The 72,089-nt window shown below is 28.8% G+C and overlaps 4 protein-coding genes across 7 annotated transcripts; 2 read left to right on the top strand and 2 right to left on the bottom strand.

Moving 5' to 3' along the window:
- The first annotated feature begins 7,837 nt into the window (after positions 1 to 7,837).
- LOC132919303 (RNA-binding protein 5-like) lies at positions 7,838 to 45,208 on the top strand. 4 transcript variants are annotated; one of them, XM_060980756.1, is made up of 5 exons: positions 7,838 to 8,145; positions 12,527 to 12,615; positions 12,779 to 12,865; positions 13,304 to 22,299; positions 44,935 to 45,208. In XM_060980756.1, exon 4 carries the CDS (start codon positions 13,304 to 13,306, stop codon positions 16,019 to 16,021), a length of 2,718 nt encoding a protein of 905 aa, XP_060836739.1. In that variant the 5' UTR covers positions 7,838 to 8,145; positions 12,527 to 12,615; positions 12,779 to 12,865; the 3' UTR covers positions 16,022 to 22,299; positions 44,935 to 45,208. The 4 variants fall into 4 exon arrangements, with proteins under 4 accessions (XP_060836739.1, XP_060836742.1, XP_060836741.1 ...); XM_060980759.1 differs by lacking the exon at positions 12,527 to 12,615; XM_060980758.1 differs by lacking the exon at positions 7,838 to 8,145 and having other exon boundaries at positions 12,244 to 12,865.
- LOC132919029 (troponin C, isoallergen Bla g 6.0101-like) lies at positions 20,296 to 20,904 on the bottom strand. Its single transcript, XM_060980381.1, has one exon. The coding sequence runs from the start codon at positions 20,902 to 20,904 to the stop codon at positions 20,296 to 20,298; it is 609 nt and encodes a 202-aa protein (XP_060836364.1).
- Positions 28,158 to 28,905, bottom strand: LOC132921017 (uncharacterized). The gene has a single exon (XM_060983815.1). The coding sequence runs from the start codon at positions 28,591 to 28,593 to the stop codon at positions 28,306 to 28,308; it is 288 nt and encodes a 95-aa protein (XP_060839798.1). The 5' UTR covers positions 28,594 to 28,905; the 3' UTR covers positions 28,158 to 28,305.
- Positions 45,209 to 61,574: 16,366 nt separating the features above from the next.
- Positions 61,575 to 64,262, top strand: LOC132919030 (uncharacterized). The gene is made up of 3 exons (XM_060980382.1): positions 61,575 to 62,837; positions 62,899 to 63,392; positions 64,248 to 64,262. The coding sequence occupies exons 1-3, from the start codon at positions 62,720 to 62,722 to the stop codon at positions 64,260 to 64,262; spliced, it is 627 nt and encodes a 208-aa protein (XP_060836365.1). The 5' UTR covers positions 61,575 to 62,719.
- Positions 64,263 to 72,089: the final 7,827 nt, after the last annotated feature.

Raw genomic sequence — 72,089 nt, forward strand, 5'->3', positions numbered from 1 at the left:
ATTTTTTTAGATTTTAACTAAGTTTTTTTGAATATGCATTTTACCAAATATTAACTATAATTGTAAATATACTAAATATTAAAAATAAAAACTAAAATCTACTGCTCAGATAAATGATATTGTTTAAGTTGTACTATTTATAAAATAAGTAAATCCAGGAAACTCTAAAATAACTTTTTTGACATATTTGTATGATATACTCAAATAATATTTGAATTATGAAAATAATAATTTAATTCCTCTATAAATTTATGTTAAAGTTAACGATTATACAACGAATATATATAAAAATAAATTTATATTAGAAAACTGTACATGAAACTATATATTATATATATTTAAACATATTAAATACAATAAAAGTTTTTTATAGAATTAATTTACAAAGATAACATTACCCAGACATAATAACTTATAAATTTAAAATAAGCTTATAAAAGTGTCTCTAACGTTATAGTTTTTTCTATGTACTAATACAGAATATAGGTACCTAATTAATTAACTATACACTTATATATATTATAGAATAATATATTCAGTATACAGTGTATCATGTTATTTGTACTTAATAACTATTCTATACTTTTAAGTTTCAAATATACTGTTATTACTTTTTTTACTTTTGATAAACACACGTGTATAAAACACAGACTATCCATTGAACGAAATTAAAAAATAAACAACAAGCAGATCTAAGAAGTTATTCCGTTTGTTTTAGAGTATACAAACATATCATGGCGTAACCACCGCCCTTTTGCTATTTTAACCCCATAAAACGTCATCCAGATACTTGGAAAAGTTCGGTTGTGTTTGTCATACAGACAGTTTATCATGCGGAAAGAAACGTGAAGTAGAAGCTTTCACCGCACTCTGTTTATGTGTATGTATGTGTGTATATAGGTTCTTTTTTTGAAATATGGTCCGTAGAGCTCATTGAGCGAAGTCATCAGTATCCATAAGTTAGCAGTTCCCCTACACCGGATGCCTTTTCGTTTGAAACTAATGTTTTATGGATGGACTTTTGGCAGTGAAAGAAAGAGAGAGAGAACGACAAAGACAGGGAAAAGAGAAAAAATAACCGTAAGCACAGCCACATTCTCATATACACACACCCATACGTGTATATACTATATATACAGGTGCTTTCGGTCAGAAGGTTTTCTCTGTTCATTAAACGACATTTTTATACCGTCCGTGTGTATGTTTTGGAAATGATAGACGAAGAAAGTGTATAAAAGGGAGGGAAAAAATGGCGAACAAAAAATAAGGGAGTGTATCTTATCGTATATATTTTTCTATCTTATCGACGAACTATAAAGAAACACGAGTGGGCGATAATAAAAATGATTGAAGACTCAATTTTCAGATTTAACACTTCCCATTATTTTGGCCAAAGTTTTTATTTATTATTTTTTCTGTAGTCTTTTGAAGGACGACAGTGCCACAACCATTGAAATAGTAAAAACACATAGACACATAAGTCTATTTCTTCTTGGCACTTTATAAGTTTATAACTGTAAACTATAGGCTGTAACATGCCAATACCATTGAGAACACATAATATCGATAAGGCGTTACTTGATGAGCCATTATTTTTAGTCAGCTAGCAAACATATCTATCAAGAAATTTAAATTTAAAATAAACTATGTACCTGGTATTTCGTCTACCTATAATATAATACAGTAAGATCCCGTTACAACAAACTCTAGGGGACCGAATTTTTTTTTCGTTATAAGTTATAACGGAAATTTTGTTGTAACGAAATTTCTAATAAGCTCTTTATAAGCCCTGCTTTTCGGCAGGGGGCTTTCGTTATAACAGGATTTTTCGTTGTATTGGTATTCGTTGTAACTGGAATTTACTGTATTATTAAAAATATGGACTAACATTTGGCAACGCGTATATCTAAACTACAAATATAATGCGATACGAATATCGATACACAATTTATTACAATATTACAAGTTACAACATATTATTTATATTAAAAGTACGTCATGGTCATATTCACATATGTTGTCGGCTTTCGGCTATCTTATACTAACATACAATATTTACAATATTTATATTTAGTAAATCTACGTTCGTAAGTACTGAGTTTGAATATTGGAATGCATTGACTTATTTTTAAAATTTACAGTACCTAAGCACATTATTATATACGTTTGCACGTTAGTTTATTACAATATTTTAATGGTTACGTGAATTATGGACTCTTTTAAATTGTATTGTTTAAAATACCTACTCAAAATACCTTAAAATATATTAAAATATCGTAAAAAACCAAAGTGAAAATACATATTGTATACTTATTATATTGTTTTAAAACTTTGATAATATGCCAATCAGCTCTAATAGTACAAGCTATAATAATTAATAACACAGAATAGCCTCATAGTGTTCAGATTAACACGAATAAACTGTTAGGATATAAGTATATTTGTATAAGATGAAGTAAAAACATGAAAGTTACATCTCCTTAAAAAAAATGCCCCCATGGCATCACTATCATTCAAATAAAATAGAAAAAATAAAAACTAATAACTAATCATAAATAAATAAAATACTTTACCCCCCCCCCCCCTTACCAACAATTATATAAAATGATTAGAATGTATATAGAGTATTATAATAGTATACTAATTCTAAAGAATTAAATTGTTTTTCTAAATTAAAGTTCAATAGCTACTACGTTAACTATAGCTTTTCAAACCTTTTTTTAGAGAGCATAATAAAAAAAAAAAAATCATGTGAACACAGTTATAGTTTGGACTACCATGTATTATATGTATTTATTTATATAATTTATTATTTATTATAATATAATATATAGATATTTTAAAATTAGAAAAAAATAGATAGACAATATTAATAATTAGTAGTTATGTTTATAGTATATACAAATTATATGATTATTATTATTATTAATCATAATTTATAATTCATAATATAATACTCCCGGGATAAAAAACCCACCTTATTTTAAATTCCATATAAAATTTCGTTAAATTTATTTTATAGAATCTATATGATTCAATTTTTAATATTATCTTAATACTATACTATTAACTGCCTTACATAGAACCAATAATCTAGGCACCTATGTAGACAGTATTAATAATGTTATAGAAACCATGTATGTACCTATATTTAAAATTAATAAAAAAAAAATTAATACACTTTTTTTGTTTCAAATAAACATTAAGGTATTAATATAATCTTTGTGATTTAAAATAATGTTTATACCATCGATCAACGGTTTATACACGCGATTATTAATACAATTATTTTAAAATTAATCTTACTCGTATAAACGGGAAAATTTTCGATTCTATGAATCAAATGGTTTCTTTCATACTCATCATCATATCACTTTCAATATTTATGAATCGACCCTGAAATAAAAAATATTGAACTAAAATAATAATAATGATTAGGTGAATAAATCAATCAAAAATAAATATTAATAATTATATTATCCCGAAAATTTTTTATAGGTTACCTAATATATTTATACTATTATATTATTATATTAACTATATAGGTACTATTCTCTAATAATATTTGAATATAAAAAAATAGTTAGGTACATGTACATATTTCAAATATACCAATATAATATATAATATAAACAAACAGTTGGTAAAAATAAAATATACTTCAGCAAAATATAATAAACTTTTTGTTAAAACTTGAGACGTATATTTATATTTTACTAATATATCAATCATAGTTTTAGGTTCTGAGCGAATCGAACCATGTATTGGTTAGATAATGTACTGTTTTTTATATGATGTTATCTCATTTTGGAATATAAATTTTTGTTTAATTATAAACATTATTGAGGGTTATTTTTAATTGTAATTAAAAATTGTTTTTTAAGTAATTCTTAATAAACTTCTTAGTAAATTTTATAAATAATATTTAACTTTTTTTGGTTATGATTTATATTGATAAAAAATTTGATTCTCGGTAAAAAACTATGAAAATTGAATAAAAAAATTCTTATAAGTTGTTTTTAAAACAGCTAAAACTATAGAAAATAATATGTATACCTACTGCAAAATACATATTCATGGTTTTATGGTTTATAATCGTTTGAAAGTTAGAAACATAAAAAATAATGATTTTTCTTTTTTAACAATTTTAGTTATTACGTTGTATTAACGTAATTAAAAAAAATATTATTCTTAGACTTAAAACTTTACACCGTTATATCTGTATGTATATATAATAAGCTATTTATTATACCACAAACTTATATTATTCTATAATATTTTAATTATATTATACCACACGTCTATAAAGTACAAACCACTTTGTAATAGACTAAATATTATAATAACATATGCGGATAACGGGGGGGCCTTAACCCCCCAAGTATTTCAATAGACCCCCAAAAATCGAAGGTAATATGTTATACTTGTGTATAAAAAAAGGACGCGGGGTCGCTTTATATTGGATTATTATAGCCTCCCTAAAAATGCAATCAAATGTCGCGGACCTATGTATAATAAGTCAACATCATCATTCATCATGAACAACCTTGTATATCTAATATTATAATATACTTTAATACTTATAAATTATAGATATATTTAATACCACAGGGTATCTAATAGTGAAACAAATTGGCGTATCTAAATCCAATAACATGGAACGCCGCCACGCCAGATACCGGGTTTTAAACTTAAAACATCGAAAAATTTAAATTCAAAACGTTGCATAATAAAACATAAAACTATAAAAAAGTATAAAACCTATATATACCTAATATTATTAATTATTATAAAATATATGTGTATAATATGTACCTATAATAGCTTTACACCACATCTATATATTACAAATATATAATTTATATTATATTTATATTCAATTGCACTTTTTTTAAATTTAAATACGTATAGGTATTATAGAGGTAGATAAATAGACGTCGTCGATTGATTAGGTCGATGTAACTAATATCTGTCATTATTTAAACATTAAAATATTTAATCGTTCAACTTGTAATAATTATGATACAGCCGATACGTGCAGGTGATAATTGACACGACTTTGGTATTATACATACTTTGATATGCCATAGTATAGATGGGTTGAGAAAAAATTCAGTATGAATAAGTAATAAAAATTTCCTGCAATAGACCTGCGATTTAAGAATTTAAACTACCTAATTCAAAAACTTATGTTTAGAACTTTTTTCAATCACTGCAAGAACTGATTTCATATACCTAAGCAGAAATTTCTAAAAAAAAAATACTGTTGGTTAAGAACCTAATTTGCTATTTGTGTCTGTTTGTTTATACAAATAAAAAAAAAAATAATATAATAACATTTAACTAATTTCTATCTGTTTATCTATATAAATTAATAATATATTATTCAGTATGATAGAAATTATATTATATTTTATAAAATTATATAAAATATATATTTAAACTTTAATAAAAAATCAATTTAAAAATAAACAATATTAAATATTTTAAGTATGATAATAATAATAATTAGGTATACCTATGTAGTATTATATTAATTAAATTATAATACATTTCAATCTTCAGTTTAGGTATAAACATAAGGTACAAAGGTACATAAGGTTCAGTTTAGGTACAAATACTATAAAAAATTATTATTATTATTATACATTGATGATAAAATAAACTTGTTGGATATCAGAAAAATAAAATACTGTAGGCGAAACACCAGATCGGGATCCCATGAACCGGCATCCATCGTCCCCGTGCGATGTACAACTGCAGCGTCGATCATACCAGCTGTTGTGCGCAATACGAGTCGGCGTACCAGGGCTTTAGCGACTATATAGCGTTGTGTAACAACGATCATGGCAAAAATCAAACGTCGTCGCCGAACGATGGATCATCGTCGTTAATTCGTTATAACTTATAATAATATAATATTATTATGTTCTTTTTATGCATTAATTTGTAAACTCGCACAATGTGTCACATACAAAACGATAACGACTGCAATTGGCAAGTGGATATTTAATGACGGCGAATAACCGCATGCTTCATGGTTTATTAGAACTATTAGAAGTTAGAATAGTTGGATCCGTTATGTATAATTATTTGTGTTTTTGTTGTAAAAAAAGATTAATACCAGTATATCTTTATCAGATATTGTAGAAAATAACTTTAAATATTAATTTTTAAAAATATTTTAAAATTAGTTAATAACGTTTGTAATAAGATAGTTGGGTAGTATATTATATATTTACCTACTTTAAATCATACAATAATGAAATCCAATATATTGACACGCCATTAACATTCATGATTATAAATATAAATTATAATATAATAAAATAAAATTTCAAATAACATAATAAGAAATATTATTATCGGCGAATAAGAATTAGAAATAATAAAAATAATATTATGTTATAATATTTACCTTTTTTCCAGAAACAGATCATGATCACAACCTATTGGCTATTATTATTTGTAATAAAAATTAATACAGATAAATATAGAATATCGATCATGAGTACCTATCAAGATTTTAGATTTTAGATTAAAAACTGCTGCTTGTAGCGATGAGGTATATATTATAATGATACATTTTATAATCGGGCATCGGCTCAGTAACATCTGTGACGTGACGATACCTAGGTATATAAATGTAATAAACGAAAGTACTTACCGATAGTTATTATTTTTTTATTTATTATAACTTATAATACCTAGGTAGTGGCTACTATGAGTAACAGTGGTAACCGGTAAGTAGGTACACCTGATAAATTCTATTTTGAATATTTAATGATTTCGCAAGTAGTGCAAAGTAGATATAAGCATAATATTATACAATTGCATAAATGCATACCTATTATCTACTAAGTATCAAGCAATGAAGTAAGGCAAACATTATATTCAAATTTTCTGATGGCTTATTTTATATTCCATGGTGTTATAGCCACTATAGGAAATAGGAATGTAAGATTGACAACGATTGCATTAAATAATTATGAAATGTGTAAATATGTATATATGTATTATTTTTTGATTAGGTATTTAGTTTGTACTTGATAACAGTGTATTGTACTTAGTATTTAGCATTTGCGTCATTTGTGGATTCATGATTGAATTTTGAATTCTTAAAATATAAATAATCGTTGTTATAAAAAAACAAACTTTAACCTAGTTTTATTTTTAGAAGCAAAATTATTTATTTTAATTTAATACATATTATTAAATAGTTGATCATTTTTATAGTCAAAGGAAGGTTAATGTTCTGAGGGGGAGGAGGCCTCTGAGGCTTCTGTGAATTCGCTGCACTAATTCGAAATTATTGGTATTGTGTCGAAAGGTAATCAAATTTATATTGGAAATTAATTTTTCAATTTTTCATTCTATCTGTTATTACGAGCGGGGTTGGTCGCAGATCAGTTTTCAATGAAATTCCACCGAACTTCATTTTTTTTAACTAGACACAGCAACGAATTTAATATTTACACATACAAAACAAAATTATTGTAAATAAAATCAAAAAAAAATCATGGTATTAAATAAAATCAAAAAAAAATCATGGTATCATTCGAAAACAACAGTTTTGATCACAAATTCAATCATTGAGGGGGATAAACTATACAATCTATATAGATTTATACAATAAAAATTAAAAAATGTATGTTTATTATACGATAGTAAAGTAGTTAGTATATCTCACGGCTATTGATAAATGAATCTATAACTGTGTGTTTTCATTTATCTGTGGTATTAAAAAAGAGCGGGTAGTCGATTGACAAATATGTAGATACATTCTCTTTGGAATTTTACGGCGTGCTACCGCCCGAGTTCGCGTTATCGCCGTTATTGATAACGAATGGACGATGATCGTAAATGCTCGTAAATCATAATTCACAATACAATTTATTAAATTAACAAAAGTTAAATATTTTATGATTTATATTATTTGAAATTAAAATCGATGTTATTTGTGATTTTTTTTCAAAGCATTTCAAGTTAAATTTTATTGCGATGTCCACGTCACTGAGCCATGATATGATCGGAGTGATTCAAATGAACATTTCTTGGTGACACACGGCCACAAAACATTCTGCTCAATAAATAAGTTCATTTCTCAGATGAACATTGTATTGGGTACTGAAATTTCGGTTATAGGTAAGTAGAAAACAGCCTAATGCGATCGACTATGATTTCATTAATAACTATTAACTCAATTCGTTGTTTGACAATAATTTCTCATCACCGACGTGTTCAATGAAGTTGAGGTGATGCTTACGACAATAATTAAATATATTGTCAAATGTTGATTGTTATGTGCAGTCCTCAAGTACTAGTGATTACCTACTTGGGGTTCGTTTATAATTTATGTATAAATGTCGATTTATTGTTTTTATAGGTATTGGTATTTAATAAAATCTCAAAGCAAGATACCTAAAATAGCTAAAATATTTTTTTCTCAACAATGTGGTCGTATGTTAACAGTATAAACTTTGTACTACAATTTGAGAAATCAAAATTATTAAATATATAGGTATCAAGTCACAATTATTTCTAATAAGTGTAATTTTTTAATATTGGGTGATATGATAACTTTGAATCACCTAATTTAAACTAATCTTTTCTAATCAAAGTTATTAAAAATATATAGCACACTTAAATTGTTGCTTCTCAACCATTAATGTAATTTTAAAAATATCATTTATTGCTTTTTATGCCTGGTATCCAAATTTCTTGATATACTTTAATAGTTTAGTTAGGTGTATCAGAATCTAAATTAATTTCAATAGGTACTTATACCTCACAAACTATTTGGTAAGATGAAGAATGTTATTGCTATTAAGTTAAACATAACTAAGTCGTTTAAGGGATGTATATTATATTTTTTAATATAATATAATATATTCAATTATTAGGTACCTATTTACTGTATAAATTAACTTAAAGAGGATGCTTCATTTGCATGTGTTGTCTCTGTCTTACAATGTACAACATGGTACATCCGTTTCACGTGGGCAAGAACCACTAGGACTATAGTCAACAACTCAATTTTCACATTGTTGTTAAAATTTTGATGGCACTATTTTGAAAAAACTTCTTGTTGTTTCAAAATCCAGTATTTTGTGTTTTTAAAACTTAAACAACTTTTTAGTAGTTCTAATATCAAAAATAAATAAAAATGATGCTGCACAGTCTAAATCTCCCTTTTCAACTGTTAAAATTTGGTTGTTTAACTTGTCTGAGTGGCCCTTGCTCACGTGAAATGGTTTTTACTATGTTGTACATATTTTGTAAGATGAAGACAACGCATGTGGATGAAGCAAACTCTTAATTAAAACAATATTTCGCCTTTCCTAATCTATTAACTAATATTACAGTTTGTGAATCCTATTATAAAAATAAAATATTTTTTACACTTTATCTATTATTGTACATGTATTATAGCTAATTACATTTTGATTAGATATTTATTATTTTGACTTTTTTAAATGAATAATGTTTAGTAAATTAAAATTATATGTTTATATCAGTTAAAGCCGGTTTTTTTTTATAAATACTAAGTACTTTTATCAAACATTTTTTTAAAACCAAAGATGTATAGGTGTATCATAGTGTTATTTTAACTATTAATTAAATCTTAGGTACCATATGAACCGATTGGCCATCAGGAAATTGGGAAATTCCACAAATATGTGGGTATTATTTTGATACTATTATTATACTTGTTATTAATAATAACAACTAGTATTGACTTATTTGAGTTATTGATTATATTTATGTAGTCGTATCATAACACAAACAAGAGTAATACATTATATTAAAAACTGACCCAAATTTAATTTTTTTTTTTTTTAGATCATATAAATGAATTTATTTTTTAAATGAGTTATAGGCACATGTAGGCATTGCAAATATGCTGGTAGAAAAATAAAAGTCATGCTAGAAGCCTAGAACGTTATAAATCATAATATTTATATTAGCAACGGTCCCCTTTTTTCATGTTTACTATATATAAACTTTCATAAAAATATGTATGGAAAAGTTGGCATTTGTGGTGGTACCACTAGTACCTAGATGTTGTAATATATATATATTTTTAATTTTTATTAATTTTTGAAAATTAAGAAACTAAAAATTGATGATTGTAGAGATAATTGTCAATTGTTTTTATACTGTTAAGACAATGTAACATAGCAGTTGAAGAAATAATAAAATCAATTTCTGTAAAAAGCTTAAAAAATTAAATTAACGTTTAAATATTTATTAAAATATTATACAAAATGTTAATATTTTTACTGATTACAAGATATTTTCTGTACATATTTTAAAATATAATTAAAGCAAACTTCAAATTCAAGTCCGAACAGATTAATCTTATCTGACTAACCCAAAACTATTATAGATATAATTATAGTTATTATATACTTAACTTATTAAGAAATGAAACTAAAAAAATTTTGAAACTTAAGCAAAATAATTTTTATTTAACTTTTTGTGGGGTGGGGGGTGCTATGCATGGGCCACCGGTTTGATTCCCTGGCTGGGCTAAAAATCGCCAATCCGCTTTTAGGTACCTATAATATATTATATATTTATGGTAAAAATGAAAATAATATAAGGTTTATAGTGTTTTATTATAAGCAATTGTATTAACTAATAACTTTTAATACTCTAAGTCTATACTGCATGTTGTAACCATTTTAGTGTACTATAATCAAACTACTTTGTACTAAATTGCCTCAAGTCTTAAAACAATGTCAGTATAATATTTTTGTTTCTATTATTCATACACTTATTATAACTTGACCATTATTTGCATTTATCATTGTATAGCCAAACTGTAAACTGTTCAAATTTTGTAAGCATAACATATTTAAAAAAATTACTTAAAAATTGTTCCATGTATAGATTATTTTTAATAAATATAACTAATATTTTTAAATACCAATAGAGGTTAAGAATAATTTAACACTCGTAGTTTTAATAATAATTTGGATATTGAAAAAAACTATTTTGAACACAACATTTTGTGCTGGTGATAGTAAATGCAGGTATTGATTTTGCTATAATACATAAATCTGTGATAGATAAAGACGGCTTATATTATGATGACAAAATTGTATTTAATTCATGTTATTGTCAAAAATAATTTTTATAGTTTCTCAAAACATTTTAATTGTTTATATTTATAAGATATAATATGAAAATATATTACTTATTTATGATTAATATATTCAATTTAGTTTTTTAATTAGGTAGGTACTATAGTAAATTGTGTAGGTATTCCAATATTTTTTTATTTTATAAAAAGTAAATTAGAGATTCCAAGGTTATATTTATTACATTTTTTCAAGTTTAAGTATCCTTTAAGCAAATAATAATTGGTAGGTACCTAATAAAAATAATTTAAATAAATAAGTCAATGTTTTTAACAGATTTATTTTTCAATTTAATGTTTCTAATAATAATTTTTTAAAGTTTAATAAGTATAAAATCCCATTGTTGTAGATTAAATTTAAAAACAATTTTAATTTTGTTTCAATATCATATCAAAATAAAAAATGTATTATCTACTTTAATGTATTAATTAATAGGTAATGGTCTTCCATGTTTTCAATGTAAATAAAATAATTATAATAATTTGAACTGTATCGACATATTAAAATATTTAATATAAATATAATTTTTTTCATGGTTGCTTAAATATATCTAAAATAAATTCCAAAAATAAATATAGAATAATAAGTATGTTACTTATGATTACTGTAGTAATTACTTATCCTAATTATACTTCCTGTAAATAAATATATTTACTAATAATGTACATTTTTTATTTTACCTATGCCTTAAAAAATGTGCATTGACACTTTTTTTTGTTTATGGCTAATAACTAAGTTTCAATAAATATAGTTAATATTTATATAGTATAATAATAGTTCAATAATTAGTATAAATTCTTCAACCCTGTTGTTAGATAATCTTGTTTAATTAAATATATATTTAAAAATTGTTAATTCAGATAAGTTCAAATTTTAAGTAAAAAATAAATATGACGTACAGAATAATAATTAGTTTAATTTTTGTGATGTGACATTTTAATTGATAATAAATGATTGTTATGATAATTTGAATAACCTAAATTATGTACAATGGATTGTTTTAGGATTATTATTATAATTTAGCTAATATAGTTATATAATTAAAAGTAATTTTAAGTTAGTTGTATAATATCATAGGCAAATAGATTTTTTTTTTAGTATTGGCCTGTATAATAACAGTTAATGTAAATAGATTTATTTTATAATTTTATTATAAATTGTTTACATTAATAAAATTAATTATATCATACTAATAACTAAGCTTGTATACAATTATTTGTAATGGTACATATTTTAAAGAACTAGAAGAATACATGAAAAACCAAAATTTTGAACCTATTTTTTATTATTAATTTCACCACTGGAGTCAACTGTATTGATAATGGATTTTTAAAATATAATTGGATGTAATATCATAAGTCATTGTAAATGTATTGCAGATTTGTGTATCAGCCTGTTCAGTCATTACGCTTTGGTTGTTTAGGACTGTTCCAAACTAGTTCTCAGCTAGTACTATTAATATCCAAAGGTTAGTCAAATTTTAAACAATGTTAGTCGATATTGGCTATGCGTCAGAAATTCGTCTTGAGACTCTGACAGATTGATTATCGTTGTTGACGAAGTGTCCACTGTTGATCATTAATTGATCATTCTAATAATTGCACTCAATTTCAATACAAATTGTATTACAGATTATTCAACAATCCAAACAACCATCAAGAATAAGTTAAAGCTACGTTGCCTGTGCTACATTCATAGAACATTCATTTTTGTTTGAGGTAGGACAAAATTAAATTAAATTTAACTGTAGTCTTGTATTTTAATCATTATTTAATAATTAACATAATCTACTTAAATAATATATTATGTCTTATATTAATTGTAATTATTATAAATACAAGTATATAATATGTTATAAAATATAGAAACTATAATAAGAAATTATATGCGTACTTAAATAGTTTCATTTTTTTTGTAGATATGCTTCTTTATAATACAAATTTGTTTATTTATAAATAATGTTAATTTAAATGAATAGTATGTAACTAATTAGAATTATTTAATTAACTTTATTACTCTTGGATAAGTAATAATAAAAGAAAATCATATCTGAAGAAGGTCGTAAAAGGGACCAAGGCGAATGAGGAATACAAATTTAAAGTTAATAAGTTTCTTTAACTAATATATATTGTCTGTTTGTTTGTTTCATTGTAAAGATGGACGCAGAGTTTGTGGTCAAGGATACGTGTGGTTATGATTCAAATGATGAGGTAAACTCATCTACTAGACGAAGTGTTGAAATGGACTTGGTAGCTTATGATTCATCTCCTCGTTCAAATGGATCTAATCATAGCATCAACAATGAACAAAGTGTAGACACTTCAAATAATAAAACTAATTGGTATAAATCTGTAGATTCATTTCTGGATACTGAAAAAAGTAGAGAAAGAGGCAGAAGTCGAGATCATAGTCAAAAAAGTAAACATGATAAAAGTTCGAGTAGACACGGTAGTAGGAGACGTAGCAAACATAAAAAACACCATAGGTCAAGATCAAGGAGTAGGTCTAGATCTAGGTCTAGATCACAAAAACGGAGAAGTAGATATTCTCCTGGTGATCGTGACTCTCAAACAAGTCAATATAGTAGTGATGAAGAACGTCGAAAACGTCGTTCAAGAAGCCTTGAAGGTTCTGATGGGCCAAGAGTTAGAAACATATATTCAGATTCAGCTACTACTAGTACTCGACGTCACTATAATACTGTAGACACAAGAAGAAATCAAGATGGATCACAAGAATATTATCGTGAAGAAGATTTTGATAGATACACGTTTAAAAAACAAATTCCGAATAAAACTATTATTGTTCGTGGTTTAGCTCCTCATATATCAGAAATTGATATAAGAAAAGAAATATTAAAATGTGGTCTTACACCTGTTGATATACGTCTAATTAGAAAAAAAGATACTGGGTCATCTCGTGGGTTTGCATTTGTAGAATTTTTTACAAAAGCTGAAGCTGAAACACTAATGGAAAGTAAACAGGGTGAAATGATGTTGAGAGATAATTTTAGGGCAATTATGCAGTATACTATTTCTACAATTGACCCTGAAAAAATGTTATCTGATTGGTGGTGTAAATGCAATGCTCATAATTTTAAGCGCAGAGAAAGCTGCTTTGTGTGTGGAGCTTCAAGAGAAGTGGGAGAAATATTTGATCACACTAAAGAAGTTAGTTCTTATCCTACGCATACAGTTTTACTTCGAGGACTAGAATTGTTTACAACTGAAGAAAATGTTCTTAAAGCTATACAGCCACTATCAACACTGCCTATTCGAAGTGTTAGAATCGGTCGAAATCCATTGACAAATGTCTCTAAAGGTCTTTGTTACTTAGAAATGAACAATGTGGTTGATGCTATGTATCTCCATAATGCATTAATTGTAGAAGATCCATTGCTTATTGACGGAAAAGAAGTTCTTGTGTCATATTGTAAACTTGGACCAGTCGGACCAATAGCTACTGCTTCAATGGGTAATGCTGCAGTTGAAGCAGCTAAATGGAGCAATCAGAAACCAGAAACTCCAAACTATACTATTGCTGATGTACCTAGGCTTGCAGAATTTAGTGCAAATATTTATGCAAAAACTCCTGTTGAACGAACTTCATATGTACAATATTACACTAATTTTTACACTGAAAAAATACAAAAAGGAGAGACTATTAGTATGCCTTCTATACCATCCGTACAACCTATTTCGGCTGCTTATGCACCTGTTGGGACCGTTGTTATGTCACAAGCTGTTCCAGCTTTTCCATTACCTATTACTAATAAGGTTGATCCTTTAAGTCAACCTCCATCTGGGAAAGGAGATACCACATACTCTCCACCTGATTTATCTACTTATCAATATGACAAAGGATCTGGTTATTATTATGACCCATACACAAAGCTCTATTACGATGCAAACTCACAGTATTATTTTAACAGTTTTACAAATAGTTTTCTTTATTGGGATGCTACAAAACAAACTTATTTATCAGCACCTTCAAATGAAAATTCAAATTCTGATGGAAGTAATATCAATAACGAATCTAAAAAAGAAGAGACTCCAGTAGAAGAAAAAAAAGATGATGACAAAGTAAAAGTAGCAAAACGTATTGCCAAAGATATGGAAAAGTGGGCAAAAACATTAAATCAAAAGAAAATTTCTGCTAAACACAATTTAGTAGCAGCTCAAGTTGCAATGCAAACTGCTAAAACTCAAGCTGCAGCAGATATTGGGTATTCTGTGATGGGTACTAAAACAGAACCTAAAAAACAGCAATTACCAGTTGCTTCCACATCTGATGACACTAGTTACAATGATGAAATTATGGAAGAAGCTAATCGAAGCGAAGATGAACAACATACTGATTGGATAAAACTTGCTTGTCTATTATGTAAACGACAATTTAGTAGCAAAGAAATACTAATAAAACATCAACAAATGTCTGACTTACATAAACAAAATATTAGAAATTGGTACAACGAGAGAGGATTAGATCCAGATGATGAATCAAAACGGGTTATTCAGTATAGGGATAGAGCAAAAGAAAGAAGGATGAAATATAATGAGCCTGATAAACCTTTAAATAACCTAAAAGACAAGTACATGAAAGCTAAAGAAGCTACCGTGGATTATGAACAACCAACTAAATTGGGTATTGGATCAGACAACAAAGGTAATAAATTACTACAGAAAATGGGTTGGCAAGAAGGAATGGGACTAGGTAAAAGTAATCAAGGACGAACAACTATAATAGAAGCTGAAGGTAGATTAGCAAATGCTGGATTAGGTACTAGGGCTGTTGGTGTGGTTCCAGGCCCTCGTGAAACATACAAAGATTGTGTGAAGAAAATGATGCGTTATAGATATAATGAATCAGAGTAATTTAACAGGTAAAGATTGAAATTATTTATTATGTAGCGTTTTTTCCACAGGAAAAAGTTATTTTAATATGTGATGTATTAACCTGATATTTTATTTTTCTTCAAAAATAATAAATAGAAATAATTTAATATATGACATTATCTTAAGGAAATAATCCAACATATATTAAATAAAATACATTAGAAGGCATTACATTTTTAATCTTGTTTAATACATGTTTAAAATTGTATTATTGCATTTGAAAGACATTAATGTTATTTTAGTGACAAAAAATTGTATATATTGTAATATTAATTAAAATCTTTGATACATGAAATAGTTTTTAAATACATCCACGTGTAAATGTAGTGTACCTAATTAGTTTTATCCGAATTTGACAAAATAATAGTAATCATAATAAAACAATTATAGTCCTGTTACATTTTAATATAAATTGTAGAGCTATGGTAGCTCTAAAGTAAATTTTCCTTTTTATTATTTTTTTTCTAACCAAAGGTTTAAATATTTACAAACTTATTTATAAGCAATGTAGTGTAGTTCATATAATATGTAAATTGAGTACTCAAATTTATTTTTTTTTAATTTACTTCAAGAAGTAATTATTATTTAAATTTTTTATAAAATGTCCATTTTACGTTTTTATCAAAATGTGTGTACATTCTATTGTGTCATACACAAATTGGCACGTATTATATATAATGTAAAAAAAAAAAACTGAAATTAACATAATTAGTTCTAATGGTTAAAAATCGTATGTATTATAATATATATATATATATAGTTTTACATATATTTAATTCAAAAATATGTAGAAAATACGTTATATTCCACAGACCTTTTTGATTTATCCTTCTACGTAAACTTATTACTTAATTGTTATTATTTATTTGTTAAATACTTAAATACTTGTATAAACTATAAAACGCATATATTTTATATAATAACTTCTATTATACTAAGTTTTATGTCTGTTTTTTTGAACAAATGTCACTCGTTCGGTTCATATTACTATATATTTTGTACATCTGAGTAGATAAATATTACGCTTAAAACAGCTTTAAATTTATAAATATAGGTTTATTAAAACCCTTTACATTTTAAAATTTGTACATTTCATTATATTGTAGTTCATAAATAAATAGGATTTTTGTTTTTAGAGTATTGACTTCAGACCTGCTAATGATCTTATTATACCATTTATTTCTTGACAATTTAAAAAATAAATGTTATGAATTATTTTTATTTTTAAATTGTTGTTCTTTGTTGAAAAAATTTTTTTATCCCTTTAATTTGCTCATAATATAGACTATCTAGGTACAGCACCATAGTTTAATATGTTTTTAAAGTGTGTTAATGTTATGTGACATGCTAATATTTAAAAAATAAATAGTTTCGTGATTTTATTTAGGCGGTACTTAATTTAGGTGCACTTTTAATATTAAGAAAATATGTCTGTTTATTAGGTACTTTATTCATGTATATCAGAAAACATGTCCACTTCTTCTGTTTTGATTAGGTCAAAATGAAAAGGCACGTAGGTATAGGTTACCTTTTTAATAATTTAAATTTACAGTAGTCGTATTTTGATTTTTGTAGAATATACAAATTTAGCAACCTTATCAACTCACTGTCTAAATATTACCCTCAAACATGTATACCTATATATACATTTAAATAAATAGATTATAAATAATAAACTATTTATTTTAATATCATAAATCCATTAGTATTTAAGTGTTTTAAACGGATTAAACTTTCTAGTAGAGAAACTTAAGCCTTCCAAGTCACCCACCATGATAGTTTAAAAATAAGTACTAGGTCTATCAAAATGCAATTGGCGAAAGGAGCTCGTTTTATTTAATAATTTTTCTAATAAAGTTTTGGGGGGGGGGGATTAACTAAACAATCAAATTTTGGAACATTTTAGGTGTTTCGTTCAAATTATCAAATTCTGATATCAAAATATCAAAAAAGATAGCTAAAAAGAAAGATGCTGGTTTAGGAACTTACTGTAGTCTGTAGTTGTAACCAGTGTTGGTACCTTACAGGTAAATTCTTTGTATATGTTGTAATTATTTTTTTAATAATATAATCAAAAATTACTCGGGAGCAGATATTTAATATTATATTTGTTTGCTAAAGTTGTGGCATTTGTTTACTAATTGCATGTAATAATTATTGCGCAACCGTGTTAACAACTGCATTATAAATTATACTGTCAATTTTTATTACATTAAAAGAATTTTAATAAATATTTTTTACATCTGTGATTATATAGTTTTATTATTTTCGTACAGTTAAAAAAATAATGTTATTAATGTAATATAATATAACACATTAATAAATTAAATAAAAAAACTAAAAATTAATAAATAAAACAAAGATATTTTATCGCCACAACCACAGTGAACTAAAAAAACACTTCATCTCATGATGTATTGACCGATGCGAATAATAACAAATACATATTAAATACTTATTCTCATTAAACCTCGGGTTTTTGCACACTGTACCTAGTGTACCTATATTATAATTTACAAAAAAAAGGTAAGTGCTTGTTTTTCAAAATAGATTCACTAGTAAATATATCGAATTTTAATTCTTGGTTTACCCAATACCCACCAATCTTAAGTATTTATATTTGTTTTGCAACTTTCGTTATTAAGCTAGGACAGTGGTCGGCAACCTTTTCGGACTCCCGGGCCACATTCATAAATTAATAAGAGTTCGCGGGCCAGACAAAAATAAAAATGTTATATTCCAAATTATTTATCAAAAAAAAAAATTTAAAGCGGGTCGTATACAATAGACACGCGGGCCGCCGGTTGCCGACCACTGAGCTAGGACATTAAAAAAAATTCTTTTAATTACAAACTCTTTCGGCCTGGGTAATAATTATTAGTTTTTGGCCTTTGCTATTTATGCTGTCGCTGTTTTTCAACAAAGTTCGTCATTTCTGTCCGACTGAATCAGCTATAAAAATTCAATGACGAAAATACAAAAAACCGAACTAGGTATAGGTAGTACGTTATTTTTTTTTTCGATGTTAACGATCCGTCGACCATGTGTGAACCGCACCAAGCGCGACCGCGCTCGCGAAATATTGAATTTGGCCGAGTCGTTGAGGGGACGAAGAACAACTAGTACCCCGTGTCCGGGTAATCAATCAAAACGAAAAACGGGTAGAGGAAAAAAATATATCCGAAATAATACCCGTTTTGTCCGACGACGATACCACCGCAGCCTTTTTTCGCGCTACGTCCATCCATCATCATAGTATGTGGCGTGGTAATACGTATCATTACGTGTATATACGCATATAAGACCGGCTGCCGCTGATTCGTATTCGGCCAACCGTTGTCACCGGACGCGTCCGAGAAAAACTTCTTCTGCGGTCGTCCTGCGCTTATTTATGCATTCCTCTGCCCTGTCACCGTATTATATATTATTATTATTGTGTACAATTTGGTCGTTTTTATATCAACCAGGGTGGTAGTCGTCACATGCAGTGACGCCCGTCCGTCTCGTATTTTATATTATATATAGGTATACCATGCCGTTTTCGATGAAGGGGTTTGAAACTCTTTTGTCCGAAATACTAGTTTGACGGGGTGGGTTTTTTCTTGTTTTATCGCCTGGACGCAGCTTGCTCTGCCGCGTGTAATGTAGCTGTCTGCTCTCATCTTCTCTCGTCCGTCGTGTGTTCATTATATTATTATATTTATATGTTATATCGATGTACACAATATCTACATACTATATATTATATATGTGCTTAGGTCGGTTAGTCGCAACCCTTGCGTTGGTACCATTGCGGAGACTGTCGTGTTTCTCTAGTTACTTACCTATTAATTGTTACATCGAGTAATACCTACCTATAAATTTCGATTTCGTATGATTTCTGATTGATTGGAACTATATTCTAGTTGTTTACAAAATTTCGCGCAAAATGCGGAATAATTTAACAGTAATACTAATGCAACCATCCGCAATCAATGAGATTCGGGAAAAACTCGATTCTTAAACCGTTGTCATCACGATTTTTTATTACTTATCTTTTAATGGTTTTTAGTTTTTATTTTATAAATGTGTAAATAAATAAATTTTATAAATTTAAGAGTACACATTTCCATCTCACGGGGTTAAATGTATTTTAATAACATGAAATGCAATATATGCATAGATAGTAAATATAATATAGTTACAGACGTACAGTTATATGGGTGCATAATATGTAGATACATGAAAAAATACTAAAATAGTTCGCGAACGGTCTAGTGATATCTGTCCAGCGGGGCCGGTCGGACCATCGTGTCCATGAAATCGTCGTAGTCGATCATTCCTGTACCGGCATAGTCCATGGTGGTCACCATCTCCTGCACATCTACGGCCGTCACCGCTCTCGGGTCGAATTCGTTAATCACGGCGCGCACGTGGTCGACCGTCACCTGGCCGGTGAACGTCGGATCGCCGGCCGCCAGCATGGCGCGGAACCGCCGGCGCCGAGCTCCGTCTTCGGCCCAACGGCGCGCCATGGACGCCGTCCACTGGTTGCGAGTGATGTAGCCGCGGCCTTTCGAATCGTATTCTTCCACCACGGTGATGATGTCATCGTCGGTCGCGTCCACGCCGAGCGCGCGCAGCGCCTTGTACAGTTGCCTGACGTTCATCCGGTCGCCGCCGTCGCTGAACATTGCAAAAGCCGCGTGTGCCTCAGACAACAATTCCACGGGTAGCCTGGGCCCGGGAGGCCCGTAATCGACGTCATCGTTCGATGGTTCTGCCTCGGGCAGTTGTTCCTGCTGGTCGTCGTCATCGTCGTCACCGTCACCATTGTCGCGGTACTGTTCCGACGCAGTCGGCTGCCGTTCGGGCTCGGACATGTCGGATGATATAAATTTATGTATTTCTTTTAATGACTATAGATTTTTTCGTTTGAATATGCGAGTATTTTTATGAAAATATATCATATATGCGTATGATGTATTACCTAATAATAAATATACATGTACGAATTACCTAAGTAACAAAAATAATAGTTTAACGTAGGTATTTGCGCGGGTGATTCTTGTAGTGTTAAAAAAAAAAATCAAGTAGGTAATCGTCTTATTTGTTTAGTGAACAAAAGCCAATAGGTGAGTGCGTTGATAACTATATAAAGAAAACAGACACGTTTCGAATAATAAGGAAATTGAGAAACTTGTCAATTACAATTGTCTTATTAAAGACCACTTATTTTTGGACCTCGTAGAATGCTACACTGTATAATTGATATTAAGGGTACAAAATCAAACTTTTAAGGCCGTTTATAATAGATCTATAATATAATACTCATGTTTAAAAAATTTTTTCAGTACCCATCTAGTAGGTACCTGTGTATTATAGCCGTCAGATATAGCGACTGTAGGTATATTAATTTTTAATCATTTTACCACCAATCATCCATATACCTGTATTATTTTATTAACAGGATACGTAGGTATGACTAGCGAAGTTGGCCGCGGTGATGCGATTTTTGATGTGCTGCTTGCGTAATGTGGTACGAAAAGGAGGGGATAAATTTATGAGGAGATGGTTTTGGTTGTGGTGGCAAGAGGGTTGGACCGCTTACGATGAAAATTGCATGAGCTTTGCCTTTCACGCAATGGCTCCTTGGGTTGTATGAGTATAGTGCGCGTATATTAACTTGGTAATTAGCTCGGCGGGGGTGGACGGCGGCGGCTACTCGATGAATAATAATTTTTGAATACATACATACATATTGGACGGGCGGCGACGGTGATAGGGCGGGAGGAAGAGAGGAAACGGAATAATAATACGCCGAAAAAAAGAAGAAATTTATAAATATATTATATAGTAGACCTCCGCCGCGGTCGAGTTGCGGGTAAATAACCGCCGCAGTCTGTGCCGAAGAACGCAGTAGCCAACACGCGCGTGACTTGCACGGTGGAGGCAATGATAATATACACGAGGCATCCGTTGTCACCGACGTTGTGCAGCATCTGCGTCCAAAGATTCATCAGAGACATATCTTACTCAAGTGTCTGCTCGCGAAAATAATATACAAGAGTCACCAACGAATATAATATGAGACCACGAAGGAGGCGGCGGGGAGAATAGGAAACGTGCGCAAGCGCTGCGAAAACCTCAACCGATCAACGAAGACTTATTGGTGTCTTTATTTATATATATATATGTGGTGTGTGTGTTTGTGGAGAGGTTTGAGGTACACAGCGCATCGTGCGGGATATAACATCATTACGATAATTGATAGAGAGGTATGTTTATCATATTATAATATCAAATCATCAATGGAACTATGAAGGAGGGATCTTTTCATTCTTCTCCTACCATAGTCTCGTTTATTTATTTCTATATAGCACCTAGGTATAATATATAGGTATGTATAAAAAAATGATAAAAAATAAATTGTAGATATTACTAAATCGCCATTACAGAAATATTAATATTTCAATAAGTATAATACAAAAATTATGCATATTTTGTCCATTTCTGTTATTTTTCATAGTAACTATTGTCCCTCTTTTTTCAAAATGTCTGACCTCTTGGATTATGGATGTATACAGACACCGCTTTTATAATAATATTTCCAATAACATTAACTTATAACTTTGATAATAAGCAAGTGGTGTTAGATAAATCGAACTATATATTTTTTTAACACTTACGTACGACCTATTATATAGAGCTGCATTTTTAACGATTGTACTGCACATACTATCAAACTATGTAAGACGGTCGAGCAAAACTAATAAATGATCCGTGTCAACGGTTGTGGCCTTGTGGGTGGCCCGTGTGGAAATCAGTGATCTATTGAAAAACGCGACCGGGTTTACTCTGCGGGTGTGAGAAAGACTACTATTATCGCTACTTTCAAACATTTATTTTTTTAAACTTTTCATCGCACCGCCAGAGTTTTTATGATTACAATGATTATTATATATAATAATCAGTCGTTCATTGTGCCTGCGCAGCGCGTTGATTGCATTATCAGTACTCTGGATGAGTGGGCGTAGCCTGCAGCATCGAGAAATCGCTGCCGGGCAAACGCGCCTTTTATTTTTTCTCTTGCAAGTTTTTCCAACAGACTCCATACCCGTTCATTGCGTAGTTTATTTACGCATATATTATTACCACGATTAAGTTTTGGCTTGTATGTATTATAATAATATCTGACACATTTTTCTCTTCTTATAATCTCTTCTCTTTCTTCACACTACATAGCATTAGACAATCATTTTGTAACTGCTCTCCTCAAGGGTGGCGTATTTAAGATCCGAAATCACTTGCTCAAACCTACATCTAATTTAAGATTTTAATCTGTGCTATTTGTAACCTAGTCCAGTTCTATGTCTCAAATCATTCCACATTCTATATGTCTCGATGGTTATACAAATCACCGCCAGTCGCCACTACTCGTAATCGTAATGCAAATTATATTGTGTCTTAGCTTGTTTTAACTTAGTTTAGTTCTCCGGCTCCCTTGAACATATTTTAAGTACTCTGTTTTACCTTCAGCTTTTTAATAATGTTGTCATACCACATTGTTTTTTTATTGTTAACTCGTGTAATTTTGTTGAATACCTACCGTTTGGAATAAAATATTCATATAAACATAAATTAATAAATATCGATTAGATATAGCTGACTCGTTTGTACACCGATGAATAACAACTTGAATAATTTTATTTTAATTGTTAATTAACGTTGTTTTATCAATAAACTTTTTTATAATAAGTATCGCAGAGAAATAACTAATAAGTGAATTTTCTTTATTGAGACCAACTCCCTAGATACCATATTAATACCTTATGAGTTATGACTTAAGACTTTATACCTACCGCATGATTTATTGCGTATAATAGAAATTCCAATATTTAACTCATATTATTGTTTAAATATTAGGCCGATTCATCTGTGATATTATTTACAATATAAATTTAAATTCAAATTTATTTCGTGACACGTTTTTGTTTTTGGGCTCATTTATTATACAAAATTGTTTAAACTTATTATATATAAATATACTATATGGTTTGACTGGATGGCAATAAATTTCGTGAAAATCGTTACCTACGTAAACGATCACACGCAATCGTTTCATATCTGGTCCCGACGTGTATAACACTATTATAATAATAAATAATAATATATGCAGTGAGGGCCCGCGTGCGGAGGACACGTTGATGTTGGGATCTATTATGCTTAGGTGATGGGGGAGATCATACTATATGTATAATATATTATTATTATTACTATATTTGTGTATGATGCGCGCGCGTGCAATATAAATATATAATAATATAATAACAATTTAAATGTATATATTATTTATGCTCACCTGTTGGCCGACGTCCAACAGGACGAACCATTTACGTGATAGCAGCTGCTGATAACCGATAGGATGTGGTATATGCGCCAAAAATAATATATGTATGCAATATGGCATTTGAGTTTGTCCCGTACACACTATGTCATATATATATACCTGGCTGTCTATCTTCACATATACGCTTCGTGTAAGTACCTATACTTGGCTACTTATCTACATTAACACACACAGACTGGCGCATATCCATACCTAGCTATCAACCGTCATATACTGCTGTGAACGCTGTGGTCTATTCTATGTGGTCGTGTACGTGCCCGGTCCGGTTCAGTTCTGTCATTGCGGTCACGTAAATATTATATTATTATAGGTATATGTTATAATAATAGGTATACATACGTTTATGTACGCTGCAGACGCAGAAACGGCCGGCGACTACCGGTCCCGCCGAATCGGACTCACGACTATGGAATACTAAAAGCTCATATATGATATTATATACATAGCCGGGGAGACACGCGATTGTATAGGTAGGTACACTTCTGCAACTTACGTGAGCATATACGTTATGATAATAATATAGGAACATGTCGTATTATTACTATTATTATTGTATTCGTTTGGCTGCCTAACCTCCGTCGGTCGTATTTCACTTTCCAAACGACCGGTTTCTATGCTAGTATCGTGTACGCCCGACAGTGCTACACGTCCACAGATCGTCTACGCGTGGGTATAGTATTATTATTATTATTATTATTATTATTATTATTATTATACATGGATATGCGAAAGATATAATTCTTTTACGCATCTATTGTGACAAAATATACCAAAAACTAAAATGTTTTAACGTCTTATATATTATGTTTATATAATATCGTCGTAGTTACCTATATGATATTGTTCAACTTTTTTCCACTCTACCGATCAGCACTCACCAACCGTTTGAAACTTTATGAGAATGTTGTACTCAAAATAATTTGATTTAAAACCATTTTTAAAAATAATTTAATTTCTTATGAATAAATTATAACATTTTAAAGTACGAGTAAATAATACAATTTCACTTATGTGTGAACGGTTTAATCATTAATATAATCCTCTAAATTGATGAATAAAGAAATATACATTTTTCTGGCTGAAAACTTTTTGTAGAAAATGGTATAGAAATTTAAAAATACTATGTGTTCATTTAACATCTACGTAGATAAGAAATTTGTTTAAAGTTTACTGAAAAACTGTAAAATTGTTTATACCCACGATATCATCATTCATCATATCAAACTTATAAGGAATCGTATAGCTGCTTTCTCTAGTCATCATTTATACAACAAATTGTCAGCTCTCCCACAAAGTAAACTGTTCCAAAGTTTTGCAATGTAATCGTGGATATGATATTAAGTCTTAAAAATTAATTAATTACATTTTCAGGATTTAGTGTCTCACATCTAATTACGAGTATTATAATAGTAAAATGGAAAAAAATATTGCAACACTTATTGTGTACGGGTTTTATACTAATAAAGTTATAAAACATTATATTAAACAAGACTATACTAAACTATACTAATGAATAATATAACTAATGATTAAATAATATAATATATTGATTTAATTAAATTAATATAGGTACCTACATATTAAAAATTTGTAATCTATTCTACCTACATCATAAGTAATTGTAGTATTATACGTTGTGGCCGTTGTGGGTACCTACCTAAACAACGTACATATAACTACAGATTAATGCTACTTTAACATTATTACAACAGAAATAAATAATAATATAATATTATGTACTCGTATTATAATTGTATTATAATAAACATTATCATTTATGTACATTCGTATATACTACTTGTAATTGTAGTAATTATACTCGTGTACAAAAAATGATAATAAAAACATAATAATTAATAATTTATTATTATAAACGTCATCGTGGTTTGGTATTCATATATTATATATATTCGAGTTTGTTGTTAATACTAAAAAAAAATTAAAATATCTAAGTATAATAATTATTCGTCGACAAAATATAATAATGTATAGGTAAACAAGATTTAAAGAGAAAAAACATGTACGAGTAAATTGTTTTTTAAATAGTAACACAAATAATAAGAAGGAGTGGAAATTATATTGGAAACTGAAAAACTAAAACTAAGATTATTTGTTAAAGAAGGAAGAATATATTATTGCAAACGTTTTTAATTATATTTAAATTTTAAGATAACATATAAATTATGTGATATAATAAAAATACTTGCACAATATCGTACTGGGTAGTTTGGCTGCGTTTTAGTGTACGACATACCTGCCAAAATTATGTTGTAGATGTATAATATAGTTATCTACGAGCTGGTGACAACGGGAAAATGGGAAGTCTTACTTGTCATTGCACTATCACAATCATGAAATATTATTAATTAATAATTATTATGCATTTTGGCACACTTGGTTGATTTTTGAATAACAGGTCATATTGCCAAGCAAAACCGATGAAATTATATTTAACGAATATTATATTCAATTTTGAATCAGCTACAGCAGTCGACCAACCGTATTATTCAAACACGACGATCAATGTTTGATACGTATATAAATAATGGTAATTTTAATACAACCAATAATAGCAATCTATCATCGGTTAAAAGTAGATATAAATAATATGTTCCTTTTTGTGCCATCAACCACGAAATTGAGTTTGACAACTTACAGCAGATAAATATTTTTTTGTCAAGTAATTGCCTAGGCGAATAATATATATTATTAAATGTTGTATCCTATTGCACAAACGTTAACCAGCAATTCTAAAATAACTCAGTGCCTATGGCTATTATGGTTATAGACTATAGGTACTTATATTGTGTTACAATGGTTTATAAATCATTTGAACAAAAAAATATATTAACATAGTTTTCTTCTCTTTTATTTATTAATGATAAAGCAATATTTGATGTTGTTTTTGGTAGGACATATTTTTTTTAATACTATAAGCTCTTTGAGCCATCCACCCATACTTATAGTTGCGTCCATTCAGACTATAATATAAATTATTACACTATACCTACGCAGGCCGGACACGTATTGTATAAAAGTAATTAAGTTAAATATAAGAAAATTATTCATTTACTCAAAAAAAAAAAAAAAATGAATTCGTTTTTGGTTATAACATAAACCCATTTGCGGCAAATTTGCTTAAAATATATTTGTGTAATATTTGATCTCATAGTGTAATAATCAATAATTTTACGTATTATATATAATATTTTTTTTTTTTTTACTTTTATTTGAATTATACAATCTATACAATGTTTAGTATAATAAGCATAATGGAGAACAGAAATAGAAATAAAGTGAACAGAGGGACTTGAGTGGATATATAATATAAATAAAAAATATCAATCAATAATAACCAATGATATTAAATTTATAATAATAGTATCTAATATTATAACATTACAATGGATATTATTTTAAATAATAATCAAAGCAATGTTTTTTTTAACTATAATAAATTATTTTAAACTCTATGATGAGTTATAAAAATAGCCCATTGTAACGTACCTATGTATATCATGTTTTTAAATCTGAAGTACATCATGTTGATTATTGTAAAATATTTTCACGTTAGGTAAATTGAATGCAAATGTGCTGTACCAAAAACAATTTTTTATGTTTAAATGGGCAACGTCTAAAACGTATACTAGTCTTCAGCCTTCGCATCTTCCACGATCTTACGATGGTAATCCGTGTATGGTTTTAGTATATTATCGAAAAACGAGAAAGAAATAAAAACAACAGTATATTCATTAAACATTATTTACAGACTACAGGTATGTTATAATTATTTATTTTTCGTTGCTTATGTATTGTTGCAATATACCCATATGTATTTTATTATCGATATCATCGATGCGTTGCCTTCGAAGTCTTATTGATCATCGGCTCGGGACAGTTTGTTGGTCATCAGTTGTCCATCTGTCTGTTGCACGTAGCAGCTTGTCGACTTGGTCAAAGGAGTCCTCGGTTGATCATCGTCGTCTCCGCTGTCCGGAAGTGCGGACATCTCATCCGTATTGATTATTGGCTGACGCCTGTCACGACGGATTTCATCGTTATTTGTACTACTCTGACCAAGTATCGGCATGCTAACGGTCGTTTTCAGCGGTTGTTTGCGGTTTGATGCGTTCGTCATGTTGTCCATATCGCGTTTATCCATAACGGTTGACTCAAATATAATATTTTTTTTGTAAGTCGCAGCTGCGATTATTCGATTAATATTTGATATAGGAATACCTACTGAAGATACACGCACAGTCTGTCGGTATATATAGTTGCGATTAATATATTTTAACGGAATCGTCACTTACAATCTGCTGACGACGGTATGACTTCTCGACTCTCGTTATTATACTCGCTGTGGTATGATATAATATATATTATATTATTATATCAATAGGTAAGATGTTAAAATTAATATGTTATTGCACAAAATACGAAGACAATTGCTGCTGATTAACTGCCAATCTGCAGTCGATCGATCAGTGAGCTTTGCTCGGAATTATATTTATATAATATAATAACGTTTTACTTAGATACGTATATTTTATTTTATGAACCGTTTACATATTACCATAGCTTGTTATTTTCTCCGTTGCTTCGTTGCAGCATTATGTGATCTTTGATTGTTGTGCAAATGGACCACGACCGATTGCAGCTTATATTGTAGATCTAAAATATTAATAGATTAATGTTATTAATTATTATCAGTTGAGCGCAATCTCGAAGACTGTTGAGAGAGGCAATGTGAGGAAGCATTTAATTAAATAATATATTGAATTAATAGTTTATTACAATTAATCAATTTATCGGAGAAAGAAGGCTAGGTTAAAAGGCTTACAAGTTACAATTATAACTAAGAATTAAATTTAAATTTATTATATATGATATTATTAAAATAATAATATATTAATTTTTATAAATCGAACAAAATTTCGAAAAAAAACTTTTTTTTCAGTACGCCTTAATAATTTAAATTTAGTCTAAAAATTCACAGTTAAAAAAATAGACAAAGAAACCTTTTTTTTTTTAAATTAATACTAATTTTAGCATTACCTAATAAATTAAAAAATAATGATTTTTAACATTATGATGTACATGTAGTATGCACAAATAATGTGCGAGTTAAATCGCTTTAGCTTCAAAACTATAAAGCTAAATGTTATATTTTGAATTCCGACTTCAGCATTATTATTAGTATACATAAATAAATAAGTTTAGATAAAACAATTTCAAAAGAAAGGGTATTCAATAAAATAACAATGTTGTACACACATTTATTATTTTTTATGTATTACAATTTTAATAACATATTAACATATAATATTATACATATTGCATTGCATATTTTATAAAAAAAAAATAAAAATAATTTTAATTTATCTTATTCGCAGAATTGCAGTAAAGTTTCCTTGACATATTGTCAGATATTCTACATAATATATAGTGATATAATGATGTGTTTATTATGTATAACTGCAATGTTATTGGGTTATTGATTTAAACAATATTGTAGACCTACTGACTCGTTTGTCGGTAATTATTATAATTAAAACAACACTGAAGATAAGGTATATGGCAGTAAATGCACATAATATAATATGTGTATGTATACAGCCATAAAGCTCCGAGCATAATATTTGTATTAATTTGAATATCATGTTCCAGCCGTTTTGGACTTTTCGTTAAACCCACAATTTCTTGCAAACTGTGTACGCGTATTATGCACGCGGTTAGGTGTAATATACAAAATACAAGTATAGTTTTCCCGTTATACAGCATAATATATTATATTTACGTATATGGTGTGCTGACTTATAACGATTACTATACCTATTATTAAACTATGGTATCGTCCAGTGGTCATAAATCGGCCAGAAAACATTTTTAATTGTAATATCAACAATAACGAATCGACTAAAATATTGCATTTCTTAGTGCAGACAAAGTTCGAAATTGTCGTTTGTGCTTCCTCTGTTTTTATTCGTTTGCACTTTTTGTATAAAAAAAAAAACAGACGTATTTCGTATTTTAGTTTTAGAGTCTATAAGCTTCAAACATACGGATATTGCCTTTTTATGTAGGTACATTTGAATAACAAACAATAATTCACTAGTATACCTATTTTCTTTTTTTTATTATATAAATTGGTTAGGTTGCTCCTTTTTATATTTCGTATTACACTCAACTTTAACTGAGAAATTTGTATTCTATTTTACTGAAGAGATATCGTCACTACTGCATTCCAATGTTCGTATTGTACCTGCCTAAATGACAAGATAAAATGTCTACTCAATAATGCCTTTTAAATCATATATTTCTTACTATTCATGTGTAGACGAAGTTATTGGCACGATAAAAAAGATCATATAGGTATTAATATCTAGATATAAATATACACGCTTAAGTACATATACGTCAATATTATTTTATATCTTATTAATTATTTTAGATGAGTATTGCATGAATACACTATATGGGCACTAAAATACTATGTACATTATTAAAACATTTATATTAGTATATTACTATATTATATTCCAAGTTATATTTAAGCAATTAAAATATTAAAATATGTCAGTTTACTATTTACAGTTTACACATACTTCTGAAAACTATTTTTTTTAAATATTTTTTTTTAAACTAGATTATTTTTCTTGTATACGTAATAACACGTCATGACAACATTCTATTATAAATCCCATCTTCTTAGTCAATATTCATGATTGGTTAAAAGATTTATTCGATGAGTTTAATAGTATATTATAGTTTTTATCAATACAAATTTGAAGTATAGACTGGCAGCGGAATAAGTGGCTTATAAACATTTCAATAAAAATATTTTTTTGATAAATATACGAAATTTATGTAGATATCAAATAATTAAATAACGGAAAATCTAAAAATTAGTATAGGTATAAAAAGTATTTAAAACTAAACTTTAGTAAAATAATTTTACAAAATTATATTTTCATATCGTACTGGTTGTGTGTGTATATTATAATATATAGATTCTAGGTACAATAATAATATTATTATACATGCACGGGGAGAACGATGTGCATTTGAGTAAACCCTGCTGCGGTTGCGGTATATTTTGAAAATGAATTATTCAACGGAATAAAAGTGTGTGGCCGATAATATACATTTATATAGTAATATAGTATACCACCAAAGTTATATGATATATATAATAGTACCTCACAACTCTCTACAGTAGTAGTAGAACAAAAGGCGTGGTTAGCGAAAAAGCAATACTTTTTCTTTAATCTCGACGACTGGCGAAGGGGTTAAAATGTATTTCGAGTTCCAATACAGTCAGCGACAAAGTAATGTGTGGTTAACACGAGAGAAAATGTGCAATAGAATAAAATGATTTATAAAGATCTGATATATATTATGTATTATAACTCCGTTAGATTGTTTCTTTCTTTCTAAATACATCAATATACCGTGTGTACATTGCACGCTTACAGAGTGTAGTTGCACATAGTACGTAAGTGATGAGAAAGTGAAAACCTTAGGAAGAAAGATATAATAATTGATAATAAACGATTATTCGCAAACGATATATTATTATTCAAATTGTGCTCAAGCCAAGGGGTGGACAGTCAAATGAACCAGTCGTACACATAATATTATATAGGTGTCAGTCAGATATTATCCAAGTGAGATTGAGGGTGGTGCAGTATACTGTATATTATATTATATAGCGTCAAATGTGCCGGAAATTTTAGGACATTTTTGACGGCCGATTGAACCGGAGACGGAATAATATCGTTATCATCATCATCATCATTATTATTATTACATTGGAAAACGCGTATACTATATTATTGCAAAGTAACTGCACCCGAAAGAACGCGAGTTATATTGTCATCGTAGTCGCTTTAACCGTCCGAAACGATCGGATCACGCGGTCCGCTGAAAACGGCCAATTTTTTAAATAAAATTGCGTACGAATCCATTACCGGTTTTTTTAGTTTTTATTTTATTTATCTTTCAACACTCGTAAAATGATTTTTTATACGTAAATAAAGTACCACAGTAGACTGTTGCGAGCAGATCGTTACGCGTTCGACCCATTTGTCTTCGACGATGAGCACTGTGAAAATATTATTATTATATATTATATTTTAAATGTGTTGTATTAAATTTATATTTGTATTTTAAGTAGTAAAAATAATTATATATATTTATATTATATGCTACACTTGATTTGTTTGTCAAGGCTTTTAATATTATTCATAAACAACTTTGAATATTTATATTATTGATATGATTTTAATAGAACAAGTAGGTAGGTATGTTTTGTTTACATTATATAGTATGTAAACAAAAATAAATAAGTAGACAGGGTTTGTCATTTAAAACAATAAAACGTTTTCGACAGTTTAATTTAAATTATATTTATTATTAAATTGAAAAAACCATATTTAATACATTTGTGTGTAAGTATAATACCTATACTAAAAAATAATAAAATAATAAGAACAATTGTATAAGTTTTATAATATGGATAGGTACGTCTTGATTTTAATGATATATTTGAAGAAGTGTCAGCATTAGAAACACTTTATGTAAGATTTTAATTTTAATTTCATTATTTACCGATAAACGAACGATTAGCAGCGGTCTTCCTATGTGCTGCAAAAGATTGATATTTTAGGTTGTATTATATGAAATACCTGAGTGAGAAAAATCACAATCTAATTTTTCATGTCTTCATTGAGTCATGTTATTTCGTTGGTATAGTGATTTTTATATATAATATATGGTGCGCGCATAAAATATAACGATATTATTATAAGTTGAACTTAGACGTACAACGAACCAACGTATAAAAACAACCTTCTCATATATTATTATTGAATATTGTACTGTGATGATATATTATGATATTGTCGGTATTTACGTAAAATCAAATACTTGAATTTATAGTTGTATAAATATACTTTGGTAAGCTTCCAAGTTTCAATACGATATTACTTTGCATTCCGATTGAGAAATTTAGAGGAATTTAAAATAATATTTAAAAAAAAAAACATTATTCATGAAACGCGTGCAAAACAAAATCGATTTATGTTCCGCATCAATTTCTCCCTTCCATAAATAATTAATTTCCATAATTGTTTTTCTTATGCCAATTTCAATATTCACAAGATTGAATTTAACGAGTTTATTTTTTACCCGGTACAGGTTGTATATCATCGATTTTATAAAATCAATGTCGTAACTTGTAGAATAAGATATTATTGTAATCGTCTATTATATATATAATACATTATGAATATATTAAAATGATGCTAATCAGCTAATCCCTAACAGCATTTTAGTTTTTCGAGTCCGTTTTTATATTAGCTTTTATTAAATATGATAAACAAAGCTAATCGTGTAACATAAGTAGATATAATTCTCAAACTTTTAAGAAAATGTAATATATATTGTGATTATATCAATTTTAATCATGACCTATCCTTAATAAAATGTATAGAAAAAATATTTTGAAATTTTGTTGAGTGAAAAATGTTGATTTAATCGATTTTAGATTCGATTGTATTTGTACGCTTACTAAGTTTATTTTGATTAATGAATTGAAAATATTTTAGAATAATATTTTTAGATATTTATATCATAAAAACTCGTATTATGGATACAGTTTTTTTTCCGTTTCTATATAAATATTACTCTGTCACTCAATATTATTGTAATAAATATTAATATCAATAATTTTATGCTTATAAATTATATAATAGTAAATAGGCAATCTTATCGTTCGCCTGGAACTCTTTTCGCAGAGAAATATCATTTAATATAGCGTTGTTTACTAACCGTCCATCATTTAATGTTTCTCAAATTACTGCACTGGACTATGTGTTAACGAACTTTAATGAGTAAATCGCTTTTTTTCCTGTACAGCATTTATTAAAATTAACAGACCAATGTCGTTACACATAAACGTCTTAGTGACGAATAACTGTAATATTATTACATATATTAAAATGTATACTTATATTAAGCGTGTTCTGTTCTTGTACTGTTATTTATTTATTGCTAAATGGTATGTAATGGATTGTGTAATTTACAATTCTTAATTTTGATTCCGGGGCGTTACATAAATAAATATTAATATTAAATAATGATACACATTATGTTCCTCACTTAAGTAATTATATAGGCATCTACTGACCTATCTGTGGTTATATTATTATGAATGATTCAAAACGGTTAGGACACATTATTATAATATACTATATTATCCATGTATTAGACAGCTGTAATTGTTTGTTTTTAATTATTATTTTTATATCTTCCGTTGTTAATATTTTGATGATATATTAATAATTACGTTGAATTATATAATATTTATAACTTATATTATAATTTATACAATTATTATTAAGTATATTTGTTTTACGTGTATTGTATTCAGCGATGGTTACCATAGGATAATATGTAAGTAGGTACTTATATATTAAATATATATTTTAATAATAAATTATATATTTTTATAATTTCTTTATTAATCTATTATCTTTTTTGTTTTTATTAAATAAACAGTTTTTTGGAATAAATTACAATTTTTATTAAATAAAATGCTCGAGTTAATAATAATTATGCTTGAGAGTTGCTCGGTTAGATTAGGTCAGATAAACCAATGGGTTTATTTTAACATAAGCCACGTAATAATAAACGAACCAAACCTCAACCGTTAAGTCCTTTTATTACACAGATTAATTTGAAAGAACATAGTTTTTATAAAAGCACACGTATAAAGTGTTGTTTATAATCCAAGACCAAATTAAAAATCATATTATTTTCCAAAAACCAACACTAACACTTGAATTTTTAATTTTTTAATCATTTACAATGCCCAATTTATATAACTGACTAAAATAGATTATTTATAATAAATGATTATTGATTTTTTTTTTTTTTGGAACTAAATTTCGGTGTATTATATTTATTTTCAATACATAATAGGTTAAGTAAAAAAACATCATAAATATTTGTGCTTTGTGTTCAAAAATGTATAAGAATAATTAAAATTTAATATTTACCGCATTACCAATATAATAAATATAAGTTGGATATACGTTCCACAAGTTATTTCGATTGCGAAGTATAATATTATTATGCACAATGTAGGTACTTGTTCAAGCATATTATATTATTATTATATTTATTATAACTATAAAACGTTTCCCAGTCACGCCACACCGGTCACTATATCATAATAATATGCTTTGTGTTTACGCATTTCAACCGATGTGTCGTAAAATTTGTTATTTTAGTTCATTAGGAAAAAAAATTCAAGTCGTCCGTAAACTACGTACCTATTATGATAATATATTATGTGGTACCTATATACCAATGCCAGGCACAATACAATTTTATATATCGTAATATCGTCCTGACAGTTGTTGTGCTCTAACCAGTCTAACCTATAGCTGGGCAGCTATATGCCGTACTCGGCGTACTCATATACGTATGTATATATATCATAGAAAAATATATACTACTTTATGGTATATATATATATATATATATATATATATGCGCACAACACACGTATATTTAAACCAGTTACATTTCCGTATTACGCGCCGTTCATACAGGTAATAGTGCCTACATATACACATCGCACACGCTGGCGCGGACGTACCTGTAACGATTCTTATCTGTTAAAATTAATGCCGTTCGTATTTTACGTCATATTATTATTAGGTATATAGGTATATCATCGTTATTACGGACGTTGAAGGGGAAAAATATGAAATAATGAACTATATTTTATATATAATATTATACCCAAGCTCCGGCCCCGAAGACGGCAGCTGTATGTCTGTCGGACGTATACGACGCCGACCAGTCACTTCGATGGGTTTCAATAACTACACTATACGCTTGTATTTATACGGCTATATGACGTATGGGCATGTACCATCAGTGTCCCGCTTGTGCGTTTATTATCGTGCTGGTGGCGGCGAGCAGCAGGTGATTTTTGACCGATAGAAGTTATAATATACAATATAATATACTTGCCGAGTGTTGCGTGTGCGTATATATATATATAGACACACAAGTGGAACGGAGCGTTACGATCTCTTAATTGATTCAAAAAAAAGGCACTTATAAATAATATTATACCTATCTTGTGTGTATATATATATACCTACATGCTATCGTTATCTATACTTTTGATCTTTCCGGGGGCATCCGAGAAATTGCTCTCCGAATATTTTCATGCTATCCGGTTCCAATTAATAATAATAAGCCGTGGCGTGCGCGAGCGTGTGTAAGGTCGTTCTTTTCTTTCTGGTATTTTAATTCTCTAGTTTTTTACCACTTTAAAAGTAATTCTTTTTTATCCTATATACTTTGTCGACGGTTTTTATATGAACACCCCGAATAACGGTGAGTAACCGCGCACCTTTATTCTGCGTTATGACTCCAGAGTTTTATAGGGACGTTATAAATAGTAATAACATTCTGTTTTTACGACGTGCCTGCAAGTCTAGCCGGGGTTGTTTCGATGTCAATTACGCGTTGTATATCTACGCACGCATCCGGTTGCTGACCATTTTGCAAATATCGAGCGTAAATCAATCATGTATTTTTTGGGTATATATAATTACCAATATTTTTTTTTTGACATGGAATCTTTAGCTGACGGTTATATAACTATGATTCTAAATGTATAATTCTCGACCTTTTTGTGTATATTTAGAAACATAATCCGATATCCATATTCGATAGTATTGTTTTAATAATTAATACGATAGATCGTGAACGTCGTGTGCGATGATCTAAAGACCAAATCAATCTCCAACGACTTGAACACCACTCATTTATTTGAACGCATATTGTATATGCTTAGATGTTAGAACAATAATAATATAAATTACTATTATTTGTTGACAAAAATTTGATTGAAAACAAAAAAATGAAGTTCTATTATTATTATTTAATTATATTTTTTAATGTGTATAAATTAAATACATTTTCTGTATTTATCGTTAATTAATTTCATAACCGTAGAGATCCAACATTGGCAGTGGTTTCTAGGTTGCAACTCATTTAGCAACCCCCCTCCCACCATCATTAAATCCAATCATGCAGTTTAATACTCGTAGTACAAAAACAATAATTATAATTATTATTTATCCATTTTGAAAAAATGTGTTTATTCAGTTTATTAGAACCCCTTTTAAGGTAAAAAAAAGGCAATAGAGTATATTATTCAGTATTGCGGTAGTCCAGGAATAAGTGATCAATGCAAATATACAGGAGTATATAATCTAAGATGAATAACTTCTTATACCTTGAACGGGATACATCTTCACAAATATTAAAAATACGAGTATATTGAAAAACGACATAATTTATTTTATTATTTTTTTTTATAAATGTTTGCATTAAAGAGTGAATTTACTGAATTTTCGATAATATTTTGTATAGTTGGTTTTCAATTGCTATCAATTATTATCATATAACATTATATTATTCATTTAATATTTAACTATAATTATTTCACTACAAGTAAGATACATATCAATGAGCTGGTAAATTATAGATTATTTAAATAAAAACAAACAATAGGTAATACAATTATTTTAATAATACCCCATTATAGTACTAGGTATATGGTATTTATATCTTTATACATTTCTAAACAATAAATAACGCAACAATATTGTCGGTATTTATGGGCAGTTTTGTGTGATGTACATTTTGTTTTTTTTTTAACAAATAATAATTAAAAACCATATTACACTATTATTATATAATACTAAAAAATAATAATAAGCTAGTTGTTTTATAAAACCACACTAAAAACTTGTTTTAAGTCTTTTGTGGCCAATCTGGAGTAAAGCACACAAGGCTAAATGTTTTCTCAACAATATTTAACATTGGAATAATTAATTAAACTAGTATATAAGTAATAATTAAAGATAATTGTATTACTTAAAGATTAAGTAAAAATGCAATCTTTTAAATTATGATTTCAATTATTGAATTTGAAAAAAAATGTAATAACTGTCAAACTTTATACTTACTTACTAATAAGTAAAAAAAAAAAACTTCATTTACATAATATATTATACATCATATTTTGTATCCATTCCAAACGAAATTTAATATATTTTATCGTGTATAAGTGCATTAATTTTACGTATATACTATATAATATATATAAAAAATAAATTATTAGTAGTAAGGGTGTCATTAAGGAGAGAGAGGAGAGCATAAAGGGCAGTAACTTTTTAAATATTTTCTCATTTTTATAATTAATTTTTTTTACTTATCGGTTTCTAATTACTAATGCACATACATTATAGTTACTAAGTATATAATTACTAATTACTAGTTACTAATTATAAGTATCTTATAATTGTAAATTAAACTTTATATTTTAACAAGTTTATGTTAAATTGTATTGTTTTAATATGTGATTGAAATTGAACTAATGAAATTAAACTAACTAAACAAACATTAATGACAATGTTATATGATATAGTAATTATAAAAAAAATATTAAAATAATAAACATAATATTCGATAATATTATGATATATTTAATTTTTAATTATTTATGTAGTATTAAGCACCTGCTTACTAAATATAGTAATATAATTATTTTAAAATTTTATCATTGCTATTATGAATTTTGTTTTATATTTTTGGTAGTGAGCTTAAATTTATTTTTTATATGCAACAAATTTCAAAGCAAATAATATCTATATAATATCATATTAACCGTTGAAGTTATATTAAATACATTTTTATTTATATTTCCATATAACTTATACTCACCAATTTTTTCATGATATTAGAACATGACATTTTTTTATTTTACAACGGATACACACCGAATATTTTATCTCAACCTAAACATTATTAAAAACATGTTTCATAACATAAATAAAACATTTGGCGTTTATAATTTGTTTTGTTAAATTATTTATTAATATAACAGTATCTAACATTGATATATTAGGTACTTACTTAATAACGATAAAATTCTTAAAAAAAAAAAATAATAATTTTCATATTAAAATAACTATATTTTAAATTTTATAAATTTACAAAACGTTACTATTCACAATATAATCAATTTTATATTAAATTTTTTACTATACCTAAGTTATAAATTTAATTTTTAAATAATAAAAATAGCAATATAGTATTGTTTAAAAAAACGATAAATAATCTTGTAAGCAAATTTAATTAAGTATAAAAACTATCGTTATTTTTTAATTAAATGTATTATTTAATATCTTATTACTGTTTAAAATTATACCTTACTATGCAATGTCATAAAGCCAACTAAGTACCAACTATACCAAGTAAATTGATTCTATATTGATTCAACGATTTTGGTGATATAATATTAAGTTTAATTTGTGCAAAGTATGTACCTACTTGTGATTTGATGTATTTAGTGTTATTACTTCATCAGGTAATACAATACAGGTATAATGCCTTGTATAGGCAGTATAAGCAGTATATAGTTTATATAAGTGTATACAGTATACACTATTCAGTTGGTGTATACGATAAATCGTAACTAAAAAGTAAAATAATGCATCTTCAGCACTCTGAGTGATCAGTGCATTAAACTGTTTTATCGTCTGTCAACATCATACCATCGTATCTACACCAACAACCGAGAGTCAATAAAATATTGTTTGGATTTTATGACTTCTATTTATTTAGAGGATATATATATATATATATATATATATATGTGTGTGTGTGTATATATATTGTGGAATAAAATGAATATCCCAACACAATGACTTGCAAATTACTAATGTTATTAGCTAATGGATTGCTTAGGAGTCCATTAACTTGACTTCTATTCCGACCAGTCGGTTAATTCTCCCGGTGTGTACAAAGTTTTAGCAATGATTACAGACATTTAAGAAATTGACTTTATCGCGGGAGAAAATATTCTTCTGGTTTTTTTTATTTTTTTTTTAACCAATTGTACGTTTTAAACTAATGACATGATGGAAATTCGAATTATATATCCGTTAACTCTAAATTTAACCTGTGTACATTAATATATTTTTATTTATTACATTAAATGCAAAGTATTTGTGCTATCCATAGCAAAAGACAATTAAACAACAAATTAAACATGCCTCCCAAACAATTACATGATTTTCTAGGACCTAAAGAATCTGTGATCAAATAAACTATAAGTTCAACAGATAACATCGTACCTATTTTACGATGTAATTTGTTGAAAATAACAAGGTATAAGTAGTGGTTGTTTATTTTAATCAATGTTATTTAGTGAAATTTGATAAATGTCATTGGATAGTTGACTGGTTTTCGAAAAAACATATATAATTTATTTTTACCCTTAAATATTAATATTAGAATAAACTCATATCAAACTATAGTTTATAATAATATTATCGATGATATTATGGGTTAAAAATATTTATCTGGCATTTAAAAATAATGAAATAGTGACAGGTGATGAAAAATGTGGGTCACCTAATTGTTTACGTCGCATCTGCTAGTTAGAGTCGGCGCATGTTTAATACGGTTAACAAGGTTTTAGCGCAAGTTATGATATTGTATGGTTTACAGTTAAAGACTCATCCTGTATTGGTATATAGGATATACAGTGTATATAATATTATTATATTGTGTAGTGTGCATGCAGGTGTATAGGTAGTATTATATCACATTCTTTTTGGAGGTACAACCAAAAATATCGCACAACCCTTTCGTTTGTACGTGTAAATGTATAATACACATCGAACATAATATAAACATATATTTCGCTTACACATTACGTGCATTATGTAAGGTTACCACTCACCGAATACGTTTAGGTCCTATCGCTCCATGCTATACATTACGTATATACTATGTCTAAAACCGTATTCTCCCTCAGTGTGGAAAAATGTGGAAAAACCCAACACCCATAAGGGATAATTAGTTCTGGGCTAGAGTTCAGTCTAAGCATAATATTTGATACATATTTCAAGAATTACAAGAAATATACCATGGTGTGTCTATATACCTATTTATATACCTAAAACTAATACTGCAATAAGAATAGTGTATACATACCTACTGTATACCTATATAAATTGCTACCAATATGTATTATTTTATTCATCTAAAAATCGTGTACAATGTACTCTTGATCTTATAGGCACGTACCGCAGTGCAATCACATTTTAAGTATTTCCCAGGGTCATAATAATAATATGATATAGGTGCGTATTCTTATCTTTTTTTATGCCATGAACACATTTATAGTGTTAGGCTTTCATAAACGATATACTACTAAATGTATGTACGTTCAAATAAATTATAAGTCATTGATATTTGAAAGATAACTAGGCTATGAATATTCAATCGATTATATATATATATGTGCATGGAAAATGTATTAAAAAATATGACGATTTGCTAGATTCACAGACTATCATCGACTTAATGACTTACTAACTCGTCTTAGTAAAATACTGTGAAACAAATAATTTTTTTTAAATTTTAGACTAACCTTGAAATATGGCCATTTAATATACTATAAAAATGATTGTGTGCTTGTCAGTACTTGATATCTCTTAGACCATTTATCCAATTAGCAGCAAATTTTGCATACATAATCCTTGAAACTTCGAGAGTGTTAACTTAATATTAATATTGTAGTTTTGTATTTAACCTATATAGGGTAGCTAAAATATTATTTGAGTGGAGAAAATTTTTAATATACAATGTCTAGTTTCACCTATGTTTAGGATAAGTCGACGGTGCTATAGCAGATATAGGTATATTACATACATATATGCATAGATGTATATGATAATATAATAATTAATTCAATTCCTCGTCGGGGGCAATAAGTTTCTCGCGCCAACTCTTCGGCACGTACATTATATACGTATATATAATATATATCGTATACGTTGGCATTACAGGTATTATATACCACATCTTTCCACCACTACCCTCCTTCATCAGGCGCGCGGACCGTTGATAAGTTTATGTATTCGTCTCTCCGCGGAGGGCGCGTTTTGGTGAACACGGTGTAGGTTAATTCACGCGCGCTTTTCTGTGTGAGAAAATTCGTCGCCGCCGCCGTCGTGCAGTAGTAGTATATTACACACCTACCAGCCAGCCAAACCCGTGTCTCCCGCCCCGTACGTGTTGTGCGATATATATATATATATATATATAGTGTATAAATGAACCTCGTGGTGTAGGCGGCGGCGGATAGAAGGTATTTAGCAAATCACTGCAGACGATGCGCGAGAGATTCTGCGGTGTACCTACTGCCGGTTGTGTGTATACGTGTATGTATAATATATATTAAGTGAGTGGTGACGGCGGTGGTAGAAGCGACCCGGGAGACGACGGTGATTTTGCGGGGGGTTGGGAAGGGTTTGAGGGACGTGTATACATAGGGCGCCGCCACCGCCGCCGCCGCCGACGCTGTATTGAAGTTCATCAAACCGAAAAATACCGCCGCCTCGCCCACCGCCGCCGTCAATTCCCGTGTGTGTTTGGCATCGCTGATTTGCATTCGCCCGACGAAATTATATACACCTAGAAAGGGTCCCCGCCGCCGTCTACCGTGCGCGCACACACACACATACACACACACACGCGCGCGCGCGCGTACACGTATACACATTACACGCAGTACAATAACGGTGGCGGCGGTTAATTGCAGACGCGGAAGCGTTCATGAAGAAACATTGCCGCGGACGTGTAATTAACGCGGACAAAAAGACGCGTCGACGCTTCCTCGCTCGGCGGCGGCGGTGTCGGCAGTCCCCCGGTTCGAGAGCCGCCCCTCGTCCACAACCCCCACCGGTTCGTAGCTGCTGCAGGTTCCATCGCACGATCCGTTATATATATATATATATACTTATATATAAATATGATACACGCGGTGTATGACGTATGCGCTCACGAAGGCTCAAAGACGACACTGTATATTATTAGGTATATTACACGTATAGATTAATTAATAATAATATGATATGAGTATAATACGTCATAATATATGATCGTCTTTAATGTGGTACGATAATACTATATTATAATATTAGACGTGAATGTTATGTTTGATTTTAAAGACGGTTAGGTTAATATAGGCCTATCAACCATTTCTACGGTTAAGTCGAAACAAATTAAAAAAAAACTTGTACAAATATAGTTCGTACACTAAACCATCGGTTGAAAATTAATATAGAGAATAAATCAAAAGTTGTATCTAAATCTAAAAGTTCTATCTCTCACCCTCTCGGTGTGGAACAAATGCGATCTAAACTTAAAACGAAAGAAAAATATGATAAAATTGTAATTTTCTTTAAGATTTTAAAATGTTCGTGACTTCTAATAATAATAAAAATAAATTAATGAACTTTCATAACTCTAGATAATAATATTCTCTTGTTTAAATTTTATAATTGATCTAATCTAATAATTTCTATTGAGAATACCATATAAATATAGATTTTTTGACTAAAATGTGCTATGATTTTGTTTGTAAGACAGAGATGTCAAACTATATACGTGAGTAGAACGTCTTCTTTAATTTTTTTTTTATATATATTACGCAAAATAATATGCAATTTTTTCGGTTTTAATGAATTTCGTAAAAATTTTAACGTGAATTAATTATCAAAAATCACTAAAAAATAAAAAAAATATTAAGTATCTATAAAAATCTTAACATAGTCGAAATAATTTAACATTTGAAAACTATACAACAACTAAAACATGCTAGAATTAGTATTTAAATGAGTCTACAATTTTTTTAATTTTGAATTAGGTACAACAAACAAAAGACCAAAATCTATTTTGTCGAAAACTGGTTGTGCTTCAAAATCCCATTTTTTTTTCGTTTTCCTCAATTACGAATTATTTACTAATTTATAATTACACTAATGATGAACTGATAATCATAAAAACTTTGTATAGTAAAATTGTGTATGTAAAGAATAGGTACTAAAATGTAGAAATCACTTGTTAAATTGTTTCTTGGAAATTATTATTAATCCTTTGCTATAATTTTCAATTAATTTTCATTACACAAAATAAAACTATTTACTGTATATTATTATATTACATTATATTTACAATGATAGATAATAATATGTATAGTATGATGATTTTTATAGACATTTTATAAAAAAAAAAAGATCATATTATATGGAAGGGTGGGTCAATTTATTTTAACTTTGATTTTTGAACAATATATTTTATATTTTATATATTTTTAGTTTTCTAGTAACCACGAGAATTTTGAACTATAAGAGTTCGTGATATCCATTATAAACTATTATTATACTTATAAATTTAATATATCACAATTTCCAGAGGTTAACATAATATAATACCTTATAATATGTATACTATAATATATTCTATAATACTATGTTTACACTTAGCCTATTAATGTATATAATTAAATTGTCATAGAAAACTAAAATTGGTTTTATTATTTTATTTACAGAACATACTTTTTAAAGCAGTGAAAAAGCGCCCACCGGTTGTACCATTTTTATAAATTGTAAATTGAAATCTGAAGAATAATCGTGCTCAAAAGATGCAGTGTTTTGAAAAGTAATCAAGCATTTTCAACAAATTATTTTTTATTTTAAACAAGTATATTTATAATCTGTAATATTTCTGTATAGATAATAAGTTGATTTGGTAGCTTAATTTTAAATAACAACTACCTATATTAAGACATTTTTTAAAGATGAAATGAAAACTCTTTGATCGAATTCTGTAGAACTTTTTTTTGATTTTTCAGGTATAATCAAGCCAGATTAACTTTTCAAATTAAGTTACTTATATTTATTGCTGTTTTTGAATTTAGGTCTCCGCACCTATTGGTAAACGTATTTGTATTTCTTATTGACATCGTCATAAATCCTTTAATTTATAGCTTTGTATTAAATTTTAAAATTCACATTCGGTTTTCTTACATTCATTATGATTTTAAAAGTATACATTTTAAACAAAAGTTGCATTATTCTTTGTAAACTCATTACATCAATGACAGATCTCAATTTTCACATAATTGATACGTCTTGTATCATTCTGTTATGATCTCATCTCTTGAATGATATCAACTGAATAAATGTCTATAACACGACCTTCCCGTCAAGCGACGACATAACTATTATATCACATTATATTATTTAAAATGTATCATAAATTGTGTATCGTATACAATTTTTTTTTAAGTTTAAGTTTAGATTTATTTATATTTAAATTAAAAATAATATGATACGTAACATATTTTGTAACACAGCATAATAATCATATTGAAATACACCTGGTTTTGTATGCGTCGTAGAACCAAATGAATGAAAAATCTTAAAAAAAATGTACGGCGGTGGACAAAAACTTATCGGCTCATCGTATCAAAAGAAAAAGAGATGCGATCTGAAATCACGCTAACCCTATAATAGAATGAGGTAACATCACCGGTAACCTCGCGCCGTCTGGGATCCTGCCGTTCTAACCGACATAATATTTATAACTTTTTACACCCATTGTAAACAGACAGACACACACGCACGTACGACATTGGTATACAAACACTGAAACACAATACGAATCGGTTGCGTTTGTTTTCGAATACATATTGTTATGCGTGTGTATATATACTATATATATACAATATAGAATATATATGTATATATTTATATATATATACATAATATAAACGTGTGTTACTGTGTTATGTTTACGCGAGTTTGTGTGTGCGTACAAAAGGACCACGAAAAATTTGAATACGACCGCAACCAAAGGTCAGAACACACACAGCATTTATAAATGCACACGACGAAAACAACAATGCTCGAATAAAAAAAAAAAAAAAAAACCAAACGTGTCGCAGCTTATATTATTCAAATGAAAACCCTTGTCATTCGTTCGTGTTGTGCCGTGCGTATATCTACGCGCGTGTGTGTGTGAGTGTTATTGGTGGGCGGTAGCGCGTTATAATAACAATAATAATAATAATGAAAAAAAAAAGAAAAGCCACCCGAACCGTCGGCGGCCCATTATTATTATTATTGCCGTACAGGTAGCCGGCCTATAGGTGTGTGTACAATGTATATTATGGGTATTCCTTATCACGCGTTGGATATCTCCGACACGACAAATTGCGCATACAATATAAAGCGCATTGACGTTATATTATACGAAACGATACGATGATAATATATATAAATGGTTGCCGGCTTGTGTGCGCGCGTGTGTCCGTGTGTTATATACGTATTGTATACGCGTATGCTGACGCGGTTGCCACACAAAATATGTACCATTATAATAATATCCGTGTTAATCTTTCATTCGCTTCGGAGACGGTCTCTCCCGCGGAGAAAATTACGACGAAGGCGTCGCGCACGTCATGACGGCATACGGAGGAGGTTGGGGAGCAGAAAAAGGGGTCAGTCAGACGACCCCCGGACGAAAATAGTGTCGGCGTGTATGCAGCTTATACGCATGCTATACTACTCGTAGTGTATATATATAATATATATATATAAACATCAGTGTAGTGTGTGTACCTGTATTATTATGTATACCTACACTCGAGTCATGTCGTCTCATAATAGTGTTGAACGTCGAATGTGTGGTCGATTACAATACATACTCGGTATGGGCAATATCGAGTTAGGTTAGCTCAATACTATAGAACCTATATCAGAGTACTACTATATAGTGAGATAGAACTTCACTCGTAAAAGCAGCGGTACGAGTGTAGATTGAAGTAAAAAATAACGAATTAGTTCGGAGCCCTATTTTGGGTCGAGGGTCTGCGGTATTCAACGGTACTTTAAGATATTCTAATATTATCCTAAAAATCATAAATTGAGAAATAAAACTAAAAGATTTCTTATAACTTATTATCTTTTACACATTAGGTAGTGGTTTTCTTCCAGTATTTAATGCTGTCGTGTATTCAATTAATTTGAATTTATAAATATCAATAAACAATTATAAATTATTTAGCTCTTTAATATCAAATATCAATCAGTTCACATATTTTATTTATGAAAATAATTTAAAAAAATATATTTTTTTATATTTAATACGTAAAGTAATGTTTCTTTACAACCTTAATCAACATTTAACAGTCCCTATTACAAATTGAGAAATTTAAATAATTTTTTATAATAATAGTTATATTGTTGCATGTTTAGTTAAATAGAAAGTTGTGTGGATAATGTATTTATATACATATATACGTATATATATATTATAATATATTTATATATATAGGTATAGATATAATATAAATAGGAGTTTAGTAAATATTTTTGTACTTAATTTGCTTGTTTATGTTGTTTAAACGTTTTACTGTTAAAATATGTATTGTTGGTAATTGGATTATGTACCCATTTAAATGTAAATAATAAATTAATAAATTAAATTATTTGATATAAAATATAAATTTATGTTAAACTCAAATATATGTTATATACTGCATAATATAGTATTGTTATGTCTAATTTAAACCTGTTTATTTTGTATAATTAAATATTACGAAATCATACGAGTTGTGCCTTATTATTATAGATACGTTTATATTGTAACGTACGTTCGAAAAAATCTGTGGAAATCAGAAAAATACTGGACGTCTTGTTGAACACGAGCATGTAATGCAGCGTCATCTAAAATCCATTTCATTCCATCTTATTGCGTTTCGAGTAGTTGATCAAATTTAATACGAGTATATATGTACATTGTACATACATGTTTATATATATATATATATATAACTTTAATACTCCTATACGTACTTTGTCTGGTAAATTTATGCGCATTCGCGATCGGCCACGAGTTTAATTTTCTGGAAACAACAATTGCGGCAGGACGAGTGATAAGAGATTGCGTTCGGTGGATAGGCAATCGCGTTAAAAACCGAACATGTGGTCACGGCCAATGCATCAACATCATGGGCTGTTCACTCTTTCATCCCCGTCCCACTGCCGGTTGAAGGGAGGTGAAAGGAGGGGATCGCGATCCCTTTTTAGCTAATCCCGTACACTGGTGAAAGATGTGTTAATCCGATTAAAAGCCCACCTCCCCTGTCCACCTGCCATCCCACTAACCCGCAACGCCGTCGATTTGTGCGATTCTTCCGGTCCGCCGATTTATTGCCCACGAATAAAAACCGACGGATCTCGGCTCCCCGGTAATGTGATTAAATAATAATAATAATAATAATGGTAAAAAGTGCGACCAGCTAAGAAAAAAAAGTCTGGTTTCGTTTACCACCACCACTAGATTCACCGACGGCGATATTAATAGGAAGTTGTTTATTATATAGGCAATATATATACACGATTTAGGACGTATTCAATTCGCAGTAAACACGTATATTATGCAAGCTCATACGCATAATATTCACGTTGCCGCGAATCTATCATTAAATTAATATAAAATAAACGTTTCTCGAAATTCCGTTTATCCACAGAAATTATGTTATAGGTACTACATGTTTTCTTTGGCCATCAAATAAGAACATAACACGCTCGTCACACTGCGGATGACCTAATGTATTCACAACTAAAATTGAATAATTTAATAGCGTACACATGGGCGGAGGAATCTTTATGGACAGTGAATGGCGTATAAAGTAAACGGTATTTTTCAAAGAAAAAAAACTTATCTGCTCGTTGCCATATTATCACATTGATCACAAATTTTCAACTTATTGGTATACAAAATAGCGGTTGAAATCCAGCAAGTTTCTAATAATAGAAAAAAACGATTCTATCATTAGCGTCGTAACCAAAGATTAATATACTGCACATATATTATATAATATACCGCTACTTCCATTAGGTAAGAAAAGTGAATTTAGACTGATATTTTTAGAATTGTTGAATCAGCTGTAAAAGATATCACTCATACCGCGCGTAGTCGGTGGTATTAAAATATTGGTCGTATTTTCTTTCTGGTTGTTGCAGTGCGGTGCACCTTTAGTATTTTAAGAGGAGAAAAAAATGACGATAAATAAAAAGTAAAACTATAATAACAAGCTGTGAGGACGGAGTACTCGAGTTTTTCAACCGTCAACTCAAAAGGAATAGTATATAAACATCGCACGCGGAGCAAAAGCAGTTCATGCGGTATTTGACACAGAAGGCGAACAGGCCCGAGGGATGGTAAAAAAAGAGAGAATAAAAAAAACTCGATGTAATACTTTATCTCCGAGAAATTTAAATAGTGTTTATGTAAAGTAAAATTTATGTATATTTATCGTCAATTTGCATTTTATTGGCAACCCATCTCTTTCGAAGGTCTGTATTAAACAGTGTAGGATAGGTAGGTAACTGTTTCCTTTTTGACAAAGTCACCCACACAAAATATATTGGGTGTTAACGGACAAAAGTTTTCGGGAAATATGTCTCATAGTTCATAAACACATAAATACGTATGGAAAGGCGGAAAAATTGTATTTAGAATTTCTGTGGTGAACCGTTTAGCAAAACATTGGTTTCAATTGTACCTACCTATAAAACCCAATTAAATAATATAATATATTATTTTATATTGTAGTTATAAAAATAAGTGTAAATTATTTTGTCGTTGGATAATAATACGTAGTACCTATAATAATTTTAATATTTAAAATAATTATTGTTATATTTAAGTGTTTTTAAATTAAACTCAAGTTTTAAAAAAAAAATAATTAATATGGACAAAATAAAATATAATATTTTAACTTTTGGAAAATTGAATATATATAATATAATCTGAAAAAAAGATAAAAACCCCATTTTTTATTTTCAGAATGAATTATCCTGATTAAAATTTTGAGGAAATATTTATTGAAATAATAATATTATATTTTAAACAAAAAATGTGAATAAAAGTTACGTTTTTAATTTTGATCTTAAATCTGTAATGTAGTAATGTTATTACTTAATTTATATTAATTCATATAATATAATATTACAATGAGTAATGATGACTGCAGATACTTGGTCATTAGTTTTTTTCAATAATCTACACTGCCACTAAAAAATAAAAAGTTATTTTTGGCGTGCATTTTTTTGCTACTCGCATTGAGCTAGATTTATAGTTAATTCATATAATCACATTATGTACAAGAGACAAGAGCTCTTGGAAATTATTTTATACACTATCACATTCAGGCTTACGTTGAGCTCATGCGTTACGATATATTACCACAGAGACAAACACACTTTTTGTAAGCCATAACGCCCCATAACTTAATCTCGTGAGCAATTTTAGCTCGCAGCAGAGGTTTACACTCATAAAATGACATTAAAAGAATCACGAAAACAAAATCAAAAGTAAAAACCCAATAGGTTGTCTTCAATAGATACTAACTATAAGGTTAACTATTAGCTACTAAGATAACTAATGTATAATTATAATAGTATATATTCACAACGAATCGATGTGTTTTGAATTATGCCATTTTATTAAATGCATGTATCCTGATAGTTTAAGTACCTTTCTTAAAATTTACAATACAACAACAAAAATCGAATATATGTGGTGTATGTAGATTTTCTTATAATATAATATATAATCACATTATGGTCAATGACTGTATAATATCTAAATGGATTCATTGTTGTATAAATATTTAACGTTTCAATACAAATAAATGGATAATTATTGTATTATATAATATAACATTATATTACTGAATTATATGTTTATACATTTTGAGCTTTTCGCTAGCGACGTAACTCAATCAGTTTTAATCGTAACGTAAATTTTCATTACCAAAGTTATGACTACACTGTATATTGTAAGTACTAAGAAAATTCAATTAGATACGTTTCTCTTCAAAATATATGATTAATATTTATTACTATTAAAACAATATACATTAGAAGAATTTAAATAAGGACTTTAATAGTTTTGTAAAATACCAACAATAAATTTCGCAAATGAAATATCTAAATATATAATAATATAATAAATATATTTGTTGTTTTTCGATATACTTACTTTCTTCTTTAATATTATTTTTTACGTCTAAATTATAAAGTTATTATATGGTAAAATTAATTTAATATATAAAAAAATAATATTGGTATAATACTATATACCAACAAATATTACTGCAGAACACAATGTTATAGGTATAGTGATATTATTAATAATTGAAAGTTGTAACGATAGTCTGCGGTCGAGATTTGAAAATTCCCACCCGAGATAATCCATAACAGTGGAAACTGTTTTTTTTTTATTCCGCTAAAAAGGAATCCCATAGCAATTTTTGCTAAAAGCTTCTCAAGTGTCACTCGAACGGGACAGCTAAATGGATATTTTATTGGAAATATTCAAATACAGATCTCTTTCCAAACTGTTTATATTCGAGGTTACACTTTATTTTTGTATTATTCAACCTTATTATATATTAAGTATATTTTACACTCGCTCCACGACACTTGGGTACACATGCTTTTAAATTTTTTTCGTATCGGTACTACTTAAGGTTATTGGGAATACGAATATATATTATATATGCTGTATATGTGTATACTATAATATACTATACGTGTACAGCAAGTATTCAGATGTATATATAGTAAAAGATATATCCTTTTTAATATCCGTAACGAAAATTGTCCTTAAAACATTAGACCCGTGTTAGAACACGATTTAACTGATAGAAAAATGAAATTTATTATGAGAAGCGAGAGAGCAGTGTGCATACAATATATAGACATATAATAAATTATATGTCATTTTATGATATATAAACTATAATACAAATGTATAACACAAGCACAGCGTTATAATAGACGTGCATATAGGTACTTAAACATTTGAACAATACTACCTATATTTATTTATATACATAAATATATAATAGGTGTTGCTAGAACATGCTATTTTATATACACATACGTATAATCACTTTTGAGGCTTTTTCAGATTGCATCGTATTATATAGGCTGTATAATATAATATTGTGCACTTTAATGCAATAAATGTTTCACACCGCAATTTAAATTAACAGCTACAGCAGAAACTATCCGAATTCTAGTCCCTCGGCAAAAAATATATATATGTATACAATTTATTTGTTATTGGATTAACGACAAACGGAGGGTTCGCAACATAATAATATCACATCTGGAAGGATTAGGGTTTACGCGGATTTAGAGCTACGAAAAAAAAAATTGCAAACTGTCATACGGAACTATAAAACACGGCGGGTATGGTTAAAAATGGAAGCACATAAAAACTTGATTAGAAATGGCTGCTAATGCGTACACCAATATAATATAATATACTAATGAATTGGACGACGCGAAGCGATGTCGTAGCAGTAATATAATAGTGCAGCCTGCACTGCAGCACATTTAATAATACATAAAAAATAAATGAGAGGAAACTATTTTATATTCAATTTATTAATTTATTATGTTTATTATGAACACGTGATAAAAAAAAATTAAGTTTTGCATAAAAATAATTCAAAATACGTTTTGCAAGACGTTTTTTAGAGACGTTTTCAAGACTTGATAAGAAACTAAACGATCTATGCAAGTTATACTAAGGGTATAGGGTATATTTTTTTATATAGACTAGGTAAATTGAGTTCAAGTGGTTTTGATATACTTACTAAATTTAAATATTAAATCAATAACAATAGAAAATCTATCTATTTGACTTGATTTGACAAATAGCTAGGAGCTATTCACGCTGTGAATCATAAAATTAAATGTTTAAGGTGATTCAAGAAATTCGGTTTTTCAATTATATTTAACTTTTATCGATATAATAATATAGCACTTACTATATAAAAACACTAAACATTCTGTTCCCAACTTGCAGTACTATCAAAATTATTGAAACCGATAAACCGTAAAATAAATTATTATCGAATCGTCGACAATTACCAATCTGCAGGTACCTATTTATAATTATTATACCGCAGTGAATAGTATCGTTGGGAAATTGTGTTTTTATTTGTTTTTAATTTTACGATTTTCTCATAACTGATTAAACGTGACAATTATTGACGAGCGTACAGAATATTAATTTACCTACTATTGAACGTTTATAATATTTTGTGAGCCCAATAAATACTAAAATAATCGTGCCTGCAGCAGTAAAATAGATGCAATAAATAGTGACCTCTCAGTGGTTGAATTTTTTTAACTAATTTCTGCTGGGGACTTTTTATTTGTACGTGGTGAATAGTGCTATACCTAACTATAAACGTCTAGTTTATATTTAAGTATAATTGTTTATTCTTTATAAAAACTTAAGGCGATTTTTACTTCATAATATTGAAACTTAAATAAAAAAAAACTGATTCTGAATTACTCGATATACAGGTGTACTGACTGTGCTCAATCAGCGACGTCATTCAGTTGTAGATATTCCCTTTACCGTTCTCGAAAGAAAAAAAAACGATATTTTCGTCGTAAAACTAAAAATACTTAATTTTTTGATCCACTCCGCACTTGCATTGTTTGATTACTAAGAAAACTGGCAGGCTACCCTACACACGATAACCGGCAATACTTACTCGAAAAATTATGTGTAGTCGTTCTAAGCATACTCGTAAATACCACTTGAAGGTTAGTAAATCATCGAAATAATATTTTTATTATTTTTTTAAATTCAATTTACCATTATTCAATATGACGTATAAAATAATGTGTTACCTATACGGTACCAGCAAATGATTGTACTGCTTTTATCTCTTATGATCATCTCTCCCATTATAGTTTTAATATGATTTGCGTAAATAGTACGCGATTTTTCGAAATATAGTTTATATATTATGTTTTTTGTTCTACCTTTTTTATTTAACTGTCTACAATAATTAGTGAAATGTGTTTTAGCGATATTTTGAATATTCCCACCGCTACAGTATTATTGTATCTGCATAATATACTTATTTGTAAATTATTGCGCACCTATTATACAGTGTACATCGTAATATCTATTTTTTGTTGTATTGTAGATAAAAAACTATAAAAGTATTTATCTATTAATTAATAAAAGGATAACTGATTATTTTGGAAAAAATGTTATGTTTAATTTCAACTTAAAAATTGGTTGTCGGCCACTTCTGAGGAGACATATTGTTTGGGCATCCGTTACTGGTCTATATACTGTAAATAACAGCCTCCCCCCTCGCCGTGTTTAACGGTCGAGCTGCGCGTCGGAAAAATACTCCTTATTATTTCACAGACGTATCTACGCCGCAGATCTCAGGTCTTTGATGTAATAATATTAAATAAATCGTCAGAAATTGAACGTCGCAATCGTAGGTCGTAAATAATCGTAAACCTCGATTATAGCTATATGGCATTACATCCCGCGAGCATAGAATCGCTACGACGATGACCGGACGACGACGACGACGACGACGGGTATGGGTCTCGGGAACCACCTCGGGGAGGGAGTTTTACATTTATTGTATACGCGTGGGCGTAAACCGGGCGCGGCGTTCCCGCAGGGTTTTTCGCGCGCGCACACGCTGCTACGCGACATCTGCCGCCGTCATTGTAACCGAAAAACCGCACATAAGGTCTCGGCCTCCGCAGCGCGTACGTTTTATTTTCTGTTATAACTGTTATTATTGTTTGTTCTGATTGACTCTGTGCCCGGACGGGCGGGTGCTGCTGCTGCTGCTGCTGCTGCAGTGATTAGCATCGGCTATACCATTATCCGCGCCGTCCATAATATATAATATAATGTCATTGAGGGGATAGGCCGCGGTCGTATTTATTATTATTATTATTGTTTATTACGTAGTATGACATAATGTGTGGGGCGACTAGACGTTTTCGCACAAAACCTCTGCGGATATAACCAGCAGTCGTCAGCTTATATACCCGAATATGAGGGATGTACATGTTTAGGAGCTTGAGCAGCCCCGCGAAATGTTTAAAACGGAAACCCAGGGAATAATACAATAATATTATATGTACAAGTGCTTTGGTTTGCCTATAAAAAAAAAACAAAAAAAAAATATTAAACCTTTTTCCGTTTCTGCATATAATAATATGGCATTGGACATCTCCGAAATCGAAACGCTTTTTTCCTAAATTTACACCTATGTTACCTATGACCGTTTGGTTTCGATTTGTATTGTAATTATTGTTAGTGTACACCGATATGTCTATAATGTCTATCCCCCGATAACAATTAAGTCTCTTTAACCGGGACTCTGTACAACATAAAGCGGACAATTTGCGACCAAAACAGATGAAAGGTTATGCATTTTGTTATTTCATATAGATGTGAAACTGATGTGCTTACTATAAAAATGTTTTATAAAACGAAAACATTCTAACACAGAAACGAATTGTGTTTTAACTTTACCGTAAACAAAATGGTAATATTATATGTGATAGCTTATATTATTATACCGGTACAATAATATTTACTCGGTATAAAACATAATTTTCTCATTAAATCTCGTCGAATATTTCGTATACCTATTTTAAACCAGTGTAGTAGGTACAATATTGTCTTACCCGTGTCTTAAAATATAAAATGTATATACTCGTATTTATACCAATTATTATAATATTATTTATAGGTATTTATATATTTTTTATATTTTAAGCCGTGGTCTTACACGTTGATCATTATTATAGTAGTGTTTAAAACACTTACACTTAACTGCTACATAATTTTTAAAGAAATATCAAAAATTGAGCTTACAAAAATAACAGTTATTACAGTGAATGAAGAATTTAAAATTGTCTAATATTTTAGATTTTACTCGTATCAAACAATATACACGTGGAATTAGAGATTTGATGAAAAGATATTTTTATAACATCTATTAAGTACTCCATAATTATATTATATTATATTCATGTAAATTAATAGATATTTAATGTATTGTTTTTATTTATGGAAAATTGCAAATGTAGAATACTTATAGATAATGACTAAAAAAAATCCTGCGGGTTGTGACCTATTTTATTATTAATTTTACTTGACTGTACAACTAACTCTGTTTATATTCTATAAAATTATAATAAATATTTATGAGATGCTCTATTTATGTAAAAATTGTATTGAGTCACATACCAATTTAATTTGTTCAACTATTGTTTATTTTTATGGGAGAAATCTATCAACACCAAAACATCTATTCAATTTTTACGACGTTCGTCTAGATTTTTAGAATACATTAAAAACATTAAGGTTTATAACGTGGCTTTGTATACGATATTTATGTATCCATGTCTTACATGCCGCTATACATTATTAATTATTAAAAATAAAGAATTATTTCTGTGTCATTAATTTACATTTACAACACTAATTATTTTATTTAAAGTTTGAATTTTTAGTGCGTATTTTTGCATTATATTGGGTATTATTATAATATTATTACACAACAGTATTATATAATATTTGTACCAATACCAACTGAGTTATAAATTATTGTAGTTTCAATATAGAGTATGTTTGAGTAGAGTACTATTTTTATATTTTTAACACATTCCTCCTATTGGTTATCAGCAATCACAAATTCTAATGATTAATTAAAATGTGTATAATAATATTGATCTTTGAACTTCAAGATTTTATAATTTACTTAAAAATATCAAATATTAAATGCATTAGATGTTAGATATTTACTTGTCAGTTGGAGAACTTTTTTGCTTCAAAGGTATAAGTACCTCTATAAACTGATTAACAATAATAATTATATTTAGCAATAATTCTAAGATAAACTAGTATAATTATAATTTATTATCTAAACATCAATATCTCTACAAACATATCAATGATCAGATTTACAAAAATAATATATTTTAACTTATTGTTTTCTTTCATTATGTTTAATAGATTCGAATTTAAACCTTTAAAATAGGTACGATAATTTAAATAATGGATAATGAAAATATATGTTTATTTGAATCAAACGTCATTTTAGTTTTTAATGATATTTTTAAAGAGTAGTAAAATAAGTATATACTTTATTTAAATAAAGTACAATGAAAATAATTTCAAAGTATTAACATTTTATAATCACGTAGTATGTTTATAATCAAATATCATTTAAAAATAAATACTTAGGTATGTACGTAATACACACAATTAATGTTCTTGCAATTTATATTTTTTTACGAATTTTTTTCAATTTAAATCCATTTGTATATAAATTATAGTTGTATTGTTAGTTGTAATGTTATACATATTATAAAAAAAAACCACAATCAAACATTTATTACCTACTTAATATTGGCGGTTGCAGTGTGATATTTTTGTAATAATCTGGCTAAAATTATATTTTTAAAAACGTGTCTATTGTGAAATTTGGAGATACCATAATTTAAAATAATAATTAAAAATAAATTACCAATCATCTGATAATGATAACATTATGTTATTTTTATTGTATCAAAAATATTTTAACCAATGCTACGTGATTACCATTTCATCAAATTAAAGTTGAATAAATATTTTAATTTTAACACAATCTCCTCTATTTTTTGTCAACATATACAATGATTTTATTCTATACCTGAATATATGCAAATAATTTTTAATTTATAAATAAATCAATATATTTCATATAGTTTTATCTTAAACATCATTTTTACTAGATTTGTTGAAAATTAAATAACAAACCAAATCAATTTTATTAAACTTCTAGAATTATTGTCCAGACTAAACCATTTGTTAATTAATTTTTTGGATAGATTATTTACATTAAAACTTAAGATTATTAGCTTACTAAAATAAATATTTATTAATACAAGTGATGAGTATATTATAAAGTGTACTTTTTTAACTTAGTTGTACATATTGTTTGTTTTTAGAAAGGAAAACATTATATTAAGGTTGTTTTATTATGGGTTCAGTGCTTTACATAGGTTATCCAGAATTTCTAAGTTTTTCTAGTTTCGGCTATAAAGACAAGAATGTATTTCACTTTAAAAATTTTTCACGGATTGGTACTATACTAGTTACTTTTCTCACTAAAATAGGTATTTATTATTTAAACTACTTAAATATGTAACTTACAATATATTGTGCCAATACTTACGATATTTGATTTAAACTATTTTTAATTCAATATATGTACATATTTATCAAAATTTTAAATATTTCTAGTCGTTTTTTATTTATATTTCAGTTAATAATATTTTAGTTTAGGCTCTGATGACTGTCGTTCGTCCAAAATTCTACAGTTTGTATTTAGGATAATACAAGAAATAATCCCATTTCACCATTTAAATGTCAACACTCAACATGCACCATGTATTATTGAATTTAATCAATACCTTGATCATTTAACAAACATTATTAAACGTAATATAGGATACGAAAATATTTTATCATATTATTATGTCATTAATGATTTAAGAGAAAAGTTTATTTGAAAAAAATAAATTATTACTAGACTCTAAATGTAATAATAATATTGTGCAGTTTAAAATTGTATAATAATAATTTATTATAAAACAAGAACATCTTTAGATTACTATATAATAGCTAATTTATTGCAATTATTATGTTATGTCATTATTGAAGCTTATAGATGCGTAGTAGTGCCATTAATCAAAAACATTAAAATAGGTATAACAGTATTAATATAAACTGGAATTTCCAAAATGTAGTGAGTACAGTTTAAAGAAAATATATAATGTTCAAACGGTTTCCATATTGTTGTTAATGGTTTATGAAACGTCAAAATCGATTGTTTTGCAGATCACTCGTATTGAAAAGGTTAAACATGTCGTTTGTTGATATACTTTTGTAGTACGCGTCGTGCGACGTATATATTCATATAACATTTATATATTTTCGTTCTTCTCCGGCGAGGGTGCTGCGTTTTTTTTCACTGCATTTAGCGGCGCGTAATGGACCGCGCAATTGTTTACACCTCTATGTATCATTAAGCACGCGAAAAGTTTATTTAAAACGGATATATCTCTCTCTCCCTTGTATATATTCTCTTTTATGTTCTCCCGTCGAACCCTAATTTTTACTATTGCTTTTTTAAGGGACAAAGGGATCAAAAGGGTCCAACGAAGCGATTTCGACAGGAGAAAAAAATCCTATATATATATATTATATGTATATATATATCCTCTAAATAGGTTCGCGGTGTTTGTTTAGTTCGCACAAAAGAATCGGAAAACAATATATTGGTCCGACACCCTATAGATATATATATATATATATATATATAATATACATTTGTATATATTATTACATAAAGTTATATATATATATATATATATATTGTTCGATTGGGTTTATATATTGTGTTATTCTCGTTTGTATATATTATGTATATGTACTTGTATGTATCAAAAAAGGGGAATTAGAATAAGACTTGATTATGGTCGGAAGGATACATTTATTTCATTATTAAAAAAAATAAATGCTCTTTGACAGTGAAATGACTCACGATAAACCGTACGTACGTGGTATACGGTATACGCGTCACTTCCGTCATGTCTTTATTTGGTATTTTACGTCGCAACCGGGGTTATATTTGATGGCGAAGTTGTATCCTTTGAAAAGTAATGAGTACCTACACGCGTACAAATATATATCATATGCAGTTTGAAGTAGTGTGAAATACAAACAGGCAAAACAAATTGACATTCGAAACCCTTGGTATATACACGGACGTTGTAATATAATATGCCAATCAAAAATGTGTATTACGCGTATATGTTTAATCTGTGCCGCGCTCGGCTGATTTCGTACGATTGCAGAATTATAAAATATATCGACGACCCTGTTATATGATGTGCATTATCACAGAATAAATGAAATCTCATTTATTCTGTAGCATTATCAGCCAACTAATAAACAGTATTTCTCGTTATTCAAAATGCATAATATAATAATAATATACACATGACGATGAAATATAATATACATGTCGGCCGCGGTTGGTTTGAAAATTGATTGAGAAGGGAATGAATAATGTACGTCATACCGCGCATTGTCTAATAATTATTTAGTCGACATTCAGCGGCAACACGATCGCATTGCATTGAATAGCCGCAGTCGAGACCTTATATCAGACAAAACGAAGGAAATAATGCTAACCCAACCAGGTGACACTATTATTATACACCGGTTTAAAACCTAGATCTATACGAGTGTATAATAATTGAAGTATGTGTATGTTATATAGGCATCTGTGGTGGTTGTACAATAAAATAATCATTATAATACTAAAATGGAGCACATATGTAATAAGCACAATTTTGAGACCTGCTGTAGCATTGAGCAACGTTTTTCGTCGAAATACATTGGCAGCAGAAGCACTTTTTACGATTTTCTGACTAAAATATAGGACTGTAATCAGGGGGTTATCTGATATATTTTTTTAATCAAAATTATATCTAATACCTATACAAAAAATTTACCTCTCCGGATCAATGATATAGTTTTAATTATAGAACGTTCGCAGTGTTATCAATGCTGAGAAAAAACGTGTCCACGACAAGGGTTTGGTAAATTTGGATTATCATGATGAAATGTATCTGGTGAAATGTTTTAAGTAGTACACAAGAACTATGCGTACGATAAGAAACAAAAATGGTCATTGACGCAAACCGTCGAGGATTTTATACACAAAATAACTAAACGTGGATCGTTTATGGGGGGAGGAGACTGAGACCGTGTATTTGCCGGACAACAACAATACGTCGTCGCCGATTTAATGCGCATGTTCGGGCCTCTCGTCAATTATTTCCGCGGGGCACGATGGTGGCGAGGGTGTGTATATATTTTATGTAATCACGTAGTGCGTATAGCCGAAGAAAAACCGCGTATACGACGAAATAATAATAATTGAAACTAACAACAGAATTCGATTTCGACGTGAATAAGTGTCCTCATCCGGCGCGGCAGGCGTATAACGCGGACATATAATAGAATAGACGATAAATACAATAAAATATAATATAAATAACGGTCCGCGGGGACGCGGCCTGCAGAGGGACACACAAAAGCGGACTGACCGCAGAGGATAGCGTACACTCGTAAATTATATATATATATATATATATAGGTGATGATGTTTAAGTACACACTTGTTGTCGGACCGCACGACCGCGGATAAGTCATTTTCACCGCCGGCTGTGTTTAACGCGATTTGTCTCGTCGCGTACGATGACCACTGTCCGGCAGCAGTTGCACACACATCGCACACGTCGCTATTGTAGTGCAGTAGTCCAGGCGAGGGTGGAAGTGCGTTATTTAATACCGTTATTATTATTATTACCGTTTTTGATGTGTGGACCTCGACGCGGGGAGGGGACATTGTTAAATGACTTAACGAGGTCCAGTTAAGCCACGAGCGAGGTTGTTAGCGCGATATACCTACCCCGGAAATGAAAGGCTCGGTTAGGAAAAACAAATATCACCAACGTCGCAAGCAGTGTAACGATACTGCGACTTATTACGGCTCAGCGGCGGGACTGTAAAATTGAGGCTTATAACATAATAAATTAAAAAGTAAAAATATACAACTTTTCACCTAAAAACTGAGTACCTAAAATAATAATATAAATAATAATACATAATAAAAAAAATTGTCGATATCAATAATCAATTGGCAATTTGGCATCGCACGTAAAAATACTACCGTCTATTTACGGATCTCACCTTGCAGTGATTATAGTGTAATTTAATTTGAGTTACAAAGTATCCGTTCTATTTACGTTTTAATCATGGTTTAAACAAGAAAAATCATCGGGTTAACCCTTTCAGTCCCCTTGTCCATTGCAATGGACATATATTTTAAATATAAATTATAAATTATCTGTAATAGATAACGATATAAAACTTGAATTATATTACTCAGCATGTTCTTAAGCATACATAAATTACTTTTTATAACAATAACATGTGTTACAATACCATTTATAACCAATGTACTAAAAAAAATATTCGATAATATATATCCATTTATAATGCACCAATGTAATCAACTTTGGATTTTAATATCATTTACCTGCGTGATTTGGTAGCACTGGAAAAAATATTAATCGATTGTTATGTGTATCGAATACGTTTTAAAATTATTTGATAAGGCCTAATATGAACGATAGTGAGAATAAACAGCTGTGAATACATTGTCCATTGCAATGGACATTATGACTCAATTGTTGTGTTATTATCATGCACGTGCGTTGTTATGTTTATTATCAAATTACGATAGGTACTGGTTGTTTTTGAATCTATTTATATATTTCATTCCACAAAAAATATAAATTAAATTTTACCAAGGTAAATAGGTTTGAAAAATATTTAAAATGAGTAAACTAAAAGACTATGATATTGTTGAAATGCTAAATGGTTACGATTCTGAAATGGATGGTTTGGACAGTGATGATGAAAATGGAAATGAGCTTGATGTACAAGCTGAAAATGGTAATATATTTTTAAGAAATTAAATTTGAAAAATGTTTAATAATTAACTTTGTATACATAGATACTTTTCCTATTGAAGAACTTCAACATCTAATGGATGAATTTAATGTAGAAAATTTAGAAGAAATTGAATTTGATCAATTTGAAGAAAATGTTAGCTATATTGAAACAGTAAATGATACATCTTCAAGTACTTACCATAATTCAATTAATAAAATACTTTTAACAGAAAAAAAAGATATAAAATGGCAAAGGAGTCCATTTCCTATTTTTAATTTAAATTTGCAACCAATTGATGATGTAATGCCTGAAGTTATTGGTTTTGATAGGATAGATCCTCCAATTACATATTTTTCAAAATATTATACTGATGTTGATTTTGAATCAATGGTTCAATACACTAATATGTATGCATTACAAAAAGGAAAACCATGGAAAAATACAGATATAAGAGAAATTAAAATATTTTTTGGTCTTCATATCATAATGGGGTGTACAAAATTTCCAAGAATAAGGATTATAGTATTCACTATTTTGCTATACTTATATTATTCAGTTACATATTATTTTAAACATTTGTTTTTATAATTAGTTTTTTTTTATAAATATGGTAATATCATGTTTCTATATTATGTTATAAATACTATATTGCCTATATTATTTAGTATTTTGTTATGTTTTCATTTGTTTTTATAAAAATTGTAATGATAAAATATTATTTCTATGTTATACCTATATTATTCAATTTCAAAATTTGTTCAGGGTGTTTTATTTTTTTTTATATGGAATATTATTATAAAATATTTGTTTATTATAAATTTATAATTAATGTTATTTTGTTATGTTTTTTGTTATAATGAAAAATATGTTATATTTTCAACTTTGGTATTTACCATTTTATATGTTTATATATATTGTTCAATTACATTTCATATCTAAACCAACTTAATAATTTTGTTCTCATTAAATATTTTTCCATCGAGTCACAATGTCCATTACAATGGACAATCCCCCCATTTTGGCAAAAATTGGTAAAAATGCCCCTAATTTTTTTTAATAGATTTATGATGTCCTAAATATAAGGTTTCTTGATAAAAATATTTTTTTTTTTTATCATTTCATAATTCGGGACTGAAAGGGTTAATGGTGAATGCCAGAACAGATATGATATATTTTAACGATGTACATTATAGAGTATGAGGTGAATTCCCGGGAAAATGTACAGCCTGGACCATATTCTTTTTTCGCTGAATATAATATTATCGTTTGAAATCATATAAAACGGCTAAAATCGATTATCGCGATTCGACGAGTTCCGAGAAATTCGCTTTCCAACTGAATAAATCAGTTGTACGCATAGCATAGCACATTAGCACTTGTATAATATATTTGTATATATTATATATACAGGGTAATTCACAATAAACGGAACACCCTCAATCTCATTTTTTTTTCTTAAATAACTAAATTATTCAAAATTTGATTTTTGGGATTTTTAAATATACTTAAAAATTAGTCCTAGTATTATAATGGATTATACCACTTCCGATATGACATCTATTTTATATTATTGATGAAAAGATGTTTTTGACTGTTTTTATCTTTGATATAAATATATTTAACTGAAAAACTACTCTTTTGAATTAAGTATATCAACATATTTAAAAAATCTACTCACTAAATAATTTACAGTAAAAATATATTTTTTATTTGAAAAACAAAAGTTTTTATACCATCACATGATACTCCCAAAGTAGTGCAACAATATTCAAGAATTTTAAAACATGATTTTTGAATAAGTATATTTAAAAATTACAAAAATCAGTATTTGAATGAAGTCATTATTAAAGAGAAAAAATGAGGGCGAGCATCATGTTTGGCGAATCACTCTGTATATAGCGCCTACACATACTATCACGCATATATAATATTATGCAAGTTTACATCGCGTAATCATCGCGCATATACCTAATATTATTATTATTACAACTCGAAGTTATAATATTGAATGTGTATCTATTATGCATGTTGTCATAATAATATTATTGAACGCCTGCAATGTAATACAATATACATAATATTGTTTTATGTGCGTCGAAGTGCAATCAACCGAAAAGCCGAATATTTTTAAAAATCTCGTGTGTAATCATAATAATATCTTTCAATTATTATTTATTTTTATCAATGCTATCCACTACACAGAGATGATATCTAATTTTCACTGCTGGAATGCGTCGCTGCAGGATAGTTGGGATACTTCAATAACTGCAGGTTTATGTAATCGATCCATTCGTTTTTCACACCAAGAATACATTGTTTTTAATTATATAATATGATTGTTATGCCTGTGATTGATCGTTATTTGAAGCCAATTGACGCGATATGTATAAAATATTATAATTTATTTGTTTGTATTATTATATTATTTCTTAATATTAATTAAATTTGATCAATATTATTAAATTTTTTCAATACCTACTTATTTTTGCAGTTCTACTTACATAAATACTATAAAATAATAATAAATCTAGGTTTTTCTCTATTTTACATAGTAATCGCTATAAAAGTTTATCTTACGGATAAGAATTATTATTTCTATTAATATTTTCTCTTCGGCCTTGTGTCACTCGTAACGGTGCCTTGCATAAATGCATGCATTACCAGCAGGTATAACCCAAAACATTTTAATCGAAGTAATAATAAGTATACAAAATAATATAATATACTTATCATAATTATTTTTTATTATTATTGTAGTTACACTTATATCGCTAAATTTCAAGTTTTTTTTGTCTATATTTCAATGAACTTTCTATATAATCGACTCAGGTCACCGAAAGACGACGCCTGCATAATATTATTATACGACTATAATACTGCATATAATTATATAGTACATGTGCGCTCTACACACACACACACACACACAATTAATTTAACGTGTTACGATCACAATAATTATACATGCACTCAAGTTGGTTTTTGTTTTCCGTTTTTACCGTTCTCGATAAACCGTTTCGAGATTATGCAGTAATGTAAAGGATTATCAGTATACATTAAGAGCCGTTCGTATATAGAAGCGATTAAAAGGATACAATTAGCGGGTGTGCATGTGTCGTATAGCTGTGCTTGTATTGTTTGCATTTCGGGTTTGTCCATTTTATGCGCATTCGCGTTCGCATATTTATATATTATGTAGGTATCTTTAGCCTGCTGTATAGGTAATAAATTAGGTATACATATATATATATATATTGTATAATATAACCTACACAGATAAAGTATTCATGTTTAAAGAATAAAGATACACACCACACACACCGAAAAAAAAAATCATTTGTAATATTAACAATATGATATTGTCGAAGTTCAACAATGTTAATATTGTCACCTAGATAATAACTTATGTGAATAACAAGATATTTTGTAAAAACAATGTAATATATTGTCAATGTGATAATTATAATTATTAGCGCAAAAATTATTAATAATATTACTGTCGAATCAACAATAGCTATTTTTATTCAAAAATATTATAGGTTATATTTAGTATATACATATTATACTCGTGTTTCCTTAATTCATTAATTTATTAAAATTCTGATTTTTAGAATTTTTATGTATTTATAAAGAAATTTATTTTCGTATACATTGATTTCTTATACCATTTATGACTTTTAAAAATGTTAATATATCTAAAAATTAAATTTTAACGTATAATAGTATAACAGCAGAAGTAGCAGAAGTACGCAAAAAATTGTTATGGTTCAAATTTTGAAGATTCAAATTCACATTGATGCGTAAAATAACAATAATTTTTGAAAAAATGATTTTCTTATATTTGTTGTATAAGCATATAGATACTACAAATATTTCCTAAATCATTAAAATTTCAATTATAAAATTATCTAAGTATTTTCTATAGATTGTACAATTTTAAAAATGTTTCAACATTTTTTGAGCTATTTATTACTTGGCATATTTCAGTTTTAAGTTTTTTTTTTATTCTCGTACATATCGATAAATGATTTTTTTATTCCATCAAAAAGCTTGAAAATTCAGTGCTAGTTTCCTTATAATATTTAACTATTTAAGGCCTTTTAATCGTGTTTTAGGACTCAATAATGCACTGGCTATGCGTTGTGAATCTCTGCATTTCAAACTATATTGTTTTAACGCGTCGTACGCTTAATAAAATACCATAAATTACTGGTCGTCACGAGAGGCGACGACGAGAGCGACGGCTTCGGTACCAGTGGTGACGACGTGTCTTCTGCTGCGGGTGACATTAATCCCAGGGCGGTCGTCGACCAAAACGATATGATATATATGAATACGATATTTCGGCCTTCGTGTCTTTTTAGCACGCTAATAAACCCGAACGGCGGCGGTTACATCCTCCCCTGCACGCACGCGACGGGGGAAAAAACGACATAAAAAAAAAAAAAAATTGTTTATTATTATGGCGTCGGCATCAATTTTACGGGCCAGAGATCTCTGCCCACAGCTATTGTGTCCGAACGTTATTAATCACTCCTGCGCGCGTGCGCGCGTGTACACACCCCGGTGATCTAGGGCGGGTGTACACTACTGCTCATAGACGCGCATCAGTGGCAAAAGCAGTGGCATACACACATACATACATATACGGTTTATTTATATATATATATATATAGGTAGTATACACACACGCGCGGACGTCGGGGGACCAGACGGGCGTATACGTATGTATTATATTATTATATTATTATTATTATTGCCCGCGCGGAGCGTGTGCCAACTCGCACAGGAGGCTTATCACTTCTGTTTGTACCCCGCCCTGGTTTTATCAACGTCCGTTCATCTGTATATATATATATATAAATGTGTATTTCTGCAGCCCGCGTTTTATTATTATATACCGTCAGAGCACCCGCCGGATTATATATATATATATATATATACGTATATAGCACACGTACATACATTTATGTTTAATACGGTGGCGACCGCCTTCGCCGAATCGGTTTGATCATCACCGTGTGAATCATCCTGTAGCACTACTGCTGCTGCTGCTGCTGCTGCTGCGCGTATTTATTATATTGTATATATAATGTGACGTCCGCCACCGACACCGCCGTAACGAATTCGATAAACAACCTAAATAAATTGATGGGTTATAATAAGTCCTCCGTATCACACTACCCTCTCCCCCAAAATTTATACATACGCAGAAGAAAAGGGAGCGAAAAAACTTTAGACTGTAATAATTTCGGTCGGCTTCAGTAGCGATCATTATTTAATATCAGCTGTTGGGGCTGTGGGATCGGTGAGATAGCAGAAAGTCAACATCGTTTAATATTTTTGTTGGTCGATATTTTGAGAACGTATTAATACATAATATAATAATATTGAAAATTATTTATTTATTTATTTTTTTAATTTTCAACCATTTCGACCGGCAATGTCACAAAAACATGAATTATTGGCTTATTTTTTTTATGGATTTTTGTGTTAAAAATACTAAATAGACTCTTATAGGTTATAACTTTATTCCATGTCTATTAATTTGTTTATTAAATTGCACAAAAAAAAGAAATAAGTTCGATGCTGAGACAAAAAAGATACTTATAATGTTGCATACATTTTCATTTCTCGAACATTGTTTTACTATTGTAACATTCTTAAAAATATAGGACTTAGTTATATATTTTTGGACTTGGAAAATGTACATTGCACTGATGAAAAAAAAAGGAAACGTATGATACAATAGATGAGAAGCTTTTATAAACACACTTCGCTGTCTTAATTATATAGATGGTTTCTTTTGTAAGTATATTGTACTCGTATAATAGGTGGGTACTATTATTGTTTTAGCGATAGGTATTTTGGTCTGAATCAAGTATGAACTATATGCAACGCAATAATTAAAATTATACATAATTATAATTTCGGATGCGTTTTAAACTTAAAGTGCACTTAAAATATAAAGTACATTTAAAATAAATCAAGGTAGTAAAAAGTACTTTTTAAAAGTATTCGAGCAGTAAGAGAACTTTTTTATAAGTCTTGGTTTAAAACTTTTTTTTGTAAAATTTAATTATTATGAATTTATGTGATATATATTATTATTTACTATAAAATTAATCAAAACGTCGTCGTCTGCATCATAGAAAACTTTTTTGAAAGTAGAATAGTTTTAATAACAACTAAAATGCTATATAATACACATTAAACCTCAATCAATAATAATATTGTGTTAACGGTCGATACACTTATACAATTATATTATGTTCTATATGACTAAAAATTTGAATATCGCATTTTCAATTAAGCCATAATGCCGTAATACATAATATGCATATAGGTGTTTATAATGTAAAACGTATCTGCAGACTAGTGTGTGCATTAACAATATTATAATTAAATATTCAAAATTTTAAACTTAACTTATTTCCACACATTCTGGCTTCCTGCTATGCGAATGTGCGGTAATTAATTATTATTTCTATAGAGTAATATTATACGATTGGTATCACACTGAGTAAAAATACAGAGTTATATTATATTATTATTTAAGATACATAAATACATTTTGGACAATTTAAAGGTTAAGTTAGAGGATGCATGCATTACATCACTTGATCTTTATCGAAATCAAAATATAATGAAATTATGACTTTTTTTGTTATTGGTACATATTTTTTAAATATTTGTTATTGTTTCTGTGTGTTTTGTATGTAAGATCTAGAACTGAAACTTTGTCAAAACCACCGAGCTGAACATCACTTAAATTCGTATTTACATTTTATAAAAGACAAAATCAAAATCGTAACTAATAATTTCAGATACCTAAATGTTTTTTTTTGTTATTTATGATATTCATTCATTATATTATATTATTTTATTCGAATCATAAGTAATAAAATACTATTAATTTGCGATATTTCAAATGTAACTGAAAATATACATCGTAGAAATATTGGAAATATATAGTTTGTTATCGGCAGGTTAGATTACATTAAATATTGTTAATCTGGAAATATTGAATACCGGTATTATCCAAAATTTTGATTTTATTTTTATAAAATTTAAAATAAAAGGACTCCCGAATATTTAATAAAAAAAAGTATTTTTTGAGTGAAAATAACCACTCAAGTTACTATAGTAGGTACAGATAACAAACCAAATTAATACATGATTTAAAATGTTTTCTGTACCACCGGGTTTTTATTTTGTTGATATCATATTATTAATTAATAGAAACCCGTTTTCATTATTTTAAATTTTTTTATTTTATATTTTTCAAACTTAAATAATTTTTTTTTTGAAATTAAGATAAAAAAAAAGTTTTGACAAAAATGATTGTATTGTCTACCTTTGTGTACATAATTTACATGTTTAGTTTCTTAACTACGGTTAAAACTAGAGCCGTTTTTTAACCGTTTTTATGTATTATAATGCCGTAACTATGGAACAACTTACAAAAAATTCAACTATAATCTATATGTGTATCACTTTAAATCAGTATTAAAATATATTTGAGATTTAAAATCATTCTTAATATTTCGTAAAAATTGTCGATGTTATAATCTAAGGCTACATCATTCATCTTGATTACCATTTATATTATATTACATTATTTATTATTTTTATTATACATATAAATAATTGAATATTGTATAATACATACTAATTAGACGATAATTTTGGTGGATATTAATTTGTCGTTTCATGTTAAATACGAGTTTATTTTTTACTCGGTGATCTGTGGTTAGATTACATGTTATGTAACAGTATATTATATTACGGTTTTATACGAAAGGAAAAAAAATAATAAAACAACTGTTACGCCATCATAGTAGCAGCTACGACGGGAAAAAAAGCCAATAATCTTAAGAGCTTGTACGGCCCTAAACTAACTATTCTCTTTCTTCTAAGTCTCGGTTTAATTTATATCCCTGCTAAAAGAAGACCAATAAAAAGAAAGAAAAAAGGAGTACATTTCAGTTGCAGAAGTCATTCGGTCTCTCCTTTTTATATTATTTAAAAGTATAATTTCAGGGCCGAACTAGAAATAGCTGCTACTGCGGTGGAAATGTTCCTTTTTTATTTATATATATCTATATATATTATATTTATCTTCCGTCTTTACCGAACGGGAAACAATTTGAACAACAGAGCTTTTATACCCCCGGGATGTTGCGCTCGACCAATGGGAAATGGTTTCTTTTATTATTTTTTTTCTCCGTTGCCCTCAATGTTTGCTTTTTGCGGTTCGATGGACACGGAAAACCAATGCGAAATATATGTAGATAAACTTCAATATACTGTATTAATACCCGATTAATTATCATATTGTATATTTGTATTATTATTATTATACAATATCAATACGATATGGTCTGGTCGAAAATAATAATACGTAATAATAGAAATAATGCGTAGTATATAGAGTAACCAGCGAAAATAATTTTATATCGAGGCGAGTTTATACACGCTTGAAATACATATTTTCGAGTGGAAAGTTTTTTTTTTTACCATCCCTGAAATATTTATTCGAAAGAAAACGTGTATTCGCGTTGAATGAATACACGTTAATTAAAAGCGAACGCACAGCGCGGCTCTCCTCTCGAGCTCTTAGGAAATCGGTTTAAATTGGAAAAAGAAAAACACCGGAAAAGAAAAACATAAAACACGTTTTACAATGCAAATCGCGTAAAGATCAAAGTTGAAAAATTCCGAATCGGGTTGGTTTTCCTTTTTTTTTCTCGCTCATTTTTTTTTAACTATGGCGACTTTGCATATTGGATTATGCCTTTGACGTCGTAGATTTTTTTGCCCCTTCCTCAAGTTTTATTTTATGTATATATATATTATATACGCGCACCACCGCCATCACCTCGGGGACTCATCATAATTATCAACAGAAAAAAAAGCGACTGGCACAAAGAGTCGAGGAGACTTTTGATCAATAAATATGCGGCGTTCTTGATTAGAAAGAAAAAGGAATTTGAATAAAAATCGTGGCCTTATGATGGAAGGAAAAATGTTTTTTTTTCTTTCTATCGGCCAAGTACCCCTTGTGAATAAATTTACGTAAATCAGCTTCGTATATATTAATTTTTGTGTGTATACACTTAATTCACGGACTTTTTTTTCCGCATCGGAGGTTTATTAAAATTTCAAAATCCAGTTTATTATTTACTTTTGAGAGATAGAGAAAATAAATCGCCACGTTTTCTGGGCGATACTCCGCAATCTCTAGACTGT

This window comes from Rhopalosiphum padi, chromosome 2 (genome assembly GCF_020882245.1).
Source record: "Rhopalosiphum padi isolate XX-2018 chromosome 2, ASM2088224v1, whole genome shotgun sequence".
In the NCBI taxonomy this organism is placed as follows: Eukaryota; Metazoa; Arthropoda; class Insecta; order Hemiptera; family Aphididae; genus Rhopalosiphum; species Rhopalosiphum padi.

Coding starts and splice junctions, on each gene's coding strand:
- LOC132919303 (XM_060980756.1), top strand. CDS start 13,304: ATGGACGCAGAGTTTGTGGTCAAGGATACGTGTGGTTATGATTCAAAT.
- LOC132919029 (XM_060980381.1), bottom strand. CDS start 20,904: ATGTCCGAGCCCGAACGGCAGCCGACTGCGTCGGAACAGTACCGCGAC.
- LOC132921017 (XM_060983815.1), bottom strand. CDS start 28,593: ATGGATAAACGCGATATGGACAACATGACGAACGCATCAAACCGCAAA.
- LOC132919030 (XM_060980382.1), top strand. CDS start 62,720: ATGAGTAAACTAAAAGACTATGATATTGTTGAAATGCTAAATGGTTAC. Junction 62,838..62,898: donor TGATGTACAAGCTGAAAATG/GTAATATATTTT, acceptor TTGTATACATAG/ATACTTTTCCTATTGAAGAA.